General features: G+C 44.2%; 2 protein-coding genes across 2 annotated transcripts; one reads left to right on the top strand and one right to left on the bottom strand.

The window, feature by feature from the left end:
• Window positions 1-1,156: 1,156 nt before the first annotated feature.
• Window positions 1,157-28,062, bottom strand: LOC311509134 (sodium channel protein type 2 subunit alpha-like; the record flags this gene model as incomplete). The annotated part of the gene is given in 27 exon segments (XM_084574198.1): window positions 1,157-3,540; window positions 3,626-3,896; window positions 3,992-4,089; window positions 6,709-6,850; window positions 6,959-7,012; window positions 7,504-7,779; window positions 8,815-8,937; window positions 9,284-9,457; window positions 9,674-9,828; window positions 11,179-11,314; window positions 14,529-15,059; window positions 15,202-15,558; window positions 16,242-16,415; window positions 16,506-16,744; window positions 16,891-17,023; window positions 18,084-18,425; window positions 18,539-18,820; window positions 19,987-20,193; window positions 20,492-20,633; window positions 21,076-21,139; window positions 21,990-22,262; window positions 24,500-24,591; window positions 25,048-25,176; window positions 26,362-26,442; window positions 26,602-26,624; window positions 26,627-26,746; window positions 27,796-28,062. Coding segments are annotated over 27 exon segments (6,069 nt in total). The 3' UTR covers window positions 1,157-2,356.
• Window positions 28,063-40,344: 12,282 nt separating this feature from the next.
• LOC311509038 (uncharacterized protein) lies at window positions 40,345-48,652 on the top strand. The gene is made up of 10 exons (XM_084574078.1): window positions 40,345-40,455; window positions 42,791-42,946; window positions 43,029-43,230; window positions 43,307-43,553; window positions 43,769-43,813; window positions 43,908-43,987; window positions 44,066-44,260; window positions 44,399-44,498; window positions 46,497-47,786; window positions 47,931-48,652. The coding sequence occupies exons 2-10, from the start codon at window positions 42,852-42,854 to the stop codon at window positions 47,936-47,938; spliced, it is 2,262 nt and encodes a 753-aa protein (XP_084430204.1). The 5' UTR covers window positions 40,345-40,455; window positions 42,791-42,851; the 3' UTR covers window positions 47,939-48,652.
• Window positions 48,653-71,361: the final 22,709 nt, after the last annotated feature.

A 71,361-nucleotide genomic window follows, 5' to 3' on the forward strand; every position in this document is an offset into this window, starting at 1 on the left:
AAGAGGAGAATGAACGCACTGGGAGGCGCGTCGATACAACAGTGATTGAACGAGCAGGTTTGAGCGCCACCTTAAAAGAAGGACTTTGGGAAATAGGCTCATTTGCTTTTCCTGCCGAGAGATAGGTAGGGAAGATCAATATCGCTCTTGGGTCTGTGCGTTAGCAAAACTAGAATCTCTGTGGAAGCTGAAATTTACATGATTCTACTGGTTTTAGTTAAAGTACAAGTAGTCGAGCTATGCTACGTTCACGCTAGCAGCAACAAGCTAAAATTAATTTTCTATCCTCCTGAGACCCTGTGTCCTCATATGGGGACATCATTTCTTTTCAGAAACTACTTCCTGTTCAAATGTGAAGCTCTTAGGTCCTACTAAACCCAAATACCTTGGAGACATTAAAAATGAATACCAAACGAAAGCTCGGGTCTCAGGAGGTTAAGGTAGCAAACTAATGCCCAACACTTGGCCCTACATGATGGGCATGCTCCAGTGATGGGTCAACCGATCACATGTGTTTGTTTCACCAGATAACGTTTAAGCGGACCGACAACAAGGCCAACGTGCGTTTGTGCAGTGTGAACGCAGCATTAGCCGTAAACTAATGACAGAATTTCACTGAATGTTTGACAAACCTCGATAAAGGAGGAAGTTTTTCATTTATTACCAAAATCTTAATTTTAGCTTAGATCAAACACACGGAACAGGATACCTAACATACATATTCTATCTTGTTTAGTCAAGCCACACAAAAATCTAAACGTGACTAGCAGTTGTGAACTTTAAAGGGCGAACAGTTAAGGTTAAGGCATTTGTCAACAAGGCTTTAATCTCCTAATGTAAATTCGATTAAAATTTATGTATATAGCATCAATAACAATACAAATTGTCTCAAGACGCTTTACATAACCCAGAGCCTGTACCCCCTCAGAGTAAGTACTAAGGCGATGATGGCCCTTTAACAGGAAGAGACCACATACTTAATTTCTCTGATTTGTTGTAGAACTATCCACTTATATGCAGAGTTTCTTTTCTCGGTATAGGCTGAAGCGCCCCATAATAAAATCTAAATGGAGGGTTATGCTAGGCTAGTTGCGTCCTGGAACTATTTTTGAAAGGAATGCATCAAATACACGAGAACGATGGGCGATAAAGACTACATTTAGCAGATGAGCTAATGTGCACAAAGCCACCGCTAACTGCTTAGCAACAAGCTAAATTTACCATGAATTATAATAATTGGATTCACAGACCACTTTTGTAACAACATTTTGAGTATTTGCGTGTACGGAATATACAGTTACAAGTTCGACAACCTTGAGCAGCTGGAGTTAGAAAATGTTTGCACCATGCTCAAGAGAAGCCTTAATTTCATTGCAACAAGCATTTATTGCCGCCTTTGTATGTTGTTGGTTTTTGAAGAAGACTGTTAAATTAAGCTCTAGCTTCATAATCAATGGACGAACCTAAGCTTGCTGTCTAAATCTCGGCGAAAAAAACAAATGTTCAAATATTTGCCAAAATGTCAGTTTCTTTAAATGTGTCTCATTCCTTCAGCTTGCATACATTCAGCTTCTCTGTATTAAGAGAATTTGTACTGAAAGAGGGACATGGCAGTCCAGATAGAAGCACACCACAGACTTCAACAATCACTGATGGCACACCAGTGAATACAATGGATTTGATCATTGCACTTATAGCGGTATTGTTTGTCGGTTCAGCTTCGTATACTGTATGAACCAAGAGCGTTCTGGCACTAGCCCCGCGTTGTACGAGTTTTCAGACGGTTGTTGTTGTAGTTTCCAGCATTGACTTTGTCTGCCCTTGTTGATTTTACAACAGTGAAAGCAGTGGACACATTCTCACGATAATGACACGAAAAAGTAGAAAACATTCTTTCTCATAAAAAAAGAAACCTTAAGAAACCCAAAAGCTAATTTAACAAAAGAATGCAGAGTACTTGTTAAGTGATACAGCGATTGTTAAATTCAAGACACTGGATTTATAGTAGTAGCAGCAGCACTAGCTACAGACAACTTAACAGTACACTCAAGTGTGTCAGATAGTAACAACAACCAATAGGAAAATCACAAGCGTTTTGCAGAGAGGCTGTTCCATGATCCACTCAATCTCTGGCAGTGTCTGCTGGATAATTTGTTTCCATACTCCCCCTCTGAGAAGACCCCCACACATCATAGCCGCACTCCCATTTTAGGAACGCGTGCCGAAGCATTCCTCATCTCTGAACAATCAACACACATTTATATACCACACCTCTGCCCCACCTCTAGAAGCTGTAAACAAATTCTCCTCATGTCTGTGGTGCATTTTTTTGTTTTTGTTCCTCTTTTAAAGAAGTTTATTTCTTTCGGTCTTTCCCTTTGTTTTCCTTTTCCCTGTTTTCTTTTTCGTACTTGTCCTTGTCCGATTTCGTCACACTGTTGTAGGAGGGCGGGGAAGCCGTGGAGGGGGTCATGTCTGTTTTGTCGGAGGTGGAGTTCTCGTTGAACTTGCTGATGACCATGACGTCCTTGTCGGGGTCTCGGATGCCCTCCTTCAGCTTCTCCTTGTAGAGTGCCGAGGCCTTCTTCATGGCAAGGCGGATCATGTAGCGCCGGAAGGCTCTCTGGATGATTATGGCCGACATTTCCTCCTGTTTGCGACGCAGGGTGGTCGTGATGGGCTCGTAAGACACCTTCGAGGGGTTTGAGGCCATGAACCGCTCCTCCATCTGGCCGCGCAACACGTCCATCTCGCCGCCTTCACCCAACACTCGCTTGGTGAAGGCGAACAGGATGTCAAGGCAGTGGATACGCTCGCCACTCACCATTGGCAAGTCCATGGAAATGAGCTGGATCATGTTGGGCTTGGGCATGCGCAGCGGTGGATCTAGAGCGTCTGCAAAGTCCGAGAGCTTGCTGTACTCCATAAACTGAGTGGCATCGGGATCAAAGCGCTCCCACACTTCGTAGAACATCTCAAAGTCGTCCTCGCTCAGCGGCTCGGCGCTCTCCTCGGTGGCCACGCTGAAGTTCTCCAGGATGACGGCGATGTACATGTTGACCACAATGAGGAAGCAGATGATGATGTAGCTGACAAAGAAGAAGATGCCCACTGATGGGTTGCCACAGTTGCCTTTGTAAGAGTTGCCCGGATGCTCCATCTGGCTATCACAGTCCGGTTCCCTCTTGTTCAGGATGGGCGCCAACAGCCCGTCCCACCCAGCTGAGGTGGTAATCTGAAACAAACAGATCATACTGTTCCCGAAGGTCTCAAAATTGAACATGTCATCGATTCCCGCCTCCCGCTTGACGTAAGCAAAGTTGGACATGCCGAAAATGGCGTAGATGAACATAACGAGGAAGAGGAGTAGGCCAATGTTGAACAGGGCAGGGAGGGACATCATCAAGGCAAAGAGAAGCGTCCTGATGCCCTTGGCACCTTTGATAAGGCGGAGGATGCGGCCGATCCTGGCCAGACGGATAACTCGGAAAAGTGTTGGGGACACAAAGTACTTCTCAATAACTTCAGATAAAAACATACCTGCAAAAACAAACAAAACAAATGATTTAGACAATTTTCTTGAAAATCTACTGTAAAGCAAAGGTACTTTAAAACGCCTCCTTACCCACAATCGACAGGATCACCACCACAAAGTCAAATATGTTCCAACCAATGGTAAAATAATAGTGACGCAGGGAGATCATCTTGAGCACACACTCCCCGGTGAAGAGTACAATGAATACCAGGTTGATCCAGTAGAGGATGTTGGCCATGTCCTGTGTCTGGTCGTCCGTCTCCACCATCATGGTCACCATGTTAAGGCAGATGAGGATCATGATCACGATGTCGAAGGCCTGCTTTGTGATGCAGTCGAACACGCAGCCTTGAAAAGCGTTCTGAAAGCAGAGGTGGGACAAGGAACAGGATTAGTCACCTCCGCTCGCCGTCTATTTGTAGGAACTAACAGCAGGGCATGCAGTCTGAGTCTTACTGCGGGCCGAGGTATGGGTTTTTGTGGTTTCTTGGAGCCCAGCTTCTTCATGGCATTGTAGTATTTCTTCTGCTCTTCTGTCATGAAGATGTCCTGACCTCCGAATTAAAGGGAGCACGACAAAACCTGGTTACAAGCAGGTTCTGAGATCTCTTTTACATTACAGAAAGCAATATTTTACTCATTTTAAGAACATGAAACAAGCAATACATGTGTTTTAAGGAGTCCATTTGCAGTGATGTTTTCCCAGAGTAGAGCCCTGAGTTGCTTACTTGGGGTGCATTTTCAGCAAAGTGCGCGACTGAAGATAATAAACAATGAGACTCTTTGCCAGAACTATATATTTCACTGTTGTTATAGCTGGTGGGTGTAAATTAAACATAATCAGGTGTCCAAGTTTCAGCTTTTATTAATGAGAACTTCCTCTCTCAGTATCATGACCACACCACACTTTCTCAGTGCTGCCCACTGAGTGTATGATGCATGTCTGGAGGAAGGATTGGTGTCAACACTCAACAACCATCGGTGTGATGTTGTGGCTGTGGGCCTAATGCACCACGCCACTGATACAGCGTCTCAGACAGTCAGTCAGTCAGTGAGTCTGATCTGGCACCATGCAGCAAAAAAAGCATACAAGCCCCCCTCCACCGTCAGTTGGGCGTTGCCAGTCCTGCTTGTTAGGGCCTGGTTGAACGGAGCGCACATTTCCAGACTCCATCAGTGACAGTGCATGTGTGTGCAGGCAGGGGTGTTTCTCGGTGACTCATGCGCCCTCAGTAATCCTTGGCAAGCGGCAGGTCCTCGCCACGCGGCAGATGATCATTATTCTGTAGCTCCCTTCTTTCTTTAACGCAGCTGGCTCTGCTTTGGCTAAATCTGTGCTGCAGTTGCTTTGTTCCCAGGCTGTGTATGTGCCCTGTGCGTAGGACTGCTGGCTGGCTGGCTGGCTGGCTGGTATTACATTACTAGTGTAGCAGCACTGCAGTGCAAAACCAAAAGCAAACGACAACTTGTCCTTCTGTCGTATTCCATCTGGGATTTCAGCTATTCTTTGAAATAATATTACATTTAAGCTGGGGTTACAGCTTCTACAACAGACTTTTTGTTGTAACACAAAGTGTAAAATGTACATACAAATGGTATTCAATTACCTGAAAAATCACCCAATAGCAGCCTTAAAGACATTACTAATCTGCAATGCCCAGATTCCGTACTTGTACATTATAAAATTCAAGAAATCAAACGACTGAGGACTTAATATACCCGCCATTAGACATCTAACAACAATTTAGTCAAAAATATGAATGGGAGTGAATTTAGGGCCATTTTAACAAGGATAATGTGGCATGCTATAGGAAAAAAAGGGCATTAGTAAAATTTACTAAGGATTGAGGCACCATGGCAACAAGATATTAGCAATTAACTAGGTTCAGTCCAAGAATCCTTTGGGCTGCTTGTCTAAGAGGAGCAACATCATCATTTATTTAAGACCCAGACAATTTCCTAAACGTATTAAGAATGACTAGAAAGAATGGAGGGATAATTGGCAAACAAGAGAATGCCATCTGCATACATCACTATCTTGTACAATGAATTCCCTTAAATTTTCACAGCAGATGCACAACGCTGTCACAAATAGTAGAATATAAAGCAATGGGGAAACAGGAGTTAAGAGATTATACGTGGACTGTGCAGCATTTGTGAATGCACAAGGACTACGTGCAACAGTTTTTACCCAAGAAAAATATTTTCAAGCATTTAAAATTTATAAAAAGGATATTTCACTGCAGCTAAAGTTAATGTATTTCTGATGCTTTTCTTTCTTTATCTGGTCTGATCGGGAGAAACAACATGTGGGCAAAGATTGTGTTGAAACTGCGTTAACTTCTTCTGCAACGAGGTTCTCACCAAAGCTGAAATCTAGACTTCTAAAATATATTTTGACCTTAAAAGCTGGGACTGCAGAGAACAATATTACTCATAAAGAAATTGAGACATCTCTCAGCATTACATGCAATAAATAATTTCATCCAGTTCCTGTGTTGAAAACTGATAACCAATGGTTGTTGAGTCAGACTTTTGAATTAGTCCATCACCTCAGTGTCTGAGTGTAACCGGGTAAAGCTAGCAGCAGAACACGCACAATGTCGTCTCAATACTTAATCCTAAAACACTCAGCTTTGGATTAGCTTTGCATGCTCTAATACCAATTCAACTTTTCAATTTGGTTTTATTTATATAGCATGAATAGGAATTCAAATTGTCTAAAGACGCTTTACAGAACCCAGAGCCTGAAAGTAAAGCAGGACTGGGTGTGGGTTCCCGTGCATTCATGTCGCCTTTTGTGCACCCTAAACCCGTCTGGCTTTTGTGAACCATTTACCATTTATGTATTTGCTTTCCTCCTACTCTGTATGCTCATGCACAATACATAGAGAACATAGGATGCGGCATAGGACAGTGACTTTCTTATAAATGGTCATTCATGTTTATAGCATCTGCAGCACTCACTTACTGGACAGAGCAGACAAAGGGAGAGGAATGCTAAATTGGGTTATGGCTGCGAGTTCTCCTGCCTTGTTTTTGCAGATTTATCCATGGCAACGGCAGGACAGGCACTACCCTGTTCTTGGAAAGGAGACTCCTCTCCGCCCGTTTGCACAATGTTAACCGGTGTATCTATGCTTGAATGACCTGATCAGATTAATAAATGCAACTTATCTTTTTCTTCTGCTGGTTGAAGTTGTCAATGATGACACCGATGAAGAGGTTCAGCGTGAAGAAGGAGCCGAAGATGATGAAAATGACAAAGTAGAGGTACATGTACAGGTTCACTTCATACTCGGGCTGCTCTTCCAACTAGGAAAAAGACAAAGGAATGAGCAAAAACGACAAGTTCTTGATGAAGAAACGCAAACAGAAAAGCTAATTTCGCTAATGGCTTTGTTAAGGAACCAAGAGACTTACATTTCGAGAGTCCACAGCTGCATACATGATGTCCATCCAACCTTTAAATGTTGCCTAAGAGCAAAACAAATATTTTTAAGATCTGGAGAGAGGCAGTTCCAGGTAATTCGCATTCATGAGTCGTCACGCGGCCAAGATGCGTTTTTGAGAGTGATTGCAGTCGTTCTGACCTTCGACCTTTAAAATCTTATTAGTTTATATCCTCGCGTCAGAGTGACCTTTTGCGCCAGGTTTGTAAAAATCCCCTGGAGACATTGCTGAGATATTGCATTGACGAAAATCAGACAGACGGACGGCTCAAAGACTCACTGGCCCAGAGACATTTATTTAAATTATATTTGGGCTATGACATTAAGAGATATCCTTATGTTGTGTCAGTGTATTTTACAAACCTGGAGAGTGACAATGCGCATGCATAAGGCTCATAAGTTAAAAGTGGAGGTGGATAAAATAAGATGTGGACAGGCCCTGAATTAGATAAAGTAATGTCATGCACTTACTTAAACAATTTACAGTTTTTTTTGTGCTTTAGCATTTTATCTCACCACTTGCAGCAGAGCCAGATAGCCGGCCCCGACATTGTCAAAGTTGATTTTGACGTTCTTCCAGCGGGCGCCCTCTTTGGCCAGGTTCGCGCACTCCGTCATGTTGTTGACGACGTCGATGGGGAAGACCACGTCCGTGGTGGTGTTGACGCAGTAGTAGTACTTCCCCGCGAACAGGTTCACGCCCATGATGCTGAAGATGAGCCAGAAGATGAGGCAGACCAGCAGCACGTTCATAATGGAGGGGATGGCCCCCAGCAGCGCGTTCACCACGACCTGGGGTGGGGTCGGAGCACACGGACACATTCAGGACGCTCCCTCCTGTAGCTCAAGCGGAGCTCTGTGCTTGACAAATTAGAAAAGTGGCCACTACAATCAACTAATCACGTAGCTGCTCCTATGGACTCCTGATTAGATTGAGCCGTAAAGCTGATGCTTTCAGAACAAAGCCAAGGCCGAGTTAAAAAAAAAAAAAAAAAAACAGTAGCTGTCTTTAATATATATGCATATAGTGTCTGCACACATGAAGCATATCTACGAAGAGCATTTAACAACATGACAGTTGGAAAGAAGACGGTGGATAGGTGAAAAAGTTAACATTTGATAGGTAAAAAAGCAAAACAGAAAAAAACCTTAGAGAGGCGGGATGAAGTCACAATATTTTGTTTGACTGTAAATGAAAAAACACACACAACAAAGAAAAAAATTACAGGTCAAAGGCACCACACAAGCAAAGTCAGAAAAAACAATGCCTGAGAACAGCAATATACAGTAATCCATTGACAAAAAATGTGAAGAGAGTCATGCAGAGAGAGGAGCTACAGTGTCGAACTGCAAGGAGAACTTCATAGAAGCATGCAGCCTGAGCTAACCGGCTAACAAGATGCTACAACTGGCATAAGATTAGGAAAATGGGAAATTATGCAGCGGCATTGTCCCTGCAGCTCTTTATCTATAGAGATTTTGTGGAATAAAAATGTGTTTACACTCTAAACACCAGCTGTTCTCACATATGGGATATGCGAAACAACAGCTAGAGGTTTCGCGTTTAGAGACTTTTATCTCAGCCTAAACGGGAAACAACTCGCCTGGCTCTGCAGAAAGTTTTAGAAAAGGCATTTTGTCATCTGACCAGCATTTCTGTATCATTTATAAGCTTATTTGCACAGAGCAGGGCCAGTTGCTTTCCTGTGCATTCGATTTTTAGACTACGCTAAGCTAACCGCGTACTGGCTTCACTCTTGTTTTCAGCTTGCCCATAAATAATTCACAATAAACAAGTGGCTCCGTGTTATCCCCACACGCCCTTACCCTCATGCCCTCAAACCGAGACAGGGCCCTCAGGGGCCGGAGAGCTCGCAGCGTCCTCAGAGATTTGATGGCGCTGAGCTCAGAGTAGCCCAGAGCGTTTGCTACGAGGCTAACCAAGGACACCTTAAAGAGAAGATAATGACAGAGACAAGGTGAAGGTGAAGAAGTCAGAGAAGTCCATTTGCACTGTGCCGGTCTCAGTGTTTGAAGAAGACAGTTAATTAGACATTAGTAGACTGCACACAACTACAGAGATAATGAAATATTGAAACTCTTTAAAAACGAATAAATGGAGAAGATCAATACTGCTCTCATACTAAATTGAGTTAGGAGACTCTTAGATTAGCTCGGCACAAAGACTGTAAGCAAGAGGTTGCTGCTTCTACTCTTCATGCTAAGCTACGCCACTGTATTCTCTCACTGAACGTCATACTGCTAGCTACGTTTTGAGAAGAGCGCAAGTACATACGTCGACAATGAGGAAGTCGAGCCAGCACCAGGCGTTGGTGAAGTACTTGACGAAGCCGTACGCCACCCACTTCAACAGCATTTCCAGGATGAAGATGTAAGTGAAGACCTTGTCGGCGTACTCCAGCACCGTCTTGATGGTCCGCCGCTGCTCGATGTAGATGTCCTCAAAAGCCTACGCAGAGTGGAATAGAGAGCGTATGAAGAGAGGGAGCAGCGTTAACAAGAATACAGGAGAGAATAAGAGGTGCAAGCCCACATCTCTGCACAACTTGCTGCTGCAGCGCTAGGTTTTGTGAAGCCAAGGTGTGGTTTTATTCAGTCCAGCATTGAAAAAGACACCAGGAGGAACCAAACAATGCCCATGTAATGAAGTCAAAAGCCCACTTACCAGCGCTCCACTGCTGAGCAGGATCATGAATATGATGAAGGATTCAAACCAGTTGTGCTCCACTATGATGAAGCAGGTTTTCCTGAGTGTCCACCAGCTCTTAAAATGGCCTTGATCCTCGTTGATCTGGCAGCACTGGAACCTGCTCACGCAGCCTGTGGGCAGGGAGCAGAGAAAAGAAAAATGAGGAAAAAGGACTTTGAAGGAGGGTGCTCCTGTATAATGACATCTGATCCACGGGCCTTTCATGTCGTCATCTACATTCTGCTCATATAATGGTTGCGTCTCACTCTGGAGATTAGTTGTGCCGAGAGTCAGGGTCAAGTAGCATTAGATGACTGTACCTCTAAATTATGTTTTTAAAAGCCAAATGTAGCACACTTGTTTATTATCATTTTCTTTTTGAGCCACTGTTGTTGGGTTTATCAGGATTCAACGTTTAAATGGATGCGGGCCTTCTGATGGCGTCCTATGGTGTCCTTTGGGTGTCATAGGTCGAAGGTAGGGCGCCTCTATGGATCAGGCTTGTTCTGCAGATACTCAACACTTTGGGGTATTTTGAATTTTAGTTGTACGTAGTTTTTGTGGTGTGGCAAGGCCCATTTTCCTGCTGATCATGGCTGCTGCCTGGTCAGAACCAATGTTTAGGTGGGTTGCTGCCTTCAAATAGGTCATAGTATTGACACGGAAAGTCGTGCACAAAAAAACGCTTGGATTTCAAGTCGTGAGAACACCGTTACTCGGCAACTGTTGGCCTCTAGAAGCCAAAGAGGCTAACAGTTTAGCATGGTAGCACCTGCGTAACTTAATGTTGGATAGAAGAAGAATTGCGAAGAGCTACGTACACAATTCCCACTTACACGGTAGCAAGAAAGTTCATATGGAGTTAACAAGTGAACAAAGCCAAACACCAAAGGCTTCCCAGCAGAACACTGCGTTGTACCGAGATGATCAAGTTATTCTCTTCACCAGTCCGATTTAATTGATTAATTAACTGCTGTGGCTGATTGGTGGAAGCTTTAGTGGATGTTTTCGTCACATGCCTCGTCTCATTGTGTCTTCAGCTTCCATTAAACTTTTTTTGCAAGATTTTGTCTGTCTAATATGATTTAATCCTACTCCAAGGTTTAATGAAATCCAGTCAGGCTTTGATAACAGTGATTCAATATTATTCTAAGCACATAGTACAGTACGTTTCCTCGATCCTGATGAGGTATTCAGACATTCTGAATTTTACTGGGATGTGCGTCAGCCAAAATGTCATGTTACATTAAAACCCAGGAGAAGCCCACAGACTACGTTTTTGTCTGTCCCGCTGAGCATTTGGATTCACTGTCACTCAGCTGTGAGTACAACAGACCGGTGCTAAGCACGAGCAGTTAATGCGATTTTCTCCACGTCTTGAAATGTTCTCTGGAAGTGCTTCATCTCCCACCTTGCTCGCTCTGGCCCAGTTTCCCGCTACCCATAACACTCCCTGTCCATCACCCTAGCATCCCCCTCACCCTCTGTGAAGCAGGCCTCCGGGTCCAGTGACTCCTCAGGCTCTAGCTCCACTGAATCCACCCCATCACCTGGGGGGCGAATATCGACCGTGCTCCCCTCCGATGAGCTCAGAGGCTGGGGCTCCACATCGAGCTTCTGCGTGAACGAGGAACAGGAGAGAGGACAAAGTTACACTGCGATGTCTCGGATTACAGCAGCTTCAGTGGTCATAGGAGCCAACCTTCTGAGCTGGTTGTGATTCTTCAGTGCCACAACTGTATACCTTAGTGTGGAGACAAGGCACTGTCATAGCTCACAGAGTTGGGCTCTTTAAAAGTCATCATCATCATCACATGCAGCATTGATCAAATGTACCTACAGGCTTTAGCGTTAGTTTTATCTGATGGCTCAAACCAGATTATGTGGCACGGGGAGGTTGGCGTTACGGAAAATGCACTGTGGGTACGTTTGATGTGACCTCAGTTCGAGGAATGCATGCATTATTCCAGTGCATTATCAATCCAAGCCTGAAATAGAACCAAGCAGAACGTGTGCTCAAGTATTTTCATGTCCACTGAAAAATGATCATGTCTGTTTGTTTAGGGCTGATCCCATTTCCAAATATTTTTTTTTAAGAGCTCTAATTTCCCCACCCTGAAACGAAGAATCCCCCGCCACCTTCCCTCCCCTCCCCCCGGAAAGACTTGTGAACATTTTCCACAGTGACATGAAAACACGTTTGTTTTTTTTTTCCATTCCTTGAAAGCAGTGTACAAGCTTCTTCTGTTTGTGTTGAAGTAGACGGATAACCACATTAGCTTACCAGCAAAAACCAGTACTGTGCACTGTTTATAAGACAGCATGTGGTCTGGCATTGTTTTGTTCCCACTTGTAAAACACGCAGATTCATCACCCGTTCAAACCCAGGGTTAAGTTTAGGACTTAAGGTTTTATGTTTGTTTTTTGTTTTTTTTGTCCTTCTCAGCAAAATACAAAACACATGTAAGTGTTGATGTTGTTATCAAGTTCATTAGTCTCATCTGTCTTCCTCGCTAACCCTGACACTTTTGTTAAAACCCTAAAATGCAGTGATCTTTGTTTGGCGTGATGTACACTACAGTATCATCTGCATATAGTGAGACATTTTTGTCGATGTGAGGCTTCCCGACCGCTTTTCTTCGGGCAAACTTGGTGTTAGGTGGCCTCATGTCTGATCTGTCTGGCGTGTGAAGTATTAGGAACATGTCATCCTAGACAGTGCAGCAGCCCTGATTGCCGTGGGACCCAGCTAATACGGCATGGGAATGATGGAAGCATGCTGCTCGCGAGTGCATCGATTTATGGAAAGGGAACTTCCCTCCTGCTTTCTTTCTCTCCTTCAGCAAGAGACCCATTTTACATCTTCTGCTTGGGGACTTTTTTTCTCTTTTGAAGCCTGAAGTCTCAACCTCACATGCTTTTAACTGTATGATAACTTGTAGATTTTGTTGGCAAGTTGTATAATCATTCAACAAGTTGTTTATGAGATAGTTGCAGTGGAGCAAATGTGGATAACACAGGCACAGGAGCAAATATTTGACATGTCTTGATAATTTAAGATTGACATTCATAAATTTCATGCTTGCATCCTCATACAGAAACGATTCAGTATGCTCATGCCATGTGTTATCCGTTTTGTCCCCCTGCAAAGATCAGCATTTGCTAATTTTAAAAAAAATTATCTTCTTGGAAAGAATTCTGTCAAGAATCTTTCATCATTCCACTATTTTTCAAGTGACACAGAAAACAAGTACGTACAAGTTTTTCATGTGTGTATGTGTATGGGCTATGAACCAGACAAATGAATTTTGTCTCACAGCAGCAAAATTCATTCCTCCATTCCTTCTTTTTTTTTTTCTAATCATCCTCCTCCTCCTCCTCCTCCTCCTCCTTCATTCTCAAGCTCGGAGTGTTGGATGCCAATCAAGTCCCAAAACCAAGTCAAAATCAAGCAATGAAATCAAAAACAAAGATCATGTTAGATGAGTTCATCTATCAAATGAGGGAAAAAAAATGTGGTGTTGACATTCCTAATGGTTTGTAACTGCAATACAGCCTGATGCTTGAGAGATAAATTATGAAAGGGGCGATGGGGTTGAGGGGTAACTGAAGGATTACAGCATTGAGTGTGCTGCTGTATTGGGGGCAAAGGGAGGGTATAAAGCAAAAGAGGGTGGGGTGGGGTCGGGGTGGGGGTGGGGGGGACGGAGGGCAGACCAGGCAAAGAACGAAAATGGGCAATCCATTGAAGGTATGAGAAAAATTATGTTGTTTGTCTGTAAATGGCATAGGCAGTCCTCATGGTTAGTGCTATGGTACAATAAAGTGGTCTTACAATTCTCCTCTCACTGAAAACCTTGAGAACGTCTGTGACAAAGCTGCAATAACAAACGGGGGGTTAAACAAAGTAAGTCATACACACCAAAAGCCAGCATACAAGCTCAATTTTAAACTGGTCAGCCCACATGGCACAGTGGGGGAAGAGTTATCTGCATTGAATTTCCCTAAAAACATATTCCTTACACTTGATACCAAACATTTACTTTCTCTAATTTTATGACATGAAACTGAGGAAATATCTTTTAATGGGCGCATAATTATCTCAGTTCACCAACCCCTGGTTACAGGGTGTAAGGATCAGCATTGCCTGATCCCATGTATGGAGCATGTGGTGTCATTGCTAGAAATAGTCTCTTGGGTTGTTTTGAATCGCAGGGAATTGGCACCACACCCACAGTGGCAGGTTGACATCACCAGGGAGAGCGGTCGCAATGCTCTGTCAGCCTGGCAACACTTAACAGCAAAACCTGGCTTTTAAAATTGTGCAAAAAATGCAATACTTCCATAAAAGGTATATGTTCACGGCGTAAAGTGAATTTGATTTAGATCCTGACTTATGAGCATTTTTTTTTCCATTAATTTCATCTTAAACACATGCACACACACTCAAGTCTATTCAGTACATGCAGAAAAAAGTGAACGTGCTACAGTAGGTCAAAGGCCTTTTTGAGTCATTATTCATCACGCCTGTTTCTTGTTATGCTGCCAATGGCTTTCGAACCGAGTAAAAACTCCGGCAGATTCCTCAGTAGCGCAGCATGATGCATGTACAAATGAGTCAGCAGGTGTGTTATTTTCATAACTGCTCAACTGTCTGAACATTTTCTGAAAAGGCCATCGCTACGCAAATCTTGACATACTCATACACTGGCTGACTTACACTGGGTGTTAATTACACGTATAAAGGATTTGATCGAATACAAAGGTTGCGTGACTCAAGAGATTTTCTTGAAAGTGACAGAGACGTCAGCCGCCGCGGCTTTCATCTTACCTCCTTGCTGCCCTCCACGTCAGATGAGTCGCTGCTGAAATCTTCTGTATTTAAGTTCTCAAAGTCTGACTCGCCCACGGCAATGGGCACTGTGACTGTGAGGCTGGGGTTATGAATAAATGACATGTAGTCACATTCCTCCATTGGGTACTTCCCAGTAGTGTCCCCACCAATCCCAACCCCAACCACCAGCCCTCCTCCTGGCCGCCCGTTGCCCTCTGTCATGTACAGCCCACTGGGGTCTTTGGTGATCTCCACTGAAGTGTGGTTAGAGATGCAGTTGCCTTTGCCATTGCTGTGCAGCTCATCCAGGGGTTTGCTCTCCTCGGCCATAACGGATCCATTACCACCACGGCCGCCAAAGCAGAGACTCTGAAGGAACTGCCTCACTGTGGATTTGACGAAAGCGATGCCCCGTTGGATCCGGCCCACCGCGATCTGAAGGTTGTTCATTTCGCTGTCATCGTCAGTTGCTGCCAGGTTGTCAGCACTGAAGGAGCTCAAGAGGAGAGCCAAGAAGAGGTTTAAAACCTGGGGGGAAGGAGACATTAGGTAGAAAGACTTATAAACAGACAGTTCAACCAGGAAATTATGATTAATCGTGCAAGAGAAACATAAACTATTGCACGTTATCCCTATTATTGTAGAAAAATAAAGAGGGAGAACCCCATACCACCAGATTTCCAATGACCATGACCATCATGAAGACGATCAGACACATCGTCTGTCCTGCGACCTCCATGCAGTCCCACATGGTCTCGATCCACTCTCCGCAAAGCACCCGGAACACAATAAGGAAGGAGTGGAAGAAATCGTGCATGTGCCAGCGGGGCAGCATGCAGTCATCAGAAATCTTGCATACGCACTCCTTGTAGCTCTTGCCGAACAGCTGCATGCCCACCACGGCGAAGATGAACACGATTATGGCCAGCACCAGAGTCAAGTTGCCCAGGGCGCCCACCGAGTTCCCGATGATCTTGATTAGCATGTTCAACGTGGGCCATGACTTGGCTAGCTTGAAGACCCTCAGCTGTTTGGAAGAAGAAGATTCAGAGGATTCAGAAATATAACTACATAGAAGTATTTTCATTTCGACTTCAACATGTTTCATTCTTCCTCAGCTTTCTTGCGAAGAGTCACAGGAGGTAGATACCACACTCAAGCCTGGATGCTTAGTAGGCTTAGCTTCGATTGGCATAAAGTGAAGCAGGCTTGCTACACATCTGAATGTGGTTATATGTGGTTTGCGGGTTTTCTAGGAAAGTCTGGCTACAGAATACATGCACGTGACACCACAATAAAACCTCTGGAGAGAGCTAGGTCACCTGTTCTCCCTGGTTCTAATCATCCTCAGCTACATATTTAATGAACATGTGCATGTGTGTGTTTTGTCTAAAAGCAAACCTTTGTGAATATGTTTGAAAAATAATACTGAATAAAAACCAGTCACAGTAACAGTCATGGAAAGCTAGTCAGGTGAAACAGAGAAAACACACTGGGCCCCAAAGGCAACAACAACTCTCGGTGGGGCCTTCGGTGTACCGTACAAAAAGCCCTCATTACATCATGTCATCATTAATAATAACGAATGTTATTGAGTGAGCCACTGTGACATGACCCTAGTCACAGTTAAGTACAGGTGCATATCAACTTTTCTTATCTAAAGAGCAGCTAAATTGCGTAATGCAGCTTTTTTTCTTTTCTTTATCTTACCAATCTAAAGGACCTGAGAACAGACAGGCCTTCCACATTGGCCAGGCCCAGCTCCATCAGACTGAGGCTAACAATAATGCCGTCAAAGATGTTCCAGCCCTCCTGGAAGTAGTAGTACGGGTCCAGGGCGATAATCTTGAAGCACATCTCTGCTGTGAAGATCCCCGTGAACACCTAGTAGACGAGGAGGAGAAAAGGTTGTACCTGAATCATGAGAGATATTTTACAATTACACTATTAAGAGAATGAGTGAACGACACTCACCAGATTTCCGACTGAGAGGACGTTATCGAATTCTTCAGTCATGGGGTAATGCTCCATGGCCATGAAAAGGGTGTTGAGGACGATGCAAATTGTGATGGCCAGGTCCACGAATGGATCCATGACGACCATGCTGACGACCTCTTTGATTTTCAGCCACGCGGGGCAACAGTCCCAGATCAAACAGGTGTTGGCAAATCTATACCAGCAGGGCGGGCACTTCTGTCTTGACTCTTCAAGCTCTGGAGAAGGAGAATTACTTTTACACATCTTGCAGTGCGTGAGCAATGCGTTTGAATTTTCTGTTTTACAAAGGTTAATGGCGTGAAGTTCAAGGCAAGAAGGTAATAAGAGAAGAAAATGATGATGTGTGCTTTTTGATCCGGACCTTCCATGGTGTTGGTGAGGATACTGGCCACGCTCATGGCTCTCTGCCGGGCCCCCGGTTCCTCTAAATAATCCATGGATGGCTGGCGGAAACCCGACCTACGTTTCTTCAGCTCAGTATCTGTAGTCGTCCCCTAGGAGTAAACAATTGTAGATCAAAACATCAGAAAGGTTTAGCAGAAAGCAACGAATGAGTATAGAAGTATTGGTTTACGCAGTTTTGAGAACCCATGTAATGCTGACAGCTCCACCCAACTCAGAAGTTTGATAGCAAGAATAAAAGCAGCCCTATTGTTGAACTGATGAGGGTGATAGATGAAAACTGAAGGGATGATCTTGTGGAGGATATGAACAGCCGAACCAAATTCTAGGGTAATCCAATCATCAGTTTCCATGGTATTTAGGTCTTAAGGTTCTCCGTCATCCACATCAAGGCATATCCAAAAAAACAAACAGTAACAAGAGCAACTGGATTTGGCAGGGTTTCTTGAAGACATTTCACCGCTCATCCAATTGGCTTGCTCAGTTCTAGATGACTAGTGGGGACTTCAGTGGGTGTTGCTCATCTCGGGACTAGACCCTAGTCGTGTGATGTTCCTATAAACCCTGCAGGTCCAGTCGCCCTTGTTTCAGCCTTTTGCTTGCATATTTCAGTGTTAAAGAGAGCTGCCAGAGCAAAGTCAGGGTGCTAAACCTGATGAGAATGAAAAATCTTGGTGTCCGGGTTAAGGCTAACCCTTGTGAGAAAGTACTAAAATGAGAGGCAATATGTCTGTGAAGGTTCTAGGTCATGGAGGTCATGGAGGTCATGATAAAGAAGGGCAACGGTTTTCCCCAACGTCAGGTAAGTATCTAGTTGTTGCATACACTAGTCATGTGAGTTTCTGATGGGTAACAGCCACGGATGTTTCTATTTAAACCCCAATTTCCCACAAGGCCTTTTAGAACGGAAGACTTGGATGAAACATCTTCAAGAAACTCTACAAGTCCAGTTGCCTTTCTTTCAGTGTTTTATAGACTTTCAACTTTTCATGAGATTTGTTGACAGTAACAAAAATATAGAACCTTTCAATCCTGACAAATTCCTCATACGTCATTAATGTATCAACATCAGTGACAAACAAAAATGAACTGCATGGTATGAACTTGAAGGGTGTCAATGGGGAAAATAAACCATGAAACTATACAAGTCACCTCAGGCAGCAGGAGACCTACAGGAGAGGTTGTTACAGAAGTTCCACCGACCAGCGACACCACGCCGTTGCAGTCTACGGCGCAGTGCATCTTGCCGTTGGCGGGCAGCATGACCCGGGGAGCCCCGAGGCTGGTCTGGCTGACGGCGCTGCAGCGGCGCTCCAGGCGTCGCGGCAGGAACAGGGAGCCGCGCCGGCTGTCGCTCTCCTCGAACGTGCTGTGCTCGTCGTCGGCAAAGTCGTTCTCGGAGCCCATGTCGCGGGCCCGGCCGCGGAAGCTGAACAGGCTGGCGCGACTGTTTCTCCGAGGTGAGAAGAAGGAACCCCGGATACTGAGGAGAGACTGGGAAAAGGGGAAATTAGGTGAGAGCCCTGGAATACATCCAGAGACGGGGAGACACCTAAATGTCACCTTTTGTGTTTGGTGAACGTCATAAATGAGGTCAGGGTATTTACCTGGTTGGGGGAGGAGCATCTCTTCTCATAAGAGAGCCGGTTGGCATCGATGGAGAAGCGGAAGCTGGACCTCTTGATGCTGTCCTCAGACTCAGACTTGTGGAACTTGTCGCGGCCCCTCTCCGTCTCCTCCTCCTCCTCCCTCTGCTTCCTTTTCTTGCGCCTGTTGCGCCGCTCCTTGGCACTTTTCGAGCTGAGCTTAGACGTCCCCGAGGAGGACTCGGAGGTGGGGCCCCCTCTCCCGCCGTACTCTCCGCTCTCGGTGGCTGCTGCCGCGGCAACCTGCCAGCCAATCGGGGGACAAAGATAGTTGTCATGGCGACCCAGTGCCTTGTGCCTCAGAGGCTCTCGTGGACTGGAGCGGAGGAGAGACAGCCTGGCAGCTGAGAGCAGCAGCGGCGGCAACGTGAACAGACCAAATAAGCCTCAGACACCTTCTAAAAATGGACGTGAATGTTTTCCAAAAATATTTCGGAATACTTGCATTCAGGATATTTATCAAATAAGAGAAAAAATTTATGGACGCTCTGTTAGGTAGTCTTAGAAGCCAAACAGCAGTGATCAGACGTCAATAATTAATATTTTTAATAAATAATATAATCAAAAAGCATGAGTTCAGACTCCCTACTTGCAATAATAAAGAATTCAACGTTGCTCATCTGAGATTTTCCACATTTTATCTTATGGTCTAGTGGTGACGAATGCCTCTGAGTCCCACAAACACATGCGCCGTTAAAGTGGGAGGATTTAAGAGCCTGTCATGGCAACTGGAGCAACAAAAACAACATGAACGTGCACAGCCCTGATAAGGCGGCGTTGAGGTTGATGCAGCGACCACTGAAGAACAGAGGTGAGATGGAGAGGAAGGTTGTAAAAGGAAACAGAAAGGCAAAATAATTAGTTTGTACTCTTAACGATTCCTCATCCATTTCTTTTAGCTAACCATTATTTATTGTATATTTAAAGTAACATAGTTAGGTTAGTGGCAGGTATATACTTAAATACTCATTGTCGGGCCAATTTATGATCCTCTTGCAGGTCAGACATTCTTCTAAATAACTAGTTTGCTGCCCAGGAACCCAAGGTATGGCCCTCCCTTGATAACGAGCCTCTTAAACAGATTATTAAACCGTCACTCAGAGCTACAACAGGCAGTGTTTCCATTATCCAGCTTTTTCAATTGCTCTCCGGGTCCACCTGCTAATTTTAGCTTCCTGTAGGTCAAACAAGGACTCCTGATCCCCGAGGGAGAAACAGAGGGGTGTCAGTCATCCATGACAGTAAATCCCTCGGTTGCCCCGGCAACACTGGCTTTGAGCCAAGGAGTCAACATCCGACCTAGCTCAACGAAAAGAAAGACGCCAAAATACCCTGTTGCATTAGCATTAATTTGAGACGTCGCTTCGCTATCTAGCTTCATTTGAACAATAAAGATGAAAATGTCCTGCCTGTGCCTCCTCCTGCTGCCTCTTCAGCTGCTCCAGCATGGCCTGGAACTCCTCCTCCTTCTGCTGAGCCTCCTCGATGGTCGCCTGGTTCTGCTCGTCGTAGGCCATGGCCACCACGGCCAAGATCAGGTTGACCAGGTAGAAGGAGCCCAGGAAGATCACCAGCACGAAGAAGATCATGTAGGGCTTCCCCGCCGCACGCAAGGTCTGATGAAGGAGAGAAGGATAGAAGGGTTTGGAACCAATCAACCCTTTGATAAGAGGATGCTACAGGCGCATTTATGTTTTAACACAACACTTCTGGTTCCCCTGTGATCATCCCATTGTGTTGTGACTTTACAAATGTCAAGTTGCTTCATTGTTCTGCTGCAATTCCAAACAAAAAAAAACTTACATAACAAGCCTAGTCCATCGTTACAGAATGGATAGGCTTGCACAGAGGTGCGGCTTTTATTATATAATCAACTGATTTCATGCAATCCTGCAGAGAGAGTTTTTTACCAACCTGCTGGTAGAGGTTTTCCCAGTAGTCCTGGGTCATGAGTCGGAACAGGGAGAGGAAGGCCCAGCTGAAGGTGTCGAAGCTGGTGTAGCCGTAGTCCGGGTTGCGGCCCGCTTTCATGCACAAGAAGCCCTCTGGACACAGCCTTTGAGGACACACAAGTGTCGTAAGAACCCCAAAGGTCATAAAGCTGGCCTCACCCAAAAGACTTCCTCAGGACGTAACCAGATTTGAAACTATACTATGTTCTGCAAGACATCTACCTTCTGATTTCTCAATTTGCAGCCACTTGTTGTGTGTACATCACCAGGAAGATCCTCTACAGTCCAGTCTACTTGAATTTTTTACTACTCTTTTAGTAAAATCATACTTTTTGCATGTGTTATCGTAGCCTTTGCGCGCTCTGTGTGTGATAACTGGAAGCTTAGCAGCCTTCTCCATCAACAATCCTCAGCAAACATCGTATAAAAACTCGGCCACAGTTTAGGTTCCTGTGACGCCTTCAGCGCACTGGCGACGCTAACTGTGTAGGCTCAGCTTTGTGGTGCGTCTAATTGGCCAAATAAATAAAGCATGTCGAGCCTTACCCAGCCCCGCTGCCATTCCCGCAGAGCAGAGCATCCCTACGGCCAGGGAGGTAATAGAAATTACCTAGAAGGGAAGGAGGGGGGTGTGGGGGAGGGGGGAGGGGGGAGAAACAGAGGGACGGTCAGTCGCAGCCACATCACAGGGGTGAGGCAGCGGATATGAACAAACAGGAGGAAGTGATGCTGGGAACAGAAGAACAATAAGCGCCCCGGGGTATTCTCTTCAGTGTGCAGTGATTGAGACGGAGAGAAAGATAAGGATTTTTTTTGTTTTTACATCCGACCACATTAGTCATCCTTTCAGTTTTTTGGATAAAACGCATAATTTACCACTTAACTGTGATTTGCCAATCACATCAGATCTATATGCACCAATTTCATTCAACCGCCAGGCTTCATGCGTAAGATCTATGCAATTTTAATCAGCTCCGTCTCTGTCTGTCTATCTGTCTGTCTGTCTTCCTCTATTCTTCTCTGGCTCGCCTTTGGCTCGTCATGTAGCTGGTGCACGTCTCCTCGATACCATGCTGGCGGTCAGTGACTCACCCTCCTCTAGCACTTAAGGCTGCTCATGCCACACAGATGGGCTATGGGAGAATGACGAGTGGTAGCGAGAGGGGGGCGAAAGTAGAAAGGTTTTTATTGTTGTGGCGATTATCCGCCACATTTGCTGCATTCTCCCACCAGCGCTTGTTAGAGAGCCCGGCTCCTGCTCCCAGCCATTGCTGTCACTCCCTATCATGGCAGCAGGCTAACAACGCCACCGCCACCCTGACCCGTCTCTGCATAAGAAGTAGCCGGTATCTGACTCAGGCCGTCTGGGGCGGGAGCTAAACTTGACCCCAGTTGCACCCTACGTGTGCCTGGCGGACATGCAACCGCTCTTTCGCGCCGCTTGGCTTTGCTTGGCTTACGCTCATCGTTGATGTAGTCCTCCCAGACGAACGTGGCGTTCTGCGAGAGTGTGGCGTTGGCGCCGTCGAGCGCCGCCGTCACGTTGTCCGCGACGTAGCTGCTGTTGGCGGTGGCGTTGCCGAGCGGCCAGCGCACGCACTTCTGCCTCAGGTTGCCCATGAAGAGCTGCAGGCCGATGAGGGCGAAGACGCTGAGGCAGAACACGGTGAGGATCATCACGTCCGACAGCTTTTTTACCGACTGGATCAGTGCGCCGACGATGGTCTTCAAGCCTAAAAGAGAAAAGGGGGCAAGGGGGTTGGGGGTGGGGGTGGGAGAGGGACATCGCAGAATGATTAGTGCCTGCTAATTACAACCACAAGCTTATAGAGAAGAAGCTGCTAATAAGAGCTTACAGTAGCAAGCAGCCAGGGGGATCTGCAATGGAGGTTCCTGTATGAATGTGTCATACAGGAAGCAGGCTAACGCAGATCACCGCTAATCATGGATTAACCACAAGAGAAAGTTGGATTTCTCATATAAGTGCTATGGTATCTGGGTCTCTATAGAAACTTTTATAAATAATATTCTATATATGCGTTTGTCTTCTGGTCAGAATGAAACTCTTTATTTCGTGCAGCTGCAAAAGACCAGCGCATAGTGCAGGGTCATGTTCACAAGGTCAAAAAGGTCCAGGGCTGTTTTTATCGAGCTGACGGTTTCAGCGAGTATAAATCGGAGGGCGGTTAATTGTTACCCTCTCAAACCAGTCACGTAACTGGTCTCATATGTTTCTCAAGCAGCTGGTTTGAGGAGCATGAGGAAAATATGTCACCAAATAGGTTGTCTTGCGTGCTCTCTTGCCGAAAGTTGAAAGAGGAGATTGATACCACTTTTATGTTGGTGTGCGCTAGCAGCTGATTAGCTTGCGTTAGCTAAACACAAAGACTGGGAGAAGGGGAAACGGGCTAGCCTAGCTCTGTCCTCGAAAGATCATTCGTAAATGTATTATGCAGTATTTAAAGGTATGCCGCACGGTTTACTTTAGGAAGGCTGTGCGTTTAGCCAATTGCGAGTCAAAAAGTTTAGTAGCGCTAAAAGGAATATGCGCTAATGTGTAAACTTTGACAGGGCTAGTCAAGAGGTTAAGTTGTGGCGTAAAAGCAGCAGGCTAGTTATTTTTAAGCGGAAGCCTAAACTTGCCCCAATGCGCGAGTGATTGGCGTGACCCTGTACGGGTCGAGGTTGAGCCGGCACCATCTCTTTACAGCACTCCAGCGACACATCAGCCAATCAGATACGGTTATTTTTAAACAGGCGATGACACAGCGATGTCAACGAGTGCTTGAGCGACACTCAAAGGGCGACTGGTGTGAGCGTAGCGCCGGAGGTGCTAGCCAGGCCAGGTTCAAGGCCCAGACGTGATCAATCTCCTCGTTAAACTCCCAGAGCGAAAGCGAACAGGCTCAGCTCTGCGCCGCATCCATCGAGGAAATAGAAACATGTACTAGCACTGCTTGCTCTAGGCTTTGCCCCGCCACAAAAACAGAGGCCAGGATGTTTAGATTGGGTCCAAATGTAGCTGTGACAGATCTCTTTAGACAGCTTTCCCGGATGGTGTGCGTACGACCTCCGTGTTAGTTTGTGACGTGAATAGTGTTAGTGTTATCACAATTTCTCCCAAAAAAAACACACAACACTGAACAAAGACATGCACAGGAAAACGAGGTAAGGAGGAACCCTACACACACAAGTGCTTGCCACCAGAAAATCTGCTTTTGCAATGTCTCATGCAAAAAGTAAAGATAAAAAAACACAAATAGTGCACAAAATCTACTCGTAAGGCTCCCAAGGCGAGAATAGATTTCAGCCAAAAAAAATTCTGCCTTAAAGGATGTGTCTAAAAGCTATGAATCCTGTCAATCTGTGCAGATTGGAGCCAGATTCCAGCTTTTACTGGCTTTTACGAAGGCAGCATGAGGGACGGCGACGGGCGTCGTCAGGCTTAGCTACAAGTGAGATGAGCTGAGAGGGGGCGGAGGAGGAGGAGGTGGGGGGAGTCGGCGTGTGTGCTTGGATGTCAGCGAAACGCCAGTTAGCCGTTAGCATTTCAGTTGCCCTATGGGCCTGGGTGGCTCTCTCACCTGGGATGACTGATATAGTTTTCAGGGCTCGCAGAACCCTGAAGGTTCGCAGTGCTGAGACATTGCCCAGGTCCACAAACTCTGTGACATATCTGTAAGGGAAGGCAGGGGAGGAGGAGGAAGAGGAGGAGGAGGAGGAGGAGGAGGAGGAGGAAGGGAGGAGGGGTCGGGTCGCATTTTAGGGGGAAGGTGTGGGGACACACGCGCACGCACAAGTCAGGCACCCACACACATGGCGTGACAAGACAAAAGGAGGGTCACGGGAAGGGAAGGGACGGGGAAAGGAAGGGGAGGAAGGGGAGGAGGAGGAGGAGGAGGGAACGGCAAACGGTCACGCACAGAGGACAAATGGCAGGAGTGCTGGCAGCAGGCGCAGGCAGCCTTACCTGGTATTACTGAGATAGTTTTCAAAGCTCTCAATACTCTGAACGTGCGCAGAGCTGAAACATTGCCTAGGTTTACAAACTCTGTTATATACCTGCAGGATTAAATGCACAGTTACAACACAGCATCGCACAGGCAAACCCATTACACTTGCTCAAACATCGCAGTAATAAAACCCCCTCTCGTAACAAGGGGTTACAGGAAACAAGATTAGAAACTCAGCATGTCATGGGTTCGGCTTTGTAATCCGTCACATCAACAAATACTACGATGAACGAACACCATGCACTGTAAAGCTGGAGGCTAGAAGTCATTGAGGCGTGAGAGAGAAATATGGGCCAAGATACTCCATGCTTTGGGGGGGGGGGATCATATCCATTATAAGATTCTTAGCCATGCTTTTTAAAAAGCAGATCATCATGCCCCTCTACTTTCTCTCTATCCTTTCTACTCACAATCATTGGACTTATTAGCATTAAAAGCATTTGGCCTCTTAATCTACGCCACATGGTGTCACGCTGATCCTAACGACGCTTGTCACAATACTTACGCCATGAGGATAACACTGAAATCCAGCCAGTTCCACGGGTCCCGCAGGAAAGTGAACTTCCCCACACAGAAGCCCCTGGCCAGGATCTTTATGAGGGACTCGAAGGTGTAAATCCCTGTGAATGTGTACCTGGCAAACAAGGTGAGGCAGAGAGGAAATCACTTTAGTCGACCATTGCCTTGATGGGGTTCCAGGTTATTGCATTATCCTCCTAAAAATGTGCTTTGCCGACGCCTGACCTGCTGACGGACAGTGGAGCTGGAGGTTCAGCTTCATTGTAGATAAGTTAAATTGAATTTGAGATAGCGTAGCAGCTCGACATGTCTTCTAGAGTTCCTCACAACCTTTACTTGTCAAACGATCTCTGATCAGCCTATTTGATCTGATTCGTCTCTAGTTTTTAATATTAAAAACTAGATGTCACTCTCCCTATCCTATTCAGAGCAAGGTACTTCAGATCCTTTTTGATCGATCCATCTGAAGATCTCCGAAGCTCTTTGTCAGACCTCTCCCTTGAGATCAATCTACCTAAGGAGGCTATACTTGGCTTCCAGGTTCTCAGGAACACACAAAACCTCTCAGCCACACTATGGTGGAGACTCTTTGGAGGAGAGGAACTCCTCTTGAGGGATCCCTCCAGCAAAATCTGGGTCTACCCCACTGTCTGCTCTCAGCTGACCATGCCTGGTGAACCTCCAAAAAGGGAGGTGCCCTCACCAATTACCTGAACGACTTAACTGTCCACTTTTGACCCGAAGGAGCACCCTATCCTATCTCTAAAGCTTTGCCCAACCACCCTACCAAAGGACCCAGTCTCTAATTTGTATCCATGATTCCATTCGCTCGATCGAAACTCAAAGTTCATGACCAAAGGCATGGGTTAGAACGTAGTTTGACCAATGTTTACAGGTTTTTTCCTGTAACATCCTGTCCAAGCATACCCTACATTATCATTTCCAATAAAATTTAAAGCTTTATCAAGTCGTGGTGTTACTTTCCAATAAACGTTCCCCTACATTTAGCTATAAACGAAGCTAAAACAAATGCAAATGGACGTTTGACCGCTCATTTAAGTGGATTCTTCTGTTCTCAATGACTTGTGGGACGTTTAGGTTTGCTGCAAACCTGAAACTCGCATGATTAAGGTCTGCTAAGGACAGAAAGTGAAGGAGGATACCACCCTAGTCAATGCTCTATAGACTGGACTATTAACAGCTGGTGGAGTGACAGGGGGTTTCTACATTTATGTGACAGAAAGTCAAACTACATTATTGATTAGCAGTTGAATTCACACAACGACAAACAGAGACTTACTCTACATTCTTGGCCCAGTCCGGGGGGTTACTGAGGGTCATGAAAGCACAGTTGGTCAAGATGGTGAACATGATCAACATGCTGAACATAGTAGAAACAAAAGTCAAGGAACGCAACAGTGTAGACAGTCTATACATTTCAGTCAAAGGGCTCGGTCGCCGCCAAAGCTCGACGTACAGTCTGAGCCCGTTTAATTCCCCCCCTTTTGTCTGATAAACCCTTTAATCCAAATCAAGCTACGTCCGCTGCAAACTCTGAAAGGATATGAGTGCACTAAAATTCTAATAGCTATCTTCCTCAGGGGGTTGAAGGGGCTTAGGAAGTACAAGGCAGGAGTGGCGTTGAAACGGAAGATTGCCTTCCCACGATTCAATACTATGAAGGTCTGAAAAAGACACAAAGGCAAAGTTAGTACGAAGCCGCACAACACAAAATCTTGTCTTGTCCCAGTTCATAAGACGCGAAGCAGCTGCGTTAGTGCACGTGCGGGCAGAACTAGTCGCCATCCAGCCGCCACGCAGGGTCTGGGGGCGGTGTTGTGATGAAGCTGGAAGGGTCCACCGTGTTTGGCACCGCAGTGCAACTGGCACAGCAGCTCAGATTAGCGTTTAGCACCTCGGTTGGCCTGTGACTTGGCTGAGAGCACTGATTTTTTTAAATGGTGTTTTTGCAGCTCACTTGAAATACAGAGGCTCATTAAATATGAATTTGTTTAAGTTTAATGAAGTAAATAGCGGCTGGACGTGGTAAAAATTGGCTCATGATAAAGAATAGGAGCAGTTTGAAACAGCTAGCTTAGCCTAAAATCTCAAAAATGCACAACTTACCATATTTAAATTCATATTTTTGCACAGTGAAACAACCCAAAGCCCCAAAAATCTCTCTAATAAGCACAAAAATCTCTCTAATAAGCACAAAAATCTACATTTGAAGGAAATAGGAGCTGCTCATTGTGCGGATTTGGATACTTCTCTGGCTAAGCTGCTGCTAGCCGCTAACCTTAGCTGCTAAGATGCATTAACATGCACATATGGGGAGTTGACCTGCTAACCTTTTGGTTCGTGGACGGCCCGCTCTACCAACTGAGCACTAACCAGCCCTCAGGTGAAAAGCCGTAAAGACAGGAGCTTAATGCATTCAGTTTTTATGTCTTTCTCTGGCAGAAGTTTGCCTACGTGGGAGGAAATTGCTACATCTGCCCATGTGCTTTCTTTAAATAGTTTGGGTGAAAGGATCGGGCAATTAACTTCAAGCCTTTACGGGCTCCGAAAGCTTGGACAAGAAAGTGCAGACCTTTAATGGAACCAATTCAATGCATGAGTCATGGAATAATTGAGAGCTAAATCAGTAAACACGTCGAAGCTTTGAGGCCAGCGCAGGCAGGAACTTTTCTCTTTCATAAGCGGGACTTGAAACGATTAGTTTGAAACAGACCTTCTGACTGCTGTAGAAGGGGTCCAAGTCCTCCAGAGGGGTGGACACCAGGGGGCTAGGTACGTCCCCGTAGATGAAGGGGAGAGATTTCCCCGCCTCCAAGTCGCTGTTGGGCTTGGGCCCGTTTTCATCGTCGCTGTCGCTGCGGCGCTCCGTCCGCGGTCTCCGGGCCTCCTCCTCGGCGATGCGCCTCTCGATGGCGGCCAGCGACTCGGCGACGAAGGGACGGAAGCTGTCAGGTCCGGTCGGTACAAGCAGCTGTGCCATCTTGTCATCCTGCTCCTTCAGAGGGCAGCGAGGGGCTCAGCTGGGGCAGGGAGCTGCAGCGGGGAAGGAAACGAGAGGAGGGGGGGGAGTGAGTCAGGACCTGAAAATAGTCGCCACCTTTGGGGGTCATCTCATCTACCTGGATCATTATAGCAGAAGCCATGCCTGGACAAATGAGATTTATCAAGCTCCATTTTGTGCCTCTCATGTATTACATTACATTTGTGTCACAGCGGTAAAGGAAAAATAAATACCTGGCAATCTTTTAAAGCCACAGCTGGGGGGTGAAAAACACTTTGAACTGAAGAAAGAGCTGATGATATTTCTCCTGTTTTCTGGGAAAATAACATTTTAAGAAACACCAGCCGCTATATTATCATATATTCCTCTCTTTCACCACAGTGTGTGTTTATGTTGTCAAGCACCACTTTAAGAGAACGGTCGACTTCTTCACTAAAGTGACAACGAGCACAAAGAATAAAATAAGAAGAAGGAGGACGACATGAGAGCAACGTCACCGCAGTCAGAGAAATGAGCAGTCGGGCTCAGGTCAGCTGTCCTCGGGAAAGAGGTGGGGTACACCCTGGACAGGTCTCCAGTCTATCACAGGGCTAACACAGAGAGACATTCACACCTACGGCCAATTCAGAATCACCAATGAACCTAACCATCATGTCCTTGGACGGTGGGAGGAAGCTGGAGTACCTGGAGAGAACCCACGCAGACACAGGGAGGACATGCAAACTCCACACAGAAAGGATTCGAACCCAGAACCTTCTTGCTGTGAGGCATCAGTGCTCACCACTGCCAAAGCCATTCCTACTTCCTGCTTCTTGTGAATTGGCAAAACTCAGACGCGTTGGCGACCCGAAGGACGGCGACCCGTTTATACTTACTGTAAGTGGGCTTTTATTTTGAAAATACAACGGACTCAAAGTCTTTTGAGCGTCAAACCTCTTTTGACAGGCATAGCTTCTATACAGCCTCTTTATTAGGTTCTGGTTGGCGTTGCAGGCTTTTACTTTGAAGGAGTAGTTTTGGTACTTTTATTTTTTTTGTCATACCAATCTCAGTATCAAAGCCTGGAAGCGCAACAAAGTTCCCCCACCCAAAACTGGTCTGGAGTCGCTCCGTTGGGAACTGATTATGCTCCAACTAAGATGCAATGACACCGTTTGGACCGGCTCTAAGCAGTGATGGACAGAGCACTTCAATTAAATGGCCCTGATTGGTTGTAGGACAATCCAATTGCGTGCATCCGTTGATAATTGGCTCATAATGAAATCCAAAGTGTTAGCAGACAGAACAACGTCAATCTATCGATTCTGCCATTTAGACCCCCCGCCATCCCCCATCATTATTCCATACATCATCCAGTCATCAGCATTTACTTGATTATAACGGTTCGTGAGTAACGATCGGCGACTTGGAAGGCTCACGGAAACATGCATGCATTTGATTTGGCCAAGGGAGAATAACACAGGGAGCTTGTTTCACATGCAAATGGAGTGACTAACACCACTTTGAGAGCCTTACTGGATAACACAATAGTCTGGAGTTTCATAACCGATGACTGGCGACGAGATTCATACCCAAATCATCGTGTTGGAAAAAAAAAAAAGAATCTGTTAATATGCCGTCATGTAGCTTTAAAATAGTTTGGATGAGACGTTTCTTTTTTTTTTTTGTGCGTCATGCTAACCGCTGGGTAGAATTATTTTAATCAGGTCACAGGTAAGGTGGAGGCTTTAAATAGGCGGTAAATATAGGGTCTGAGAGCGATGACAAACCTTCAGCACAATCACACAATCACAGGGACACAGAAATAGCCTGCGACAACCCGAGTGGACAGCTTGAGAGCAAAACAGGCAATCTCTGAAGAGAACATCATTCTACCCCTGAGTCTCAATCGATTTATCGCTGGAATCGCGGACAAAAAGTGGCTTCTGAAGCACTGTCCACTCACCATGACAGCAACTATCGCAAGCTGCACTGGAGGTTCTAGTTCCCGCAGGACGTAGTAGGAAAGGCACACAAACAAGACCCTCCCGTCGTGCCTCCCAGTCGAGACAGTCTCCCAGGAAGGTCCCGTCCCCAGTGGGGCGCTGCACCGGCCCAGAAAACAGCAACCTCCTGAAAGTGCCGTCTCTTTGTGTCATGAACTGTTCTTTCCAGTTCCAAATGTGAATGGAGGGACGCCTCAGCACGCGGTCACGAGCTTTTTATTTTAAAAGGAAGAGGAAGATTGATACCACTCTCGTTTCGTACTAGCTGGTTAGCTTAGCTTGGCACCAGATTGCAATTCAGATGCGTTTATACAGCGTCAACAGCAATCAAAATCTGAAAGACGCTTTTAAACAGGAAGAAACGTTGAGCAGATCATGGGGGTGGGGGTGGGGTGAGGGGTGGGGGTGGGGCGCATGTGATCAAAGCTGTCTGAGCAGAGACAGAAAAACTGAGAAGAGAAAGACAACTGAAGGGAATCAAGAAGTCTGGATCTTTGAAAAGTTAACAACATCCTCATTCATTGCATTTACAAACCTTGGCTAGCTCCATGCTAACCACGAAAACAAGTACGGTAAACGGATATGCTAAGAAATGCTAAAGAAGCCCACGAAATATGGTCAGAAGCTCACAGACCAACCAAGCTAGGAGAAGTCTGAACATTATTGACCGTAACATTTTCTTAATAAGACAAAATTGGCAGAAAATAGAAGTGTCATGGCTCATAAACATGACGGATTCAAATTGGACTTCATTTAAAAGATCTGACGTTGATTCAAAAAATCCCTCAGATGGAGAAGCAAAGACACGGGCAAGGTGTATTTGCTTCATTTTCCTAACTGTGTAGAACTGAAACATTACCAGAAAGCCACCGTAGCCGTCAAACGCTACATTTCTAAGAACTCACTGGGCCCAAATTGTGAATTAACTGTGACTTCTCCCATAGGGGGACTCACAAAACACATCTGCTCGTGTCCCAAAGACTGCCCCAGGACCCAGTGTTGTGACGTGCTCTGTGACAGCTCGTCTAGTTTGAGCTGCCCGCGTAGTGGTGAGGGTGGCGGCGGTTGTTGGTTATTAGGCCTGATGGACCCCGCGGGGCCCTCAGCGTACTCGCCCCTGAGCCCCCGAGCTCGGCTATCAGCGCGACCATCCCCGGGGTCAAACATGACACGACGAACTGAGACCGGCGGAGGGACGGCGGGCGTCTCCAGAGACGCTGTGAGGGCGAGGCAAACCAGTCGAAGCATCCTGAATAGAAATCAACGGGAAGTCGCCATAACGCCACAGATGGCAGCTGTATGACACATATCCTGTTGTTGCAATCAAAAAGCAAATTATGAGCTTTATAAGAGTCAAAGGAGGAGACGTGAAGTCAATCATGCTGTTGCGCTGACTCACAGTTGAGGTTGAGGACGTTTGATAACAGGACAAAGTGAAGATGGACTTCTACCTATGAGAGTACTTATGTTTGATCTTGACTTACTGCATCCAGTCTTGGTGCCCATTGAGATTACAGTTACCTCAATGAGCGACAGAGCTCAACCAAATACACAAATCATTTGCAGTTTGGCTCCACTAATAATATTTAAACACACATTCCAGCCCTTTTGCGGCAGTCGCGAGTATGTACCCGGTTGCGCTGGGAGTTTTTGCAGCACATGCATCAAATTAATGAAGTCGTTCTCTTGAATTTGCTTGTGTTTTATCTATTTTCGTGTGTTTTCTTAAGCCACTCTGCGTTGAGCTCTCTAGGCCACCGTACAGAGGTTCTTCTCAAAGCAAAACGTTTTCTGGATCCCAAAGGCTTTTCCTTTAAAACACTTCATATTTGTATCATGGTGCATCACAGATCTATGGAAACTAAACGTGATTTTAGGGTATTTTAGCCTGGATCCAATGTTTTTTACATCTAAGCCATATGAGAAACCATTCTAAATAATTTCATGCAACCTTCAAGTTGCGCCAAGGAGAATACTCCAGTGATTTCCAGTACTTAGGCAATGTAAATTGTTTCAATCGGGGACAGCCAAACTCATTTTAGCTCAGGGGCCACATACAGCCCAATCTGATCTGAAGTGGGCCGGACCAGTAACATGAATGATAACCTACAAGCGACGACAACTCTTGACTTTTCCCATTTGTTTTAGTGCAAAGACGAACGAGTAAATTAGGAGAATGTTTACATTTAATAAACTATCCTTTTAAATATACAAAAAATGTTCAAAAAAAGGTAAACTGGACTTGTAAAGATTTTTGAGAAGACATTTCACTACTCATCCGAGTAGCTTATTCAGTAGGGGACTGGTGGGAAGTCTGAGGTTTAAACATAACAAGCAAGTTTCAGGAGGAGTTCCTATTTAAACCTCAGACTTCCCACCAGTCCCCGAGAACTGAAGAAGCTACTCGGACGAGTGGTGAAACGTCCAGTTGCCTTTTTTTTAACCTGTTTTGGATGTACAATGACCTGGATGACTGAGAACCTTCACAGACATATCCTTTAAAAAAACAAATGAAATTTGTTAAGACATTGCTGTCTGTTCTTTAGTCCTGAGTCTCAGGGTTTTGTTCTGTCCACTTATCTGACTAAAACAGTGAAAAAAAATAGGAATAGTTGTTATTTCCATCGGAAAATTGCCGCCTTCTATGTAATTTTTTGCAAAATTTGCAAATTCTTGCTGCGGGCCACATTAGACCCTCTGGCGGGCCGCTTTTGGCCCACGGGCCGCATGTTTGACACCTGTGGTTGAGATCCACTGTTGCTCACTGAACTGCGCTTTAAAACAGACCTGAAAGGAGCTGACATGTCCTTTTAGAAAAAAAAGGTGCCCATCACGTTCACAACACCTTCCACAACAACAAACACAAAAAAAAATACAAAAAACGTCAGCTCTCTTTTTCCACAGACAGATGGTTCACTGTCCATGGTGCTAAAGCGGCAGCTGCCTCCAGAAAACAAACAAGTGGAAGTCCCCCCTTGATATCAGACATTTTGAAAGCGGCATCTGCACGGGCTGCCCCCTCGGCTTCATCTACCTGAGCTGCTCAGACTGCAACCGCTGCTGACATGGTGTCAAAAGGGCGCTGCTGTCCGTGGTGCTTAAAGATTTTCCGAGACTAGAAGCGATGCATATACAAATCCCACCCTATGCATGACTTAAAACTAAAAATACAGTAACAATCAGCAATCAATCCATCACATATCAGGACCTTAAATCACTTTCAGACGTTTCTCACACCCTGTGGTGCCTAGACATTTGCCTAGGACTCTGCTGTGTTAATTTCTAACAAGCAACAGATACTTGTTTTTCTTTAAGTACGTGGATCGGAGGAGGTTTGCATTTAGAAATCAGACATAGAGAGGCGGAGTGGGTGCCAGACGATACCTTAATTCGTCGCGGTTTCTGAACGAGCCGAGGCAGCTGTCGCCATGTTGATGATGTCTCCGCGTCACCTCCAGAATAATCGACACTTTTTTTTTTTTTTTAGACTCGCCACGAACCGGAGCCCGTCGAACAAGCCGCCGCGTCGGCTCCTCGGACGCGCCACCGGCACAACTCCCAGGAACGAGAAATGAATAAAGAAACCATGCAAAGAGGAAGGTTTATATCTAAATATAGATATGTGTATAGGTGAGCAGCCACCGAGGTTGAGCCACCCAGCGACACAACCACTGGAAACCGGTGGTTACCAAAATAAGGTCCGGCGGCCACCTGGAGGTCCTTGAGCTGCGTTTGAAATGGCTCCGACAGATAATTTAATGAACCGGTTTCCCTTTTAGCTCCATGATTACTCCAGCCAATCAATAAGTGTCCCGTTGTGTTAAAGATTTAAAAGGAAGAAAAAAATGATGAAATAACCACTGAGTGTCTATGAATTAGTCTGGGCGTGTCCTTGCCAGATGTGCGCTCGTAATGAATCAAACGCGAAAGGAGCGTTCACCAGAAATAGAAACGTTTTTGGTTTCGTCTGCCACCTCAGTTTTGGTTTACCTGTATGAAACGCCTAATTCTTCATGCTCCGTGACATTTCTACAAATAAATAAACGAAAGGCCTGTTGCTCTGAGGGCTATTCCCTTTCCCAACGCGTCGGGGAGGATGCTAATAATATTTGGTGCTCTCGTTTTGTTTGTCACGACGTCGAGGTTATTTTCGTTCGTGTTATTAGTTTGGGAGTTAAATGTCCGTGGCAGCGATAAACTGAGCCCCGATGGCGATTATTTAAGTGATATGTAGCGAAATAAACACTGTTGAAGAAGAGGAAAACATTTAAAAAGACGTCGATTTATAGCTACACCGTGGCTCGTAGTGAATATATTAATTTAAACGCCAATAAGCTGGGGTTGAATGGTTTAAGGGGAACCATTGCTTCAAAAAGCAAAACAAACCGACAATCGTTTAGTGTGAGGGGTCATATTAAAAAGGCTGATGGGTCCATCTCCAAAGATCTGGATACTCACCACCATTACGGTGCCCAGCAGGTGGGGACCCTGAAGGTAGATCCCATCTCCGAAAGAATAATCCTGTTTTTTTTATTTATTTATTTTATTCTAAGCCTCGTCAGCTCCAGATTTAAACCCGATTTCCTCCCGCTTTCGAGAAATCCCGTTCGAGGGCTGACGGATGGTCATTTAATAAGCTTTAATTTAATTTCTCCTCCTCCTTCTCCTTCTTATTCTTCTCCTTCTTCTTCTTCTTCTTCTTCTTCTCAGCCGCCCTCGCTCGCCATGGAGAAATCAATCCGCGCTTCCGGTTCGTTTGGCATCGCAGGCTGGGAATGAATGTCCTCAAAAGCTGCGACTGTCACAAGATGGCCTGAACGCACACTTCCAGAGAATATCAACCTTGCTGACACGCACACACACACCAGCACAACAACATACACGTGGATCTGGCTTGTGATTAATATTTGTTTAAGCGCAAGTCACAGTTGGGCAAAATAAAAAAACCCTTTCGCAGGTAATTGCCCTTGCAATTATCAGTGTTTCTAACTACATCCAGCTGGTTATTTAATGTCAAATAAATTGCTTTTTCACCTTTTGTTTTACTTCTAATAAACCTGTGCAGAAATATACAGACAGCTGTTTTTGTTTCACTTTGATTGAATCTCATTCAACAGTTGTTCCTATTTTATTTATTTTTTAATTATTTTTAATTTATTCTGAGTAAATTGAAAGCACACAAATTTCAGCCATATAGTTTACTTTTATTTTATATATTTTTTTATTTTATTTTATTATTTATTTTTGACTGATTTCCATTATATACTGTATTTTAATAAACTGTTGCACATCTATACCCCTACATAGAGTTTCGGAGACGCTTTTATTTTTTCACCCCCCCCCCCCCCCAACTTTTCTTTCTAAAATTAAATGTGTCATTCACAGACTCAACTATCTGGCTGACATGGAAGTGGAGATAAGGCTTCAGACATGTGCAAGCTCACGTTGGGGCCACATGGGTGTGCGCACCGGCGCTGTGCTCCCCCCCTGCGCGTTTCTTATGAATCCCTGCCACCTGCTGGCCGGTCTCCTGAACTGCACCCCCCCGTTACATAACGCCTACATGATGGAAAAGTTTGTTCTCCCCGGGAGTAAAATGGAGTCTGAGTGCAGCTAACTTAGTGAGAGTGCATGTTATATAGGATGCATTTTGAATAATCTAAAAATAGGGTCCATCCCTCACAGATGCACACTTGGCAGCAGAGGACACGCCCATGAGCTCGATGTAGCATGTCGCTAGAGAGTTTCACTTCACTCAGTAACTGACAACTCTTGTAAACACAGTCGGGGCAGGCATACAAAGCAATTGTTTGAGGCTCCAGATGGCTACCTCTTAACATAATGAAGGCCCTAAACTGCATCAACAATACTCCACAACAACTTCCCCCTAGGCATACCTTTTTTTATCTACCTTATGACAGACTGGGGAATAGAAAAACATACACATTTGCTACCTGTTAGTACTAAAAGGTATTCATGTTTTCACTCTTAAAGAGCTGCTCCACACTGCGTTTCCAAAGATGAGCTCAGACGTTTCCTCCTTGGCAGATCTCTGCGACTTCGCTGCGTGTCTCATTAGAGGCAGGGTGATGAATTTGGGAGCCTGGCTCAGACTGTGGGATGTCAGAGTTGGGTTGTAGCGTGTCGCTTTGCCTCAAACGAGAGGCTCCCGTTGAGGCTTTGTCACTTTGTGTAAGGCTCCAAATTAGGCCCGATGTTATAGATAATCTGGAAGAAAAAAAACATGAGTTCACAAGAGTTTGTGTGCTCATCCAGATGAACCGTGGGTGTGTTTTGATGCTTTCCGTGAATGTTGAGATTGGGAGACAATATAGATCAAGCAGTAAACGCTGGATGAGACTTCCTGAGTTTACATGAATCCATTCAAAAGTCGAGTTTACACGACAGATGAGCAGCTGATAACGCGGGGAAATGAACTCGCGTTGTTGTCATTTTAATTTCCTTTGACAGGAAAAATAAAGCATGCCGGTGTCACGCCACTTATCCCGTTGCACATAGCTGATTTAGAGCTGCCGTCGACTTCAAGCGAGTGCATTAAGTGTAAGACAGCAGGATGTAAACGAAGTGACAGTTTAACACCTTCTACCTGTTTATTCCAAATTGGGAGTGCGGCGCGTGTGTGCACGTATCCAGGACTTCCTCCATTTCACGGCGCGATGATGCAGAGCGACAGACTGCACGGTGTAACTGAACAGTCTTTGTGTTCAGCTCTTAGTCATGAAGACAAGTTCATTAACCTCGACTGTCACACAGGGATCTGTTTACTGCTACAGCAGAAGCTCAATGAATCTCCACGGACAGACTTCACAATGAGATTACAAGATTAAAGTTGGTTTGGACATGTGTTCCCTGCACTTCATTTGATTAAACTCCCGCTTAACTACTTCACTACACACCTACTGTATGCAGATGACAGGCGACATTAGCCTGCTTCATAACAGCAGTAGGACTCTCAATAATCCACTAGTGTCTCACAAAACAATCTCTGACTAGCCATATATTATCTGGAAAAAAAACAAGAAAGAGTCATTCTTTAAAATAAAGCAGTGCAAAGATAACTAAATAGTCAAGGAAGTTTAAGAGTGTGCAGCCATGCTAGCAGCTTTTTGAGGCTTTACTGTCAAGGTAAAGATGCTAAAGTCATGCTAAAATGCTAACAATGACAAGGTGACATTTAATAAAATGGTTTGATTTTCTTTTTTTTTTTTTCATATAACAAAACAAGTCATTCACGTTCACCTGGTCAAACCACCCGCCCAAGCTAACATATTTAGCATGGATGGTATTTACCCTTTTGACCATCTTGTGTTAGCATGCTAACATGAAAAGATCTCAAGGTTCACCACGTTAGTTCAGCGCTAGCATGCTAATATGACATGCTATCAACGACAAGATTAAAAAAAAAAAGTGGTTTAATGGAGTTTGCCATCTTCACCATGTTAGTTTAGCATTAGCATGCTAATATGACCTGTTCTCAATGACAAGATGACAAGTTTAATGGTTTTTACCACGCTGCCCATGTAAGTTTAATGTTGGTATGGTGGTATGACATGCTGAAAATAATGCTCAGGCTATCATTAGCATGCTAATCGGCCCCAATGATCCTGCTTAAAACATAGAATAGATGATAAAGTAGGGAATGCTACTGTTACTAAAGTTAAATTATATCAAGGCTTAAAATTATCAAAATTTTTGGGCGTGGCAGCTTTGAGTGACAAGTGGGTGCTGTCACAGGTCAATAACTGTCTGCCTTGGCATCAACCGCTTCATTCAGGCCAAGATGGCGACGGCCGGAGCCACCACACTGAGCTTCAAAAGTGCTCTTCGGAGGCTGCAGAGGTTTTGTCCATTTTTTACACAATCTAGGCCAAAAACACGGCCAGAATGCTAAACTTGAGGCTCAGATTGCTCCTTCAGGCATGTCTACACAGTCAGAGACCTTCATTGTCCTGAGAGGACTGACATGAACTTTCCAGCACAGTTATGTAAGAAGGTGGAGAAGCAAACAGTGACAGCGAGTAGCAGCAAGACAGCAAAACCAGTGCTGGGCAAAAGTAAAAAGCAAATTGTGGACTGTACTGTCTGGTGAGATACTGCTCGACGAATTATTGATTCACTGCTGTAGCTGGAAATACTTAAACATCACCATATTTTAGTCAAAGCAGTGATCTCACATAAATACATCAAGGTATAAAACTTGAGTGAGTATTGAGCAATGCAGCTTGGAGAAGTGTGTCTGCATGCTATACAGCAGGATGGACTATAGATGATCAGCAAAACTGCAGCCAGATCCTATAGAGCCGATCAGTAGCTTACATGGATTAGAGGTGTTTACACAAACAGAGTCGTATGCTTGTTTAACACTGATGTGGCTGGAGAAGAGCTTTCACATAGTATGCTGGTGCACAAGTTACCTGGTGCATGCCCACTACACCACCACCGCCACCGTCACCACCCACAAAGCACACACGAACACACAAACCCCAGACATGCAAAGCAGTGTCACATGACTGGGCAGGGGCTATAGGTGTGGCAGGCTTGGCTACTAAAACAGGGATTACACTGGGACTGAATTCCCTGCTCCCTCCCTCCCTCCCTTCCTCCCTCTCTCCCTCCCTCTCTCTCTCTCTCTCTCTCTCTCTCTCTCTTCCTCTACCTCTCTATTATCCTACAGCAGAATAACAGAGAAGAGAAAGCTGAAAGAGAATGGGAACAATCTGTGGACACAGGTTAGTGACAAAAAAAAAGCTATGGTTAAATGAGTGTTTTTTTGAGTGTGACAGCATGAAAAGACGCAGCCTTTTAAAAGCACTAATCCCTCTTACTCAAGAAACAGAGTAAGCTTATTTGGAACTGCTTGGACAACATGGCTGAAGACAGTGGATCTGGTGCTGTGTGTGTTAGGACACATTAGTCGTGGATGCAGGCTCAGTTTCCTCTTGTTATGGACTTTAATAATGGATTAGTCGTCTATTTAGCTTCATTTAATAGTTTAATTTGTAGAACTGGCAGGAATCGTGAAATAAATTAATGACAAACTATTATTATTTATGATCGTATTAATGTACAGTATGTCAAACATTTTAAATTTAACTTATTTTCTATTTTAAACTTGTGCAAATGTTTAAATACACTTAACGGCCACTTCATTAGGTCCACTAATGAAAGCTAATGCATTGTAATGTAATTGTTCTGCACTAACTCCAGTTGTGTGACTGCTATAATGGCCTGTTTATGTTGAAATAGAGTCAGAATGGTGGTAATTCAATTGTATGATACATTTGGAGAAAACTAATTAGAAGATTGCATTAAATCTAGTTTCGTGACTGTTCTAATGTTCAGTTTGTGTTGAAACAACATCAGAGATGTGGTAATTCAACGTCACTCTCATTTGGGAGGAAATCAAATAACGAACAATTAAATTAAACCCAGTTTCGTGACTGTAACAACGTTCAGCTTACGTCAAAACAACGTCAGAAAGGCGGTCATTCATTCTGGAGAAATAATAAGTAAATAATGACTGCTATGACGTGGAGCTTGTGCTGAAGCAACGTCAGGCAGTTCAGCTGAAAATAACAATAAATGAAAATAAATCTAGCTTAATGGCTGTTATAATGTTCAGTTTATGATGGGGGGAAAAAAATAAAGTTATTTAGCCCACTGACTAAAAGGGAGTGGCCAAAACAATAGGAACACGTGTCAATACAATTCAATAGTGTGACAAACATATTAATTTTCACTGGTGTACCTAATGAAGTGGCCGGTGAGTGTATAAATAGCCTCCTGACTACCAGGAACAAAAATATATTTATTGTCCAATCACATTTTATTTTTAAATTCCCCAATCTTGTATCTTGTAAAAAAAAATTTGAATCAAAAATTTTATTTTTAACATATCAACTGATCATCATTTTCTTTAATGAGAAAGGTACCAAAGCCCCACCCCTTCACATTTGGTATCATTTAAAAGCCCTAAATGTCCTCTGTAGATAGCAAAAGGACATAATTTCGTACCATGCAGTGGTTGGGAGATATTCAGATTTAAAATTTTGAATTGCTGGTCGTCAGGAGGATATGAATTTTTCGGCCAGCAACAACAACAACGGCCCACGCACGCGCTGATGAGCAGATACGCACGCAGCTGTTGGGACGGCACGCTCCGCTAAACGTCAGGCTTTAAACACACCGAGGGCGTTGACGCTAACCGTAACCGTTTGAAAGCGCTTATACGGAAAAGAACAGCACAGGGTCAAAAGGTGGAGGCAGGGAGAGCTTTAAAAAACCTGGAAGGAGGCGAGGAGGCGAGGAGGCGTCCCTGGAAACTGTCTGAAGAGCCGCTGGTTTCCGTCGGAAGTTGCTCTGTCGGGTAAACACATCAAAGTTGGCTTACTTTTTTTTGTTTGGTTGTTTGTGTAAGTTAAATACTACAAGCAACTTCGAGGAAACTTGTCAGGTAAATATTTATTATTATTAGGGCCCGAGCACGAAGTGCAAGGACCCTATTGTTTTCGTACTGTTTATTATTATTATTATTATTATTATTATTATTATTATTATTATTTTCCAGGAACTTTGGAACATTCTACGCATGCCTAAACATGCACGAAAAGTCCTGGAAATTGGCAGAAAGATTCGTTTGCCCGAAAATTGTAATGTATCAGCGCCTCGAGCACGGGCGTGGCAAAATGGCTCTGTAGCGCCACCTACGGACCCTACGGACCTTCTACGGACCAGCCCCTGAAGCCCGTTGCGTCTAAAAATCTGGAAATATGTCACGTATATGTAACATCCCAGGACGCACAAAAAAGTCTCTTGGAGCCATATTCTAAACCCAACAGGAAGTCTGCTATTTTGATTAAACATGTGAAAATTGGAGAAAATTGGAATTAATCATCAATTTTTTTTCAGGCATTAAACCTATCAGATTGACTTTAAAAACTACGGAATTAGGTAGTTGAACACTTGATGAACATAAGCATATTTTTTGTTGACTTTTCGTCGATGTGGCGTGGGTCTGCTGGCCCCTGAAAGTTTTTTTGACGCGCCATGAAACAGGAAGTTGCATTAAACGTGCTTTAAACGTGCTTTAATTCAGTCCAAAGTGCATGAAACTTTACAGTATTGTTACTGGTCCCTAACTGAACACATCCATATGTCAATATTCATGCAATTATTGTAGCGCCACCTATTGTGGGCAGGAAATGTCTGATTTTAAATAGAGTCTGTTGTATGACCTGCCATTCCTGTCGGGCTGATTTTTATTGTTTTCAGATGTTATCACGACATACTTATGATCTTCATGGTCACTCCCTGCGAAGATTGTGAGTTTTCGTTAAACTTTAGGGCCTTTTATGGTAGTGAAAGTGAAAAGTTGCTCTTTCTCCCTCATTTCATCATCAGTGCACACGTAGTTCGCTACTTTGTCCAGCAGATGGAGCCAAAGTATTTCTCTCTGCTGGCTGAATGTCAGTGTGTGTGTGTGTTGGTTAAACTTCTAATGATTGGTGAGGCTGTTTTAACATACTTTGATGACACAGAGAGAATAAGTATACAACTGTTTGTTGATGCCACAGAGAGAATACATTCAAAAGAGTTTGGTGTTGCCGCCGCTGTGGCGATGCTAGTTCCGTTAGCCTGTCTATGGTGTTTCCCATTGTACGTTAGCATTAAGCTAGCGGAGATTATTATCCGTCGTTGTTATAGATAGAGATAGATAGATGGATGGATAGATGGGTAGGTAGATAGATAGATAGATAGATGTGTAGGTAGGTAGATAGATAGATAGATAGATAGATAGATGTGTAGATAGATAGATAGATGGATGGATAGATGGGTTTTATTTATATTAAACTTAAATTAGGAGTGACAAAATAAATCCTTGCAGCAGGAAGACTTTGCCTGTCATTGGAGAACTGTTAGCTATCGTGCCACGGTGCACTGTTACTCCACTGTATCCCCTGAGAAATGCAGTGACCCCGTCCTTGCCGGACGCCGACAAGCGTGGATTGCGAGGGCCCGTTCAACGCTGCTTGCAGCTTTAATTATTATTATGCTTTTGCTTTTTAGGCACAGACTGACTGAATATTCACAAAGAGTTTAGATAAATTTAATGCTAAAGTAAAAAAAAAAAAAAAATGTTATTGTTGAAGCTTTGACAGTGGACTCTGGGCTAGCTTTTTGCAATAACAACCGCCCAATATGTCAATTTGTGCTGCTTGTCTTAATTTAATATGATTAATATGACACTAAATATGTCTACAGGGTCTTAGAAAACAAAACACACATGGGTATATTTCACAAACTTGAATAACTGATGAAACCATGTGCATATTTAACCAGCAGTGAAACTAATAATTAGCCGTCGCCTTCACAATGAATAGGAATTTTAAGTCCGGCAATGAAATTCCCATAGTTTTCAAGCCGCTGTAAGACATTTCACACCGACATCAACACCCTGGAGATGTTCCTGTCCCGTGGGGGGCGGCTGTGGCTCAGTAGGTAGAGCGGGGTTTGTCCACGAAGTTGCTCCAAGACGCTGGCACCGTGTTAACGAATAGGAAGGTGTGTTATTGTGGCTGTAAAAGCACTTTGAGAAGTATTAAATAGAAAATAACCCATATTTGGGTTGGTTTATAAGACGATATTGATTCCTTAGCCTTTCAGTTCATTTTTAACAGCTGGAACAATCTTTTTTCCCACAGGAGGTTTACCTGACACTGGAAACAATATCAAATCTTGGGAGTCTTCTCGAGATCCACTGAGATGATGGATGAGCAGGTGAACCCGCTGCAGAGAGACCACCTGCTGAGCGTGGTTCTGCCGGGGGGCGTGGAGAAGAAGGCCACGGTGCCAGGAAGGTGGGTGGAGCCGCTTTTTCGAAATCCCAAACGTCAACCTGTGTGAACTGCAAAACGATGCCGTTCCATTTCGTCTTCACAGCAAAGCGGTGATGGACCTGCTGGTGACGCTCTGCGCGAGTTACCACCTGAACCCTTCGGACTACACCGTCGAGGTCCTCTCGCCCAACAAGAACAACATCAGCTTCAAACCGAACTCACCTATCGGCCTGCTGGAGGCTGACAAGATTGTGTTGAAGCCCAAAGGGACAGAGGAGAAGACCCGGCAGCCGTACATGCCTGAGGTACGTCAATAAATAAATACATAAATGAATAAATAACAGTTTCTATAATAAACCTGTATGTCTTTTTTCTTTGCAGGCGACGGTTCGTCTGTTAATCAACTACAATAAGTCCCACAAGGCCGTGGTGCGGGTGAGTCCCAGGCAGCCACTTGAGACGCTGCTGCCGGTGGTGTGCGACAAGTGCGAGTTTAAAGTGGAGACAACCGTCCTACTGAGAGACTCTCAGTCTGAGGAGCCACTGGACCTGACGAAGACCTTAAATGACCACGGGCTGAGGGAAGTGTTTGCCAAAGACACGGCAGGGAGAGACCCCTCTGAAGGAGGTGAGTTAAAGGACGTAAGAAACATATATCTAATATGACACCACAGGACACCCTCAGAAGACCCATGTCCATTCCCTGATGAACTGTTTTGGAGGCACAAGGAGAGACCTACACAATATTAGGAATGTTATGCCTGATCGGCGTACCTGCTCTTGTAAAAATAGCTGTTCGCATTGCACAGTCTGACCACATTCACCTGTGCTTTCTGCCCGCAGCGGCTATCACGCCAACGGAGGTCATCTCGCCTCCTCCACTGCAAGGTAACAAACATGTGCATGTTCAGACCTGCCACTCGGTGCGTCTGCGCTGTGTGTGTGTACGCCGTGTACATTATTATTTTTGTACGTTACGCAGGCCTGAAGAAGGAGAAGAAACAGAAGGAGAACACGGGCTTCCTCAGCTTATTTAGAAGAAGGAAGCAGAAACACGAAGCGGTGCGTTGTCAGTCTGTCGGGAAATAGATGCACGCTTTCGTCTGACGTCGACTAAAACGCACCATTCCCTCTCGGTAGGCTTGTGCGGCGAGCGTTCCGGTGTCTCCTCGTCTCGGCAAACAAGCAACAGCCGGCAGGGATTCAGAAGTGGTCCGGTCCTCTAACACCCTCACTGCAGACATGCCCAAGAAGAGGCGGGCCCCTCAGCCGCCCATGGGGGGGTCGCAGAGCGTCCCGAACAACCTCGGCACCTGCCATTTAAGTGGAGCACAGGTGGGTTATTTCTCAACTTCTATAAAAATGCTCAGATACCTGGTAGGAGGAGGAGGCTGCAAGGACAAGTCACGTCTGATATGGAGAACTTGGGGTAAAATTGGGACATCCTCTAATAATACCTGTGTCTCTCTGTAGAGGTCTGCAGAATCTACCTTAAGGAGTACCAAGCGTAGGGCCCCGCCTCCTCCCTGTGCAAACACACTCCAGGAGCTGCAGGCAGACACTGATGTTAAAGGTAAAATCTTCATTACTTTACACTGGAGCTTTGTAATAGCCTAAAATATAGTTTCTGGATGATTTAAAAGGTATAAATTAGAGTGTGTCCCATCAGTTCTCCATGTTTATTTCGCCATCTAGTGGCGATTGCCCGAAACTGCGGAACAGACGTAACGCGCTTGTAAAATAATCCCAATTGACCTTTTACAGTATTTCAATCTAAATCAAACAGGGAGGGTTTAGAGCGGGGCGAGCGCTCATATCTGCCAAATCCTCCCAGCCGCGGTCAGAGTCACACCGTGGGGGTCAAGACAGATTGAAGTTAAATCAAGATTAAAATGTCAGAGCCGGCGGCATCAAATGGAAGATTTAGCAGTTAAATCCTGCACAAAACGCAGCTTTGGTCGGTAACAGTTTAACCCCGTTCGGGGCAATTAAAGTGACCCGGAGCCTTGTTCATAGATCATATTGGCTTCAATCTGTTCCCACATAAATCCCTCTATTGTCCAAGCTCCCATTCCCCTCTATTAGACTGATATGCTTCTCCTTGCCTGTGTTTAGCGTCTCTCTCTGTGCTTCCACCGACTTGACTGTTATTACACACAAGTTATTAGACATCTGTAATTAGAAATGCAAGAAAAAATAACGCTCAAGCTACGCTCAGCAGAGTCGGCGTCTTGTTTTACTCCCCGGTTGTTTTCTTTGAGCCGCAACACCCAACGCACTGCTGAGCTGGTTTCTATTAGACGCTGGGAAAAACAACTCCCAGCTAACAGGCGGCCTCTAAAAACACACTCCCGACCTCCTACGCTCCTTCCAACATTCCTCGTATCTGTGTTTTCTCCATCATTGAGAGTTTCAAACCGGGCCTCTGCTGCTGTAAATGTCTCAAGCCTTTTTTTCTCCTCCCTGCTTACAGGTGGTTGAGGGCTGCTCCTGCTCCTGCTCCTGCTGCTGCTGCTGCTCCTGTTGTCTCCTTTTCCTCTACTCCTCCTCCTCCTTCCACCACACTTCCTCCTTCTCTCCATCCTCCTCCTGCAATCAGCCTCTTCTTCCTCCTCCCCACCTTAGTGGCTTTCACGGACGCGTCACTGTTGCCTGCTGCACATACATGCTGTACATTTGTACTGTTTTTAAGTCGTCTTCTTATTCTGCTCATCTGTTTTTTTATTTTTATTTTATTTTTCATTTTGTGTGTAAACTCTGTACCTCTTTTGTATGTTAAGTCTTTGTACGTTTTTGATTTTGCAAACTAATTAGCGTTTTTATTCAAAACTAAACCAGACCAAGAGGAGGATTATTAAGCGGATGTTATTTCCCCAAGAGCTCTCTCTTTGTAAAATGAGTGATTTCATGTTGCATGCTTATTTATTTCTTAACTTCGTCGTACTTGTTGTGGTATGTTAATGTTTTTAATATATTTAAGTTGCATCCTTTGCCCTCGGTTCCTCTCGTTATTCATTCAGAGAAATCTTTCAGTTCCACGTCACACTTTGTTTAAATAAATTGCAAAAAAAAAATCAACACGGCACGTCGTGATCTCCCCATGAGTGGCTGATCTATCAAGCTAATGCTAGCTGCTCCATTTAGCACAAACTGACCCGACACACATTCAGTATGGTGGTAGTAAAAAATAAACACTGTGTGCAGACATTTAACTCTTGTGAGTACATCATCCGAGCATTGTTAGATTGATAATTGGCTTTTGGGTCACCTCTTTGACCGGGGTATACTCACATAGCCAGCTCTAGTTAGTTCCAAACTTCTTCCGTTGCACAATTAACACTAAAAGCTTTAGAATTAGTCTTATACTCTTGATCGATGGGGGTAAAATATGAATTTCAGCCTGTATTTCATTAAGATTCATGATCAGCAACTGGATTTTGTGTTCTCCGTGCAGATTTTCCACCATAAATCCATCACTTTTCACTTGTTTATCTAAAGACTGAGGTTTAAGGCCTGTTAATTTGAATAATTCAGATGAAAATGTGTTGCTAAGTGTTTCCTGTTTCTCCAGGGACTCTAGACTCCCTGAACACTCTGGAGGAGCTGAGCGAAAAAGATGAGTCAGACTCTGTAAAAATACCTTCGTCCTCCTCCTCTTCGTCACCACGTCCCTCGCAGCCGCGCTCGTCCTCGTCTTTCTCGCACCCCTCCCTGGCTCACCTCCACGGGGTGGCCGACCCCTATCTGCCTTTGTTTCGCGGGAAGGACCTATCCGACGCCCGCTCCGCCCTTGCCAAAGTCCTGACGTCGTCCGTTTCTAGAGGAACGCTCGTCAAGCGTCTGAAGAGCTCGGCCACCTTCCACAAGTTTCACCACAGCTCCTCCTTTATGTCCACGACTCCGAGGAGTTCAGACAACGGGGGGTTCTGTGCAGAGCTTGAATCGGTTCTCAGATCTGACCTCCCGACTGAGAGCAGCTGGGAGGATCCACTTCAGAGGAGGGGGTTGACCACCTTCAAGGTAGTTCCCCCGAAGAAGCCAGATCCAGAACGGACACTGGATGTTTCAGATCAGAGTCCGATACCTGAAGGGGAAGCTTCTCCTGAGTTTGAGAACCAAACAGATACCGTGGAGGACCCATGTTCACCTGACGCATCAAAGATTGAAACCCCCTCTCCCAGTCCAGCCCCCTCTCTGGAGCAGACTAACGATAGCTCTGTTTCTCCTCCACCTCTACAAGACGAAGACGTTCATAACTGTCCAGTCACACCTCTGTCTGAGGTTGAGGACTCGGCTACACAGGAGAACGAAGAGGAAGAACCTGAGGTCACACCTGAGGTGATGATATCTGCACCTGATCGCGGTGATGGAGAATTTAACAGTGAGACTCACATCAGCCCAGAAGATCACAGGGAGGTTATTCAGATCCCCAGTGCAGACATGGACCACTGTAGTCCATGCACTGATGAGACAAACACTGAGGAGGAAGTGGTACAAGAAGAAGAGGAAGTAGAAGAAGAAAGAGAGGAGGAGGAAGAGGTGGAGGTGGAGGTCAGCTTCCCTCCCCCTCCCCCTCCTGTCTTTTTTAATGAAGACATAGAAGTCATGGAGGAGGAGAGAGAAGACTCGGCTCCTTCTTCGCCATCGTCTGAACCACCAACTCCCACCTCGAACGGAGACGTGTTCCCCGGCGCGGCGCACCAAGACGAGTCGAGGGCGGCGCCGTCCAGGTTCGCGGAGGCAGTGGCGATGGCCGTCCAGCGCTCTCGCCTGCAGAGCCACGTTAAAGGCCTGGGCCCTCCGGTCGCCGGTGGGCCACACAGCACGCTCCCATCAACGCCTCGGTCCACTTACCAGTACGGTGAGTTGAGTACTGTAGCTTTCACGTCAGAAATATATTGATATAAACATTCTTTGCATGAAAACTACTTGACAACAAGCTTGAGGCCGTCCTGTCTCTACAGGAAAGATATGATTTGGAAATGTTTCTGTTTTTCTGCTTCAGGTGCCTGACCTGCTTCCTCACACATCTTTGAATGGAAGTCCTTGTTTCAGTCGAGGGTCCAGAGGTGACCGAGGACACCTGAGGCTCTGCACGCTTCCTCTAAATAACTTAAACACTCATTTCCAAGAACTGCGAGAGGCAAATGTTGCCGTCGTTGGCATGTTTCTTTGTGCAGGACGTTTTATGTTTTGACTTTACGTTCACAGATTAAACAGAAGCTTTTTTTTTTTCTGTCGTGGAGGATGCCAAATGTACAGGACACGAGTTGTTGAAATGACCGCGTCCTGTTTTTTTCCCCTTTACTTCCTTTTTGCATTTTCATTTAACGCGTGCCAAGACGGACGAAACGCTGACGTTTTTTTTTAGTTTGTAAAACAACAGGATTTGTGTCACCGCACTCCGAGGCTTATTTTATCTTTGTTTTCTCCTTCAGGATGTACAGTTTTATGCTCTGAGGTTTTGCTTTTCAGTCACCAGGTGGCAGAAGAGCTTCTCAAATGAAAACCCTGACAACCTCCATTTGTGAGCTTGCTTTCATACGATCTGTTCTTACGGATGTTTCACAAGTGGATAATGTAAAAAGAAAATAACAGTAAATTTTGTTTACCATTTGCCACGGATAAAATTCTATGAAATATATTGAATTTTATTTAAATGTCTATTTTTCCTGAAGGCTATCTCTGTTAAAGAATTCATGGACGTTCCCAGAATAAAAAAAAAATATAATGGAATATTTAATGTGGAGAATTTCCTGCATTTCCAGCAATAATAATAATATAAAAAAAAAAATCCTTTTGGAAGCATTTCAGCACCTTCCTGAATAAACTCAGTCCACTTTGCTCACATGCACACACTCTTATGTCTTTAACGGACCCATACCTCGGGGCAATACTGCATAGCTATACTTGGGTGCCAAAAGAATCCACACTACTATATGTATTGATCCAGCCCTGGCCTTGGAGGAACAGCAAGGAGCTATGCGAGGTAGAGACCTAGCCAGAACCGCCTGTGGCTAAAGCTCCTTGTTTGCCAGGCCTGGACTGAGTGGGCTCCCTTCAAGACTTTCTTTCTCTCTCCAACATCCCCTGCTCCACCTGAACAGGGAGAAAGAGAGAGAAAGAGAGGAGGATGGGTTGCTGGTGGATGATGGGAGGTGACCGTTGACCCTGTCGTGTTTCCGCAGCGCTTCCCCCAGAGGGGGCGCCTGGCCCTCAAGGGCACAGCCATGTCACACCGCCGTTGTCATGGAGAATGCCATTACCGCCCCTAAGGGAGAGAGAGCCACGTCTAACGTTTATAGAAAGAAAGAAAGAAAGAAAAAAAAGTCTGCAGGAAAAGAAACACACACATGCTGGAGAGAAGCTCTTTTCCTGCCCGGTGCAATGATATCCAATGTAAGTGACAACTCTGGCATTATCTTCTTTTAGTACGGAAAGGTTGGATCTCAGGATGAGATCCGCTGTTCGTGATTATGCAGACAAAAGAAAGCTGGATTCGTAATGCGGTGCAACGTGAAATGCTACTCTGTCATGTGCATTTGGGATCCACGCGGTGACGCTAGGTGATGCTATCGGCGCTGATAAACCTCCTGAAAGAAACAGGACGCCGAGGGAGTTCGGTCGATTATCGTGTCAGGGTGTTTTAAATCCTGGAGGACGCTTCGGTTCAAACGCAGCGATGAGGAGGCCGCGGGATGGACGTAGTGGATCACTCCTCTTAAAACATACACACCTGAGCAAACAAGGAGAAGGGACTCTGTGTGTGCTCGACACTGACTGACAACGACAAAACAAAGACACCTACTATTCACAGTAGGCTCAAAAATGTTTTAGAGATCACTGACTAAAATAGAGGAAACAACATGCATATGAAACCCTATTGCATAATTCTGAAAAATGAAAATGCATGTATTAGTTTGATTTGAGCTGGTGATCCACGTTTTGGAAGCGATCTAAACCATCGACAGCTTCAGAATAAAATCAGAATAAAAAAAAGGCCTTCAAATTGATTTGAAGAAAAGAGGCTTGTAATAATAATAATAATAATAATAATAATAATAATAAAACAGGTTGCATCTGGTGACTTTGCTCCGTTCTGGAGAGAAACACTAATAAGCACTGGCTAATGAAAAGATTTGCTCAGGGAGTCTGCTGAAGGCCACTGCTGAAGGCCACTGCTTAAGGCCGGTTCAAGGTTTGCACCATGAACTGGCCTCTGCACGTACTGGAGAGAAACACGCATAAGCACTGGCTAATGAAAAGATTTGCTCAGGGAGTCTGCTTAAGGCCACTGCTTAAGGCTGCTGCTTAAGGCCGGTTCAAGGTTTGCACCATGAACAGGCATTTGCACGTACTGGAGAGAAACACTCATAAGCACTGGCTAACGAAAAGAGTTGCTCGGGGAGTCTGCTTAAGGCCGCTGCTTAAGGCTGCTGCTTAAGGCTGCTGCTTAAGGCCGGTTCATAGTTTGCACCATAAAGATAAAACCCAAGATTTATTAGACCCCCTTTACCCTGGTTTAGCAACATTTGGCGCCAGTAGCTAGCATGAAAAGTTGAGTTAGCCCCCATCTTACTTGTAGGCTCGTCAAAATCCTAAGATTTTTTTGCCATATTTTACCCACAATTCCCAGCTGGGCCACTATAGTTGCAGACAGTCGGCATGGCAAGCCACCACTTACAATCTCTTAGTGTGTGAGGGTTTGAAGACAAGAATCTGCAAGTGTGTGAGGGGAACAGACTCGCCCCAACCTCAGTCTCAGTCGGTCAAGCGTGTTTAAATTTTTTTAGAGCCGAATCTGGACACAATCGGGTCGTGAGAACTGATTACCGGCACAACTGCAAAGGCGCGTTGCTGACGGCCAGTCAAAAAAAACAGACTGTGGGTACTCCTCGTCTTTTCAAAATCTGTAAAGACTGTGAAAGTTGTGTAGCGTGTCCTGGAAGCCAAACCAAAGATTTATTTGGGGCCGCTCCGTTGGGAACTGATTATGCTCTGGCAAAGATCTACCGGGAGAAATCAAACAGTTTGTCTGCAGCTCTGATTAATATGCTGATAGTGCTGATATACTGAAGATAAGCCGTAAAAACTCTGACTTGGCCCTCGTAGTGTAACACTGCAAGTACACCCAAAAAAAACACAAATCAATTCCGTAAACGCTGGCCCACACAAATAGTGCTAATGCGCGTTTATCATTTATTTATTCCTTCATCTCTTCCATTCATCTCCATTTAGTTCTCCATCTGATGTATCTGGGCCGTGCGGTTTGAACAGGCAAAGCAGGCCCGAGGCGAGCTCGCCCGGATGCACATGTGCATCGCAGCCCGCTAATATATGTGTGTTTACATGGGACCTCCATGCTTGGCGAGAAATAATCGATAGATGAATCACCCAAAGCAGTGGAGCTCTCCCCCGGCGGCGCGGTGCAGCCTAATGCTATTCTTTCCATTCACCTTGGGGACGGCATCCGTCAGGCCTCCCCCTAAAGTGAGGTACGGTTGCCTAAAACATCACCAGCGCTTGAGGGGGCTGCTTGGAAAGTGATGCAGGGAGAGCGCAGTTGACCCCTCACCTCCTCCATGTTTTCGCTCGCTTCCCTCCTCTTTGGCGGAGCGGCAAATCACAGAGTTCCTGCCTCATTGGCATTGTCAGACGCTTACAGTAGTGTTTCTCTGTATTGTGCTGGTGGTTAACTGGTTCAAATGTTATGGAAATGATATTTACCTCTTCTTTGATCCTGTAAACTCCAAACAGGCGGGCCTTTTTGCCTTTTTTATTTTTTTTTTCCTCCTTTCTCCCCTGTTGAGGGAAGACGGACTTAAAGAGGCGCTAAAAATACAAACAGCTGGAAAAAAAATAGAGATCTGGAGCTGGTGTTAAAATCAATCAGCTATCTGAAATCCTGCTGAAGCCTTCTAAATCACTGTAGGACACGGCAGCGATGTTTTTGCCACAAAGTCGAGCCGGTTTGATTCATGATGCCTGGCAGCGCTATATAGGATAAGCAACAAGGAACCAAAGCAGAAGCAGCGTTTGATGGCCGTGCATACAGTGGTCAGCCCCTGTTGCTCTGTGATAGATGGCGGACCAGGCCCGTCTCTCTGTCATTTTTCTTCATTCATGCCTCATCACTGAATCCTGAGAGAGAGAGGGGGGAGGAAGATGCGGCTCTCCTCCGTGATGAATGGCCCGGCGTCTCCGATTCAATGCAGTGACAAACTCATGCAATCATGGCAGTTCATTTGTCGCCCGGCAGAATTTAAAGCCTCTGATTCCATGCGGTGAAACCGACGCCGAAACGTTTTCTCCTTCTGATGATGATCTTTCTAATCACTCAAATGATCACGCCACTTAACTCCCTGGGAACTCTGGCTGAGATCCTTCTAATGAAGCTCTGGATGACAATGCAGTGCTGATTTACAGCCAAAAGAGGGCACAGTAATCCCTGCTTCGGATCAGTCGCATTAGAAGAGGCCTGAGAAATGCAGCCTTTGATGGCGGGATTGAGACTCACTAAGCCCGGGACGGTCAACTATGATTGGTAAAGTTGAGGCTTTTACTTGTCTAGAATGAAATAATCCAAACAGCTTTCGTACAGCTTTATTTTAGGATCCTTAAACTTTGTGTACCCTATGTCCAGGTCGGGCCTTGAAGTGGTTCCCTCTTGTCGTTGAAGCTTAAATTCATTATATACTTTACGATACAATTCACAGTTTAATTTCACCATATGAATCAGGAATCAATAAAAATATTATACCTTCAGTTACAGTGGATGAAAACAAGACTATAGGGAAGAAACCCAATGACAAACTGGAAAATGTTTGGGAACCGTTAAAGTAATCAACGCACAACACATTTCAAAGTGGTACGACGTGCTACAAGTGTAGAGTTTTAACCATATTCATCAGGAGCCAATAAAAATATGGAGTTAAAGTGGAATAAAATAAGACTGTAGCAAGGAAACCCAACAGGGAACAGCAAAATTGAACAACCTTAGGGAACCTTTAAAGCAATAAACGTACAACACATTTCGCAGTTATACTAAATGCTGCCAAAACTACTGCAGAGGATTCAGGAACCAAAACTAATATTATGTATTTAGCCACACTGGAATGAACACTGTATGACGGAAACCCAAAACAGATTGACAAAATTGGGCAACCTTTGGGAACTTCTAAAAGTAATCATTGTGCAGCTGTACAACGTGCTGCCAGCTACGTGTGAAAAATTCACTCTTTACTTGTAGTTTCCATCATATGAATCAGAAACTAATAAAAAAAAATATATATATGTAGCCACATCAGAAGAAAACAAGACTACATGAAGGAAACCCAATGACGAAATTGTGCAACCTTTGGGAACCTTTAAAGCAATCAATGTACAACTCATTTCACAGTTGTACAACATGCTGCCAAACTACACGTGTAGCGTTCCCAACACTTGATTTAGTGGTTATTGAGGAACAATAGCCTCAGGGCTGCTCGCTAATCTTAGCGGCTAAACATTAGCTCCCTAGCGTGCCGCCATTAGCGTCATGAGGGTGTTGTTTCCTATATGAAGGGATGACAGGCAGTAAAAAATGGCATCATGGTTGTGTGAACCCTTACAGAAGACAGCGCAACCTTCATGTAACTTTACCTGTTGCCAGTGTTTACATGAAAAATTTACATTTTCATAGCAGTGCGTTGTGCAGGCAAGCTACACCAACACTCGGGGGGTTTCTATGTTGCTCGGAAATGGGTTTATACAGAATGTGTCTGACATGTAAGTCAGAAAGTTGTATATTTGACATTGTTCCACTGTTTTCCATCTTCAAGAGTCTCCATCTTTTAGCTAGCTTACAATAGCCTGCTAGCTAGCTCACAATAGCCTGCTCGCTAGACCAGAACTACTTCAAAACTGTTTCAAATATGTAGCTTTTTCTCTTTCTAATAAATGTAGCCCAATCTATAACACAATTAAGTACTGTGACATGTTGATTCATTTAAAAATACCTGAAATATTTGTAATTTGTAGCAGGAACAGGGCTGTAGTGATCCTTGTGTTCTGCGTCTGAACCCTGTATTCAAAAGAACAAATATACTTTTAATGTATTCCACGTTTCTTTTTAAATGGTAAAGTAGAAGCAAGAAAAAGGAAGTAATTTATTGGTATTTGACATAATTAACAAACTTCCACTGTAAATTGCGAGCTGCATTATAAACCTCTGTGGTCTCATTTGCACAGGCCTCTTGATGGAGCCGCAGCAGCATTTCTAAAAAATACTACAATTTTTTATTTTATTCTCTGCTTTTCTTTTCTTTTTTTCCACTTTCTTTTTTTTTTGTCTGTCATCATTAATAATTCATCTCTTTTCTTGGATGCTAAAACAACAACAAACAGAACAACAGCTCGGATAATGTATTCAGTCAAAGGCTCATTGTCTGGGGGAGGAGGAGGAGGAGCGGGGACAGCGAAAATGTGCACTGGAGTGAGACAAGAGAGCACCCCGACAGGGAGAGGCTCAATGTCACTCCGCAGCATGGCGGGAAGGAAGAAAAACAAACGCCAGAGGGGGAAAAAATAAAATATATATATATAAAAAAATAAAAAAAAACAGAGAGAAGAAGATACAGTTTGTAAGTCATAAAAGCCCAATTAGAGGCATTAGGGTCCTCAAACGGTGGAATACAATGAATAATTTGTGACTGCAATTTTTTCAGGCTGATTGTGCCATTAATGACAAAAAAAAGAATATATTTTCTAGAAAGGCTAGTAGAAAAGCTTTCAATACAAAAAAAAAAACAATAATTCAAGGTTACGTGCATTGGCTGCCCATTGACTGCGTTACTTTAAATCTCTTCGCCCCCCCTCCTCTGTCCCCATCTATCGCCCCTTCATTTGGAGTAGCTCGACCTTGAATGTCTCCGGTGTGAACCAGCGCCCTGGCTTTCACATTACGCCACGATGGATCCTGACTCATTCAATTTAAGCCCATCAAGAAGGCACAATACAAGGCAAATTAGCTGCCATTATTTAGACACTTTCATGTCCCCCCACCCCACCACCCCACCACCACCCAATTTGAGGTTATGTGACAATTAGTTACATTTGTCTCGGCTGTCTTCGTAACTCTCCTGTTCCCTTTAAACATGCATTTAGATATTTATCTTTCCTGTAAAGGAATTTGGAGATACGGAATAATGGCATAGCTTTATCACTTCAGCTTCTGCAGCATATCTGTCCAACAACTTCCTGCATAGCTGAGTCACCCAACTGGTTAAGCAACAGTAGGCTGAGGATAATGTATTTTCCATAGTGACGTCAAAAGAACAGCCGTGCTTCAACTCTTCAGCCTGTTCACGTAAGTGTGCATGCAGGAATGTCTTTTATTAATTTCCAGACCATTCTTGTAGAAACACATCTAACCGTCCGATGAATTCATGCAAAACACTCGTCTTAAACGGGTATTTCTGGTTGTCTAATGAAAAAAAATTAAAGGTCCCCCCGTTTTTTTGCCGCTATTAGCGCTGTTAACATAGTGATCTACAGGTAGTACGAGCGCAAAAATGTGTCGACAAAAGTGGTCAAGGATATACTGTACACAAACATAGCTTTTGCCTGTTTTCAAAAAAAAATAAAATAAAATATGCAGGGCACCTTTAAGTTCACAAAATATTGTTTTGTTTTTTAAATTTGAAAAAAATTTGACACATTATTATGATCACAGCAACTCCTGAACAATATCAGAAACATTTTTCAAAATGCTAAACACTCGGGTATTTCTGGTTGTCTGATGACAAAAACATTAAAGGTCCCCCATTGCGTTTTTTCTGTGCTATTAGCACTGTTAGCATAGTGATCTATAGGTGGTACGAATACAAAAATGTATCGACAAAAGCGGTTGAGAAGATGTCTTGTGTCAGAAGTGGTCAAGGATATACTGTACACAGACATAACTTTGGCCTGTTTACAAAAAAATAAAAATAAAAAAAAATATGCAGGGCACCTTTAAGTTTCAAGTTCACAACATATTGTTTAGTTTTTTAATTTATTTTTTTTAATTTGGCATGCTGGACATTGTGTTACTTCAGACACATTCTTATGATCACAGTAACTCCTAAACAATATCAGAGCCATTTTTCCTACCCAGTTGGCCTGTTAGCACCTGTCAGAAACCACTTTTTGGCTCCTTTTCGCATATTTCATTAATGCTGATTTGGTACATGGGTTTGGTTCCTTTGTTCATATATTAAAAAAAAAACATGCATCTCGAAATTTGTAATGAACCATAAATGATTTTGGTTGCTTTGTCAGTCATTCTCTGAATAATTAAGCCGCTAAAAAAAAACACATGTAATGGTTGAAGACCCTCACACTTTTTTGACCTTGAGTAATTTTTGTACAGTCCCTTATCTGTTAATTTAACAATCAGCAGTTATTCTTAGCAAAGCAGATTGCAGCCGAACCAAAATCTGTGTGTCTGGAGTAGAAAAAGTGAAAGAGACACAAACGAACGATCAGGCAAAAATCTATTCTGGGCCAGCGGGAGCACAGAAGCGGTTTACTTCCAGAGGGAAGAGATAAAAGACTATCTTTGAACACAGTTAATGACTTCTCTCACCTGAAGCCCGTGTTGACAACTGTTCCCTGAGTTTACCTCTTACCAGGCTGGAGCTCCGACTGACTGCCTGCCTGCTCAAACCCAGCCTGAGCCATACTTCCCTTCCTCCTCCACGGAAACCCATCCTCCTCCTTTCCCTGTGCATCTCTATGCCGCCGCGCTCAAACTTTCCATCCGTCTCTGCAGTGAGCTCGAGGTGGAAGGTTCAGAGCCTGAGAGAGACGGCCTCCAATGCACCGCTGCTTTCTTCTTCAGAGATATGTTGCGATGCAAAATCTCTTAAAGAAGAAGAAGAAGAACCGTAGGGGAGGGCAGCTGCTATTAACAGGTGTTCACGCCGCTTTTCCGGCACTGGCTCTTTATAGAGCCTAAAGGGAGCTTTAACCTCGATGCCATCACACTTAGGGTAAACAAACGTGAACCCTAGCCACAGCAGGAATCTGCTATTCAGAGTCAAATGGACTTCAATGCAAACTGTGCACTGAATTATCTGAAAGGCTTCTAAGAATACATACAGAAAAAGCAGACAGTGGCTGCAGAGGTAGTATAGTGGTTCACGTTATACTCGTGTGTCTCATGTTTGAGTTCGCCGATCTAAAATGTTTGCTCCTGAAAATAATTCCCACTTCGGCTGCGTTGCATTTTTCACTTAATTGCTGCTTTGCAGGCATCTCTAGAGCGTTGCCCGAGCACGCCGTCACAAATAAAAGCCATCCAACGCATTTGCCATTCAAATACGCCATGAAAAGAGAGAATCAAATCACCTCAAATGCAAGAAAATAGTTAACAAATAAAAAATAAATAACAGGTGAAAATCTTTCTCGCGTGGCCTTCATTTGTCAGTGTCAGTAAAAAAGAGATGTTTTCTCAGCCAACTGAGTGATACACGTTAGAACCATTGATTTCAGCGTCTACAAAAATAGCACCTGAGTCTGTGTCTGTTTTTTTTTTCCTAAGAGAGGCAGCAGCTCCGTCTCTCCTGTCTCTATTTTCAAGGCAAAGCTCTGCGTTAAAGAAAGTGCTTTGAACTTACTTTTAATTGTATGTTTTTTTAGGATATTGTAAAGGCCTCACACCTGGCTCCAGCTACCTCAAATGTAATATGAATTCATGGTGTGATACCTGGAGTTTATTAATTCAGGGCCACAGAGACAGCTGAATAATGAAATTTAATGAAAATTTTAGACGGACTAAAAGTCAGAGTGCTTCTGTCATTAATTTTAAAAGCACACACCGTCGAGCTTCGCACAGTAATGATGAATTCTTCCACTGGACGTATGCTGTAAGGGATCTGCGGACAATGCTGGGGGGAAAAGAGTTGTACTTAAATCAGGGTGTCACCGGGGGAAAATCGGTTTCAGGAGGAAAAAAAAAGTGCACATTCGAAAATTTATGTGAATATAACATTTGGGATTGTCTAAAAAATTATTTGTGGTTGTAAGTTTGTAAAAAGCTGGTGCAAGATGTAAAAACAAGAAATATAAAATCTCAAGTTTCAAGTGAAAACGTTATCTCCAATATATTAAAAAAATTAAAAAAAACTACTCCGAAAAGTAAATAGAGCATTAGGAATCTTTTAAGGATTTTTTAAAAATATATTTAGCTCCTGAAATGTACAACAGAACAACAATATGTAAATGAAACTATAATTTAATCCATGAAATTGCAAAAACTTTGTCCGTTTTTACCAGATGTTACTTAAAGCTGCTCAAATTTTTGAATAATAATAAAAAAAAGAAAAAAAAAAAGCCAAATGTATATCCTTGAGGCTAAAATAAAATAAAAATCTGGGCTGAGAATTAACAGGCTCTCAACGGCTTTTAAATCAATAATAAATAATCCGTGACCTTTCCACTTTTTTGAGCCCCTAATAATTTTTGTACGGTCCCTTATTCACAGTTTCTGACCAGGAAAGTTTTGTTAGCATGTTTCTATGATAATTAATTCAATAAAATAAGTAAAATCATGTTTTGTGGGGTATAGTATTGTATTGTTTTTACTAGTTCATTATGAAAAATGAAAATTTTGAAAGAAAGTCTACATGAAAGTCCATGAAATTTCTCGAAGCCAAGCAAGCAAACACTAGCTAATGCATAGTGTATTGAAACTGAATTATGTAACTGAATAAGCAAATGAAGGCAGCAGGAGGAAAAAAGATGTTCTCAATAAATCATTGTAGACAAAAGCAGCAGAAACAAAAAAAAAAAAATAGAAAAAGAAACGTGAATTAGAGTTGAATCAAGCCGAAGCACAGTCTCCTTTGACGCTGTATTTCAGGTGTCGGCAGCATAGAAAAGCAACTTTTCAAAGCAATTCCTTCAAAAGGAACATTTCATAGTCTGTCTGTGACCCCTCTTTTTTTATTCAAACAAATATTTGAAGAGAGAGGCTTGTGTGACGCCGTAACTAGTTAAATCAGTGCCGGCGCAAGGCTTTATTTCATTGTCACCGCTCTAAAATTTAATTTCATGCCAGAACAATAAATGCGAACAAATCAATTCAGTTTAAGGCGCTTTACTTTCCGGAGGTAGTAGAATTATATTCTTCGAGGAGCAGCCTTCAACATTTTTATCTTAGCGCGAGTCTAGTTAAAAGAAAACCCACGTCCACTGCGCTGCGCACTCCTTCACAATTAATTGGGTTATCGGGGTATCTTTTCACGTACGTTCGGTTTAGTTTGGAGATAATACATCGGTGCGTCAAGTTCGATGATTTTCAGCTCGACGGCTCTCGGTTCATTTGTCCAGCGTGGATTTATTTGATGTTTGACAGCTGGAAAATGGAATTAAAAGTGTCCTTGTTACACCCTATGTCTGTGCCCTATCCTCTACCTGTCTTTATTTGCTGTCTACCTTTGTCCCTCTTAGCCACATTGTTGCTCATAACATATTGAGCCTGTACAATAGGTCCACTGTCGGCCAGAAAGGATGCTGGCGGGGGAGTAAATCCACTCAGATCCCTGTGGTTTACTCATCCTACCTCACGTCCCGTGGACTTGCCACTATACCTCTGGCCCAGCGTGGGCCGCACTCAGCCAACCGTGGTGCTATTGGACCAGCCGCAGAAGCCCTATGTACTTTGACCCCAGAGGAGATTGGATCCTTGGTAGCGGAGGAACTGAGCGGCGGCCGCCTCCGTGGCACCGCAGTACGACTCCATACAGTGGGATAATGTGTTAGTTGTAGAGGCATTAGACTCTGGGATGAATCAGAACTCAATACAGGATGGAGGAGATGATCCGCTTTACTTTTTCAACTTTTTGTTTTGTTTTGTTTTGTTTTGTTTAGATTTCAGCGTAGCAGGTTGAACAGCCATGATCCTGAGCTGCCACTATTTGCAGGAAGATGAAATTCTGTATTTGTTCTTAAAGAAGACCAAACAATACCTTACGTACTAGGTAACGCATGACACACAAATGGAAATACTCCCGTACAAAGATTTTGGTCAAAGCAAAGTGTATTGCGGAGATGTTTCGCGAAAAATGACGACGCCGTTTTTGATCGGCTTCCTGCTATAAGAGCAGAGGTCTCGCTTTAAAGTCTTTGTGAAACTAGAGTAGACGGTTAAGTGTTTTTATATGACAGACAGAATCTGGTTTTGCTCCTGTGTTCTTTACTCCTTTGTAAAATAACTTTGGCGAGGAGTGAAAAACTGATAAGTAAGGGACCGTATGAAAATTAGTAGGGGGTCGAAAAAGTGGGTGCCACATTTTTATTATTTTTTTGTTTAGTTTCCGAGAATACATAGAATATAATTATTCTATTACACAGAATAATTATAGAAGAAAAAGGGAAGATGAATAACGGCAAAATTTTTAAAAACAGCACTTTTGAGAAGGTTCCTAACTTCAGCTCGTCAGTTTTGCGTCTGAAGGAATGGAAATCTATTCAGAACGTATAATCCGTTAGATAGATGAGGCATCCACATCTGCTCCAGTATTGTCAAAAAATTAGTTTTTTTTAATGTTTTCTTTGTAGTGTTTCAGAGTTTGGCATTTCCCGGAAAACACCTTAAAAATGTCGATGACTCATCCTGCACTCGTGGGCGTGTCGCTCCGTCTGCTCAAAACATCATTTTCTGCCGAAAGCTTGAACGGCGGCAAAAAATTCACAATTGCGAGAGTTTAAATCTCAATTTTTTTTACTTTACTTGTTTCAAAGCCCTGTATCTTAATAAAAGCAGTCATTTTTGAATGAAAAGCTTTTGACATGATGTCTGAAAGCGACAAAAAGAAGAGGTGTCAGCAGCGCGTGACCTCCGGGAAGCGTCGAATTAAATATAAATCTATCCTACTCTACTCCAGAATTTCAGACTACGTCCTATTTAGTCAGTTAAAAAGAAAAATACACGCTCTTCCTTTCTCTTTAGACTCTTTCTTTTCACCTTATTATTTTCATACAGTCCCTTACGTTGTTAATTACAACTCGTGGGTCAAGGACTGGGAAAAAATAAAATCCTTTTGATTTGCCAAAGTAGTGAATAAATGGTTTAAATCCTCGATGAAGTTGTAGAGAGAGAAAGAGCGGGCACTTTATCTTATTGTGACAGTCGAGCAAATTGATAAGTTGAGGGAGACGCAGCCCTGCCGATGTTTGAAATCGACTCCAACCCCTGCGCTGTTCGACAAATACATAAAATTAGCCCATCAGCTTAGTGTACATTTGGCAGCAGAAAGGCATCCCTGTGTATATATATATTTTTTTTTTTTTTCGAGACAACTCTTTTGAAGGTGTTTGTCTACGGAGTGTCAGAGCTGTCAAACGATGTTGTCACATAAACATGTCACCGCGAGATCCAATATCTAGCCCCCGTCCGTTTCCTGACAGGACGACGCCTCCTCCGTTAAATCCTCGCCTTGCCTGCACAGTGTGACTCTTCCTAAAACAAACGCGCCCGAGACAAAAGACGGCCCAGTTCTTACATGTCGAGATCTTTGAAAAGCCGAAAAAGAGAGAAGGACTTCCAGTAAGCATGTGTAACCACCGGCAACCGTCTCCCACTTAACTACCCATAGCTTTTTTTGAATCGCATTAGAATACATGAGGACTCCTAGACAGCAAGGTGCTCTCCCCTGGTTCCTAATGTATGACTATTTCATATGGACAGGAGAGGTGGGGACGAGGGGGGGGCGGGGAGGGGAGCTGTCTGAGGGGGTGATTGACACGGGCCCACATTAGGAGCAGCTTTTGGAAATAGGTCCGTGGAGACTTGGCGGATCGGGCCTGCCGAAGGAGCGGTGCCTCCACGAGGAGCCGTGCCTTCTTAACCCCACTCATTGGTATGCCGATGTGCGGGTAGCGAGCCGTGCTCCGAACGGCACAGCCTTCCAGACTGCTGCTGCTGCTGCCGCCCCCCCCTTCGTCCCCCATTCCCCTCCTCATTCAACACACAGCTACGCAGACATAATCCCACTGAGGACCCGTGACGATATGCGGCGTGGAATACTGAATCAAAATAGGCTCCAATTAATAATCACATAGTTAGTTCATTTTTAGGCTCCCTGTGTGCTGTGCGCGCCGGGGCCCGGCTCCAGAGCTGCAGAAGTTTCAGCGAGGAAAAAAAGTTTCTTAACACACACTTCCACACACACCGGCGAGGCGTCAAACATGTCAAACTCAAATAAGACGGCGCAGGCCCTCCGAGCCCGTCCCTCCCACATGTGACAAAAGCAGGCGAAGTAAAATGTTTAAATTCGGTTTCAGATCTCACTCGCGGTCTCCGGAACGAGAGGAATAACATGTCAGCGCCGAGACGCACTCCGCTGTCAGGTAAGAAGACAGAATATCGCTTTACCCTATCGCGACTTTGAACTATGTGACGGTAAGCAGACAGATTGTTTTTGTCACAGAACTAAGCGACCTTGAACCCAGCCGTTCTCTTTTCAAACTCTCCCCCCCCCTCCGCCGCCGCACATCTAAAAATATTCCCATCAGACGCAAACTGATGGAATTTACAAGACCCGATGTCATCGCAAAGAAGCATTACCACAAACATACAGTACATATTTTTGTCTTTATCGTTCGGAAAGGGAGTTATCATTTAGCGAGCGCCGGGGGGTCCAAGGTGAGACAGGAATATTTGAGTACGCCTAATGAAAGGCAATATGAAAAAAGGTGCCTCGTGTGCCGTTTGAAATCGGCTTGTTTTGTTTTCCCGGGGCTGCGTTACATGTGCTGGCACTAATTATACAAGCTAGGTAGCCCTCGCGCGTTCAAAAAAGAAAACTCGACCGTTTTTGACATGTTCATTTAAAGTTACTAATCAGATGTAAATATGCAAAGCAGGTCCCGGTGGGATTTCTTTGATATGCAAATTGAAAGTGCAAACAAAGGTGTGGGGGGGATGAAGGTTTCTTTTTTTTTAAATAATAATTTATAAAAAAATATAAATCTCAGGGAAGGTATTGTCATGACATTCTGTCTGCTGGAGGAGAAAAATGCGAGATACCGGCGCTAGTGGCATTTTGTAAGACTCATCCGAGGCCACAGCTGGCCACAAATGTGCAGGCACGGGAGGAAAATACCATTTCCTGGTCAAATTTCTGACTACTGTTTGGATATCAAAGGCAGCGTCCGATATGAATCTAGTCCTACTTGCTATTCGCTTATATTAGAACATGTCAACAGGCATGACAGCGCTCTTCCCCCCTCCTCCTCCTCCTCCTCCTCCCCCTCCTCCTCCTATCATAACAGCAACTTACTGGCCAGTTATCTGTTTGATAGGATGTAAAGGGAAGGTCAGTGTTTCCATAATTCACTCCAGAACCATAAATCACATTATATGATCTCTCTTGCACGGGGAGCTTGTGCACGCTGTTCACTGTGAATGCAGAAAACAAGCAGCTGTATAATAACGGGCACAGGTGGAAGGTTTAAAGAGTTTGTTGTCTTTCTAATTTTGCACCCTTGCACGTGCATTCAGATTAATTTCTAAAATCCCACCGCTCTTGGATTCAATTCTCATTTTCTGCACGTTAGCAGAACGTCGGCGGCGCTGGCGGCTCTGACTGACTGTGAGCTGACAAAAGTCCCTTTGTGGTCAGCGATGGGAAGCAATGGAGGGAAACTGACTTTTATTGACACGGGGCTGTCAGAATGGGGACGGCGCCGTTGTTCATTTCCAATTTCAGCCCACAGATTGGAATCGGCCGCCGGTGCTCTCCAGTGTCTCAAGCACCATTTTCTGAACCTATGGTGTGGAAAACATGATTTAATTCCTGTTCAATGCTTTTCATCAGATTCTCCATCTCTCCAAATCGTCTTTGTGCGGCGTCATATTGAAGAAGTAATTGTGCGTCGCTGTGGACAGGCGGAGTGCAACATCCCCTGTTAAAGCCAGGGGTAAAATTACAGCCGGGCAGTTGCACACACACAGACAAAAAAATAATAATAATATATGAGAGAAGAAGGTTGACGTTGCAGTACTGTTAATTGTGATCATTTCTTGTCAATGAGAAGTCCCCATGCGCTGTAACACCCTTTTCAATATTGTGGTAATGTTCTTTTTCAGTGAAAGCGACGGCGGGACTGAAGCCACGCCAGTGAAAACAACTGCAACTAATGAGAAGTGACTTTAATCCGATACCTGGCTATGTGATCAATATTTTAATTACATCTTTGTTGAATGCGCCACACCGCTGCGCCCTCGCTAATAGCAGGTTCATGCAGGAGTGGAAAGTAGGTACATCAGTCCCGGGGTACAGTGGAGGAGTTTAGCTCCGTTGTCATGGAGATGAGCTAGTTGTTATCGCCGAGTATGGACTTTTGGTTTAATTAGCAGATAGAATCAGGAGTAATAGGCATTTTTACTTTGTCATAAAACTAACGGTGGGTCAGAGCCTTATTTTTGTGCTGTCATGCTGTTATGAAATGTCTTTTTCTTTAAGCACGGCCTGCCAAGTTGCTAACGTTAAACCAGCATGGGAGCCGGAAATCTGGCAACAACACAGGGACGCGTTTCAACCACAGACTGTAAAAAAAGTGGACGCCATGACAGCTATTCAAAAGTGAAGCCAAAACCATGCGGAGCTCCCCCTGGTGGATGGCTGCAGCATAGGTTATAAGTCCCACCACCTCCATGTTAGTGTATCTCTGACCCACAGTCGATCCAAACGTTTTCGCAAGCTGCTTTAATGTTAGCATGCTAGCCTTAGAGTCTTTGAATGTGGTTTGCCGTAGCAACCGAAGGACTACCTTACTCTCTGGTGACATCAAAATTGTCGTCTTAACTGGCTTGTAAAAGAATGCCTGTTGCCAGCCTTTTTCTTCTTTATTGCACCCTTTGCTAGCAGTATTAAAGACATAGCATGCTAAATAGCCGCTAATAGTATAGCACACCAGAACCTGTGAAGCAGCTATTGGTTAAGGTGTATTGTCAATGATATCTGAGCCAGGTTTTTGGCCACAAGAAAGAATGGGAGAAGAAAGTAGTCAATTAGTAGCTAGCTAGCTCGCTAATTAATAGAGATGCACCGGATCCTGATTTTTAGGATCCTGCCGGATACCGGATCCACTGCTTAAGATCCTGCCGGATCCGGAACCGGATCCGGATCCTACTCCGATCATCAGCTTGTACATTATAATGCAGTAAAACAGCGGAGATGTTGAGTACACTTTAACGTTTTTACCTCGAGACAAACTTTGACAGCAAAGCGTGCATATCGCATGACTTGAATCTCCCTCTACCAGTTTAAAGTACTGCCACACAGCACTTTTTCGGCTCCCTGCTTCCATTTCCGACGAGGACTGCTAACACAATGTAGTGGATGGCTTCTCTAAACATTAACCGCGTAATCACGTTCTTCCGGGTCCGGATCCGGTTGCCACGCTAGGTATCCGGCAGTAACCGGACCCCATAAAAACGCCATTATCCGGCCGGATCCGGATCCGGAACCTGGATCCGGTGCATCTCTACTAATTAACTACTGCCTAACAAGCTAGCAAACTATTTAGGAGCATTCATTTGCTAGTAGCTTTAAGGGCTGTGCTAATCAGCTCAACTTTCATGTGTCATATGTCAGCCTGTCGCTTTATATAAACTGAAAATGTGTCGTAGCTCGTCGCGTTCTTACTGCTAATGTGAACATATTAATAAAACTGCGATTGAAAGCTTTAGAAATGAATACAAAATGGAGAGCACAGCTTTTACACTGACTGCAAACAAGCACTGCACTTACCCTTGCGTTTGATAAACATTAATTATTCAGCAGGTGAATGCAATTCATTGTAAAAATTGGCTTTAAACATTAGCTTTAATGACAGTAAACACATATTAACAGCTCTGTTTTACAGCTACTCGGAAAAATATGGCCCAAATATTCCCATAACTGCTTCAGGACTTAAGAGATTTATCATGCAGACGACAGAACACACAGAAATATCCATCAATTCTTGTATGTTTCCTGCATGTTGACGGGCTATTGTGGCCCGGCAAGCGCTGGCAGTGTGGAGCGAAAAATAGAGAGGGATTTATTATCCTGTATTGAAGTTCACCCCAAAAGAGCTAGCATTTCACAGGAGCTGCACGCTGACCTTTCCAACAGCCAAAAATGTCATTGAAGGTTTAAGGCAAAGAAATCCAGTCGTATTTAACCAAGCCTTCAAAATCTTTGACATTTCTTCTGATGTTGCCACAGGATGGCACCCTGAAGACTGAGAGCTGGCCTTCTCATAGAGAGCTATGGCTTTCTACACATGCAGGCTTCACATGGTAGCGGCCCCCGTGCAAACCACCAGTCTCCACTATGAAAAGAGAGGATTTAGAGATATGGCATCACAGCCGATATAAGATATGATTTATTTTTCTTCTTCTTTAAAAGACTCTCTTTATCCTCTTATTCTCTCACATGAATGGGTTATTAATTATAAAGATGGTGTTCAGCAGCAATCGTGGCTATTGTCCCGTTTTCTCCCTCACACACACACACACACACACACACACACACACATATGCACAGTTAACTTTATTTACCGCTTCATTTTTTCCCCCTCGTTGGCTTCCTGAGACTGTCCCCCTTTCAATGAACACACCACCCCCACCTCACACTGAATCTCCTCTGAATCACTGTGGTGTCAGTCTGCATCTTCCCTGCCACTCACTAAATTGGAAAGAGAGCTGCTCTGCGCTCAGGCAGAACTAAACTAGGAAGTGCTAAAGCTGGAGGCAGAAACAAGGGCTTGGGGTGGGGTGGAAGGGGGGCTGAAAGAAAACACGGGGGTCTCAACACCACTGGATACCACTGCGGTGGTCCCTCGCTGATTCGCATTCCCCTAATCCCAGTTGGCAACCTTTTGGACAGGCACAGTGTCTCTGCGCACACCGGCCACCCCCACACTCCTCCAACTCTTCTCTTTCACTAAATGGACACAATGGTGGTGGATGAGTTCGGCTTTAGATGAGGCAGAGCTGCAGATTGGAGTCTTCACGCTTGTATAGCCATCTCAGCGGATTGACATCACCTCAAGGAAAACAGGTTGAGCTCATGTGAATATCAGAGCTGCTGATGGGATAACCCCCCCCCCCCCCCCCCCCCCCATCACGCAGCGCTGAGGATGTGGTGTTTATTGAATCGTTTGTGTTCTTTAAAATTAAATACTCCTGTTTTGCGGCCTTTGCGTTTTTTCCCCATCTACTCAATATTCATTAAGAGGTCCCCTTGTTTCTAATGTCAGTGGCAGAGCTTGAACTGCGTTATAATTGGAAGGAGAGAATTCATTCAGTGCAACCTTGAAAAGAATTTTTAATTTGACATTTATTTTAGATACTCGACTGATTCTTCCTAATATTTCCTATTTTTATTCATTTATTTAAACAAGCTACTCATCCTAGCTGCCAGTTTCCTCCCAGTGGCCATTTGCGGTATTGCAATGACAAAATCTATAGCTAAACACAAATTTCCCATTGACCACCATTATAAAATGTCATTGTATAATGGTGGTCAGCTAGCCAGAAACCAATAAAATACATGTTTAGAGATGAAGACAAACCGTCTTGTATGTGTCTGCTAATATGGGCTCGCTATGGCTAGCAGTCAACACATATTCCAGTAAGATTAGCAGCTTTGCTAATGCTAATGCAGACCACATGAAGTTAACCCCATATAAAAAAGAGAATTGCACGAAGACATTAGCGTGCAGCTTACTTGCTACACCGCTTATTAGCAGGTACACTACACTAGCGTGGACTGGCTGCAATAATGTTTACGGTGAAACAGTGTAAGAAAGGTGTTAATTTAACTGAGAGGATGTAGTTTGTGGTGCTGTTAAGCTGCGTTGAGTTAAACACTTAAGCGTTTAGTGTGGGTAATATGTGAGCCCGAGGGTTGATGATAAGAAAGAGTGGGATAAAACAGGCTAATTAGCTGCTAAATATCGTTTAGAGTAGCTTTAACCTGAAATGTTCTAATGTACAAATTAGTCTAAATCTGCACTCTAATACTAGGCTCTTCAAGATCAGTAGGTTTTTTTCTTTGTTAGTGCAGCCTTTGCCAGCAGTATCAAAGACATACTGTGCTAATTAGCGGCTAATAGTGTAGCACACCTGAATCTGTGGGCAAACTAATAGTTAAGGTACATTGTGGTTAATAACTGAGTCAGGTTTTTTCACAATAAGAAAGTGTGGGATAAAATAATAGTAAATTAGTAGCCAGCTAGCTATTAAAGCAGGTACATTTCCTGCCTAACAAGCTAGCAAAGCTAACAATTTCAGAATAATTGTCACTCTTTAAATACAAGTGACACTTTCCTGATCCCATGTTGATAAAAAAAATATTGTTTAGCGCAACTTAAACTAGACTCTTCAATATTAGTGGTAGGGTTTTTCTTTTTTTATTGCTAGCAGTATTGCGCTAATTAGCAGCTAATAGTGTAGCACACCTGAATCAGTGAACAAACTATTGGTTAAGGTGCATTGTGGGTAATATCTGAGCCAGATGTTTGACAATAAGAAAGTGTGGGATAAATAGAGGTAAATTAGTAGCCAGCTAGCTGTTTAACCAGTTGCATTTCATGCTGAATGAACAGTTAAGCTAACTATCTGAGAACAGTACTACAAAAAGGACATTACGTTTGCTTCCTGCAAGAGGCAGTGGCATGCAGGCAAACAATAGTTGAATCCATCACATTCCACTTGTCTTTAAATTTACATGTGCATCTTTATTCCCACTCTAAACCCATGTAGTTGTATTCAGAGCCCGACCGCTTGTATGCTAATACCTTGACTCTTGCACGGCATGCGTAAACAGGCCCTTTTTATGAGCTCCACTAGAACACGCACCGACTCAGATTTGATTTTATGTGCATTGCGTGAGACGCGCCACTCAGGCCCGGGTGTCCTTTCGCAAAACAATGGCGAAAAGAGGGAACAAACAGTTACCTTTCGCTGGGGCCCGATCGCGGCCAGTCATTTAGAGAAAGCTGGGAAAGATTTTCTATATGAATTAATTACAAGTGCTTGGAAATGTCAAGTATAGATAAAGCTTAATACCCTGTCTCCTCCCTTCTGCAACAGAGAAGCTTTTAAATGGCTCTCTGCCAGCCCCTATCTGCCAAACGACACCAAGGTTACTGGGAGAAGCTGAAATATTCATAATATATGCAAAACCACCGCTGTCCATGGACAGTGTTCATTGGAATTCAAGAGCGAGCTTCAAACCTTTGACAACTGCTTAAGTAATTAGTTGCTGGGAGAGCAACCCCCCACCCCCATCCCCTCCCTCCGCCACCTTCCACTGCCTCCCTCCGCATAGCAGCCGAAACCAGCAAGTAAATATTAAAGCATTTTATCTTTTCGGTTTGATGGCATAATTGAATATGCCGAGGAAAGGTTGAAATCTAAACTCATCTAAAGATTGTTTGATATGGAATAATCCACAGTTTGAATTCATCCAGCTGATTGGCCTTAAGGGAATCAAAGCTACTGTAATTTGGATCTCGCAGACGCGTTTTTGAGGAATCGTGACAAATTGTGTTACCGGATGCTCAGTTTTGGTTCTGGACCTGGCGCCTCACGTCTCAGTCCGCTGTATTTGACTTACAGATTTCAGCCAATGTATTATTAATAGCAGACAACAAAGAACAACACGTTTTGTGTTAAAACAATAGCTGAATTCGGTGTTGGACAAGGGCCTGAGCTGCTTCTCTGCTGTATCTTCCCCATCCCTCCCTCCTGCCCGCCCGCCCCTCATCCACTGCTGCTACTCACCGGTCAGCTCCGTCAAGGCTGGGAGCCGGCGCACAATGAGAATCATGCCCGAATTGGAGCGGAGCCAAAGCCCATTCACAGCGACTCCCTGCGCCTAACGCATTACCCCGGCTTATTAATCTGAAGAGACCGTGTTTTTGTGTTTACTAAGCATGATTCGCTCCTAATTAAAGTGAAATAATTATACTTCAAAAGAAGCACGGAGGCAGGATAACCGTTCAAAGACGAGAGCACCTCTTGTCACGGGGAGAATTGCTTTGCCACAACAATGCAGGACGGCAAAATTAATCACATGGCTTGCTGGCGATATTAAAGCCTATTTATTACACGGGCTAAATCATAGAAACCCACGTACACAGCCGCACATATTAATAAACATCCTGAACATTATACTTAATGACTTGATTTCATAATCCTATAGATAAAAGGGGGATTTATAATTTTCACTCTGATAAATGATTAGAAAATTATTCAGCCCAGCAATGTCCCCTTTAATAATGAATCATGTATGGATTCATACACTTTCAACCCATTTTACCTTGAGTTTCTGCAAGTATGTTGATGTATTTATGTAGGAAAGATGGCACTTAAAGAAAACACAAAACAAGCTGACTAACTGGGTGTAATGTGGACATTCAGGTCTGTCTCCAAGGCTTGGTTCAGCAGCCATGGCTAGTGTGAACAATTGGACCACCCCTTTTTACGAGCACAAGTGTCCTTGTCCTTGGTAAGGCGAAGGTCGATGTTCACCCCCCCTTCTTCTCTCTCTCCCGCTGTGGCGCTTCCACCGGCCATTCATTTGGGCCTGTGATGGCTCTAATAACATCTCCATCACATTAAAGCCGAACCAGGCTGAGGAGATGTTAATACTCCCCCTGCACTCGCCGCACTCGAAATTGGTCATGTATTACAACAAGTGCCTTTTTAAGGGCCCGCGCGGCCGAGTCTATGGAAAAAGGCAGATATCCGCGGACGCCCGCGTGTGAGGCTCTTAACACGGTGGATTTTCAAGTTGTGACAGTTCAAGGGAAGCGGCGCTGTTAACATATTCAGAATGGTGCTGCAGCAAGGCCGCTCTTCCAATTCCTCTTTGCATCTCCGCTGCTCGCCTGACAAGGTTGCCTGTGATTTTTTTATTTCATTTTATTTATTTTATTTTTTTATTTCACAGGCAAAGATTAGAGAGGAATGCTGTAAACACGCAACTCAAAAGCAGGGTCTGCTAAAAGGATAATTCTAAGTTTAAAACACCAGGTGAATTGATAGATAAAGTTTCTTAATATTTTTGTTCACTTTCTAGTCACAAGAATGTAACCCACAACAAAATACGGAAGCTTTTCACTAAAAACAGGTAATTTGGTTTGTATTTTTAAGAAATAATAAATAATAAAACAATTTCAGTTCATCAGTTTTGCATCTACTATCACAATCTGGTATCTAGAATTGTGGATTTAGATTTAGCTGCAGTCTTCTTTGCTAAAATAGCCGATTGTTAAATTGATAAGGGACTGTATAAAAATTACGAGAAGGCTGAAAAAGTGTGAGTGCCTTCAGCCACGGATTTTATTTTATTTTTTTAAATTAGCTAATTGTTCACAAAAAAAGTTTGACAAAGAGGCCACAGTGTTAT

This window comes from Chelon labrosus (assembly GCF_963514085.1).
Source record: "Chelon labrosus genome assembly, chromosome: 24".
Lineage (NCBI taxonomy): Eukaryota > Metazoa > Chordata > Actinopteri > Mugiliformes > Mugilidae > Chelon > Chelon labrosus.

Coding starts and splice junctions, on each gene's coding strand:
- LOC311509038 (XM_084574078.1), top strand. CDS start 42,852: ATGATGGATGAGCAGGTGAACCCGCTGCAGAGAGACCACCTGCTGAGC. Junction 43,231..43,306: donor GGCAGCCGTACATGCCTGAG/GTACGTCAATAA, acceptor TTTTCTTTGCAG/GCGACGGTTCGTCTGTTAAT. Junction 44,499..46,496: donor GGCAGACACTGATGTTAAAG/GTAAAATCTTCA, acceptor CTGTTTCTCCAG/GGACTCTAGACTCCCTGAAC.